Here is a 69,491-nt window from a genome sequence, read left to right on the forward strand (position 1 = left end):
GTAGCTGGGCCCTTCCAGCTGGGCCTTAAGGCAATGATTAGAGATTTCTAGGCGCTGCTCTTGTGGTCTGGACCAGGACAATGTAAGGGCCAGATGCCAACCAGGTGTTGTGGCACACACCTTTAATCTCAGCACTTGGGAGGAAAAGGCAGGCGGATCTCTGAGCTAAAGGCCAGTTTGGTCTACAGAGTGAGTTCCAGGACAAACCAGGGCTACACCAAGAAACCCTGTCTCAAAACAAAACAAATAATAAGCAAACAGCTCCATCCTCCAGCAGTTGGGAAACTGAGGTAAAAGGATGATTTTGTCCACACCCTGCCCCTGACATTTAGGATCCTGTGTATCCCAAGCTGGCTTAGAACATCCTACGTAGTCAAGACTGACCTTGAATCCCTGATTCTCCTGCCTCCACTTTCCAAGTGCTGAAGGTGTGAACACTCTGCTCTAGGAAGATCCCCAGTTTGAAGCCGTCCTAGGCTGCAGAGGGAGACTCTGTCTAAAAACAAAAACCCAAAATCTGGCAGTTGGCAGTCTACTGGAAAACTGGAAATCCGCCTCAGTCCTTGGATGAGTTAGCCTCGGGTTAGGGACATTTTCCCTAGAGTACCTTACTCAAAGACTCAGAGACCAGCAGGTTAGGGAGCGTGGAGCGAAACCAGAGCACAAGGGAAGGGCAGGGAAGGCACGAGGTGGCTCAGCGGTTAGAGCACTTGCTGCTCTTCCAGAGGAGCCTGGCTCCGTCCAGACACCCAAGTGTAGCTCACAACTGTCTATGACTCCACTTTGCCCCCTTGTAGCCTCTGCAGGTACTGCATCTGTGCTGTGCACAGGTTTGCCGTCAAAACACCCATGGGAATAAAATAAAGAATGAGCTTGGGAGTGGGGGCAGGGCAAAACAGACAAACTGGGGAGGGAACTGGTTACTTCAAGTCCTTGTCCAAATGTGAGTGTCCCAGGATGAGATGAGCTTTCGATTCAAAACGTGTGCCCTAACTTTTCTGGCCAACCGAGGGAGAAATAGCCACTTTCTATTACAGTTACTTAAACTTTGCAGTCCATTAACGCCACTGTTCATGGTTCCGTGCGGCCTAAAACCCAGGATGGGCATTTGCTAGGCAACAGTTGACTGCACGTGTGACTGGGAGTTCACCTCCTAGCTGCCGTTAGTCGGGCAAGGGACAGCTGGCTGAAATATTCACCGTCTTCAGTATACCTTTTAGTTTTGTGGCCAGATTAAAGTTCCAAGTACTCTTATAGTTCATTTTTAAGCATTACACGCAGAAGATTGCTGGCCGAAATTCCCTCATTTGATGGTTTTAAGCTACCTCCTGGAGTACGTGACTGCTCTCGCAATCCCCTAACGCCTGCCTTGTGTTCTCCAGCAATCATAATGGCATCTCTGCAAATCTTGAAGATGCCTCAGTCCCTCTTATCTTGCTGTCTTCTGTCTTGAATGGGGAAGATCACCAGTGCTGCAGAACATTCCTTAAATGATTAACACGCTGACGCGCAGGGATGAGCAGGAATTTGACTCAAGGGTTTTATTACATTTTATTTATTTTGTGCTGTGGATGAGTTCACTCACCCGTGTGTCGACGTGCATATGTAGAGGTCAGAAGACACCTTTGTGGAATCACGTCTTTCCTTCCACCACGTGGGGCCGGGAAGATCAAACCCAGGTCATCAGGCTTGGCAGTGTTTCCTTGTTGAGCCATCCGGGCCCCAGACCTGAAGTAGCAAAAGGAGACACGTAAAATAAAAATGGAGACGTCACGCTTTGCTCCTGACTTTAGTCAGCCAGCAGGCCCCAGTGAAGAGGATACTTTCAGCAAACGCAGCCTCTCATCCGATGGTGTCTTCCAGAAACTGTGGGTGCGACTGATTTGTGAAATCTCAAAAAAGAAGCAGTTCTGAGGTAAGGGACTGAAGGTCAAAGAGTAACACCTAGCCTTCGAAGTGAGGTCATGTGACTCACCTTAGTCTTAGGAACTCATGCTTTTTTAGGAACTCATGTCCATGCTTTTATGAGTGCATTTGTGCGTGCACACACACCTGTGCATGCATTTGCCTGCCTAAGCCAGCGAGCGGAGGTCTTAGGACAGCTTGAGGGAGTCATTTCTGTCCTCCCACCACGTGGGTCCCAGGGTTGGGAACAAGTCACCAGCGTTGCCAGTCATCACTGAGCCAGCTCGCCCACCTCAGGAAAGTTCTTTGCATTCTTATACTCCAGTAAAAAGGCTTAGGAGAACTCGCAGCCGGAGGTCTACATTACTTGGGGGTCAGGAGGAGCTTCCAAGGAGCCTCTCAAGCAGCCAGACACCAACCAAAGCCAGCGGGAGCACAGGTGTGTTTATTTTGGAGGGGCAGATGAAAGAGACAGAAAAACAAGCCGCTCTCATTTCCAAACCTTAACCACCTGAAGCAGACGGCGGTGGGTGGGGTCTTCCTGTTATTGTTTCAGCTCTGGCGGAAGGAGAGAGAAAGCTTGGCTTGCTGCCTTTCTCGGGGAAGCAAGAGTTTTCCGCAGATCACAGAAGGCATGTGCTTGACCATCAGAGAAGCAGAGCTTGGTAATGGAAGGCCTCACACTGGAAAATCTTTCTTCCCCCAGTGCGGCCTGGCTGGGTGCCAGGCTCCCCGCGTGGCATGCTGGGAAGGAACACCAACACCCACCTCATTATGGAATTCTCTTTGATTCCAACTAGATCCAGGTTTGAAGTTTGGATTCCTTTTGGATTTTGTGGACTGGAGGGAGGTGTTCCCGCTTTCCATAGAGCCCATTGTAAAATGAGACCAACGCACGCAGGTGTCTGGCCCCTGGCCCCTTACATCATGGCACCATGGAACAGTATGAAAGAAAAAAAGAGCTGTTCTTGTAAGGGGTTAACAGACCTCGTGTGAAGCGAGAATGCTACTGAATTGTGTTGAAGTGTGGTGGAAGGAAAATATTTTGACAAAAGAGAAGATTTCAGCTCCCCAGGCTTCCAACACGGGATTCTTTTTTTCTCAGCAGAATAAATATGCAACAGCCTTGGACTATAACTTAAGGGCTCTCCAGTCCATTCTTCACGCTGCAACCCGCAAACTCCTCATTAGGCAAACCTTTGTTTAAAACTCACCAGCGGTTACCCACTGTGTGACCGACCGTTGCTTGTGCTAAGGACTGCAGCCCAATGGCCGGTGGCCTCCCCACCCGCCTGCTGCGCTCAGTCGTCTCTGGACCTTGGCACATGCTGTTCCCCCGTGCCTGGATCAACTTCTGTCTAGACAGTGAGGTCCCACAGCGCTGCACCTCCCCAGCCACGGGGTACCGTCCCCCCATCCCTTGTTGTTGTAATCATTTAATGAACTGCTGTCTCTGTCGTCATGGTGGGGGCCAAGTCCATAGCTGTCTAGTTTCTTTCAGGATTCCCCAGAGCCTAGTACAGTTCCTGGCACAAACCAGGAAAAGGAAACAGGCTCTTCAAGTTAGACTTCATCAATTTGAATGATCTCTGCGTTACCTTGAAAGTCTGGAACAGACTGGGAAGTGGAGACGGAGGAGCAGAGTGGGAAGTGGAAGCGTTGCCGAGGAGAGCAGAAGGCACCCCTCCCTGTTTTCCGGGCAGCCCACGGCTCCTGAGCTGATGAGCAAGATGCACAGATTTTTTTTTTCTGCTGACCACAGAAGAAGAGACTATAAAATTCAGCTTCCATCTGGTTCTTCATGGTCCAAGAAAAGACAGCAATTTCAAACTCCAGGGAGACAACCACTCAGATCACAAAAGCCTATAAACCCTAGCCTGTCGTAGAATCCCCAAGAGCGGCATGGATTTGCCCCAGGAAGGAAAGCGAAGGAAGCACCGTTTCTTAGGATCGATTCCCCGGTGGCCCTCAAAGGGTACACGTTTGATGTCTCCCATGTCAGTTACCCCCCTGGCTTTCAGAGCCAACCTGCACGATTCAACAGCTGGTCCTCGCTTCTCTTTCTTTCTACTTGAGCCAGCAGGCTTCTGGTCACAGGACCCCTCTCCAGTTTGCTTTACAGGCTGGGCTGAGAGTGAAATTGCGGCCTTCCAATGGGAGCGCTTTAACATCTGTCTTCACCCACCGTCCAAAACCTGGCTGCGACTTCAATGCGACAATGATGTATTTGCTTTTTAATGTTTTCTGTTAGAACCAGAGTTAACTGAGAATTACTGGTGAGAGATGAAAAGAGAACGGACTCCCCTGGCTCTAAGAGCAGAATGGGGAGGCACTTGGCAGACTCAGGAGCCTGCCTGTTAGCACTGTTTGGCCACGGGTACACCTCTGTGTCAAGCCAGAAAAAAAAAAAAAAAAAAAAAAAATAGGGCAAAGGTTCTGAAGAGCCACCCATAGGCTGGTACCCGACCAGAGAAGGGAATGTTCAAATGTATTGAAATGGCAGCTCTGGAGAGATGTGACAGCCAGCTTGAAGGCTTCAGGCAGTCTGGATAAACATCTAGACTTTGAGTACATTTCTGAGCCTGCTCTGTGATCCCTTTGAAGTTTATCCAACTTGAATAAGCCCTCCAGAAGGCCAGGGCCAGTGGAATAGGCTTTCTTTGGAAGTCCCCCTGGATGTGCCCTGTTGCTTCCTCCCAGGGCAGCCGGCCCATCAGGACCAGCGATCTGAGGAGCAAAGAAGAAAGACGCCCGAGACAGAGCGCTCCTAGAATAAGCAGTGCATTGTCTTCTTCTTTTCTTCCTGTCCTTTTTACATATGGAGGGCACAGCAGATAGAAATCCCCTGGTGGAGTTGGTGGACCGCAAGCTTAGATCTAATCGTGGCTTGCCTGGGACCCCTTCTCAACGATCTAACCCCAGCTATTTCTGAAGGCCCGGCCTGAGACATACATCATGAACGTTTGAATAACAAAAGGCACTGTTTGCAGTCTAAAAAGTCTGCCTGAAGCTGGAAGGGTGGTGACAGAGCCCAGCGTAGGCACAGGCAGGAGGTTCCATCTCATTTCCCAGAGAAACACGCCTTGGCTGCCTGGACAGGGGCCGAGGCTGTCTTTCCGCCTGTCTGTGCCGGTTTTCTAGTCATGAAATTACTGGGGCATTGAGAAGAGCCTGCATGCATGGAGGGGTGTCCGGGTGGATGAGCACTCCTCAGCCCTGGGTGACATCTCCCAGGTACAAGCTGGCTCAGCTTCAGGTCACACAAAGGAGAATGGGCTACCAAATACTGGGTTCATCCAGAAAGAAGACGGGGAGCAGCCTTTCTGAGTGTGTCTCGGCGGTCTCTGAACCTGCTTTTGACTCACTCCGGAGACTGAGAAGTACCTCTTCCCTACCAAGGCGAGTGTGCCCTGGTGGTGCCTAGAGAGAGAGCAGGGCAAGTGGACGGCCTGTGCCTAGCACAACACAAACCTACAGGCTGGCCGTAGAGCATGGGGACGCATCTTTTCGAAACCCTAGGACCAAATGACAGAGAAGACGCGGCTGCAGCACCAGGAGAACCCCATGGAAGTGGGGTTACAAATAGTTTTGTTTCTTTATTGTTAAAAAAATATTAACAGCAACAACAACAAACGAAAGAATAGCACAAACATTCACAACCCATCAGAGTCCGTAAGCTTTGCCCACTAATTCCTCTTGGAGTCCTTCATCTCCGTGCAGGTGGTGGTTTCAGCCGAAAGGCCCCTTCATGTTTTTCATGGGGGGGTACTGTTGCTCCATTGGCATGGCCCCAAAGCAGTCTGAGGGGTTGCAGTGGCCAGCCTTCCCCGGCTGGCCCATAGGGCCTGGGGGGCCGGGGATGCCTGGAATGCCTTGCTGACCCATTGGCCCTGTGGCGCCCATCTTGCCGTAACCGGGAGGTCCCTGAGGACCTACGGAGAGAAGAGCCACAGAAGGGAAATCAGGAGACCCAAATGACAAGAGACAATGGCTGTGACCAGTGACACATTCATTTCATGCATATTTGCCAGGTTGAATCATGCTTTTTTTGAGACCTGCCTGCTCCTCATATTGATTTCAAAAGGACAGCCACACCTCTGGCTGGTTTTATTGGGAGTGTTTGTGTATCAGGAAAAAGGATCATGAGCCTTTAATACATCATTGCATCCACAAAATAGCTCCCGGGGAGAATGACAGGACTCAGCAAAGTCCCACGTGGGTAATACCCATGGGTAAGTAGCAAAGCTGAGCTTCAGGGCTCGGTCATCAGGTTTTAACCATGCTCAACTTTCTGACCATTCATCTTGGAGAACGACTCTGAGGGCTTAAGTGACCTCATCAACATCACAGGACCAGTGAATGCCAAACAGGTCTGAGACTTGGATTTCTGGTCCCTCCCCCAACACACACACACACACACTGCATCATGCGAGCCTAGCTGAGGACAGAGGCAGACAGTCTCTCTCTCCACTCCTCCCCTTCAGGCCCTAGCACCGTTATCTTGAGCTGGGAGCATTTCTGTAAGTGGTAGTTAGCCTGGCGTTATTTGCTGTTCTAATGATTATGTTGTAAAGAAGCGTGGGGGCGGGGGGTGATGAGAGGGTACGTTCTGTTGTTCTGAATTCGTGGTCTGAAAGACTGGGTTCTCCTACCTGGGGGACCAGGAAGACCATTTTCTCCTGCGATGCCAACACCAATATCTCCCTTCTCGCCTTTTGTGCCAGGTAAGCCTGCGGCAACAGAAATGAAGTTAAGGGGGAGGGGGAGGGAAATGGGAGGCTGGGAGGAGGCGGAAACTTTTTTTTCTTATTCTCAATAAAAAAAAAAAAAGAAATGAAGTTAAGTTCTATCTCTAAGGAGAAAAATGATAGCCATGTGAATTGCTACACACACTCACACACAGAGAGAGAGAAAGAGAGAGAGAGAGAGAGAGAGAGAGAGAGAGAGAGAGAGAGAGAGAGAGAGCGCGCCACAACAGCCAACCCATGCACAGCTGCGGATACCCTATACCCCAGAGATCCAGAAGGTAGAGCTACCTCTCATTCCTGGCAAACCCTGGCGTCCTTCTCGGCCTATCTGACCAGGGAGCCCAGGTGACCCTGGAGCACCTGGCCGGCCTGGAGCACCATCCTTTCCAGGGGGCCCTGGCCGGCCCGGAGCTGCTGCCACTTCCATGGGGAACTGCATCCTGGAGGTATAGTAAGCCATCCTCTCTGTAAGGAAAGACAAAGGCCAGGCCACTGGGTGACCGGGTGCTCAGAGTGGCTGCAGATGCTGCAGACATGCCACCAGCATGGGACAGCCTCCAAAGAGAAGTATCAGGCTGGGGAGCATGGGCTGCTCTCCCGAGGGAGGTCTTGTGCTGTGGCCCCCATGTGCCCTCCCATTCAGAAGCATGGATCTGATTTGGGCATCTCTTTCCTGTAACCATCACCCCTGGTCCACCACTGGCTTCCGAATGTGGTCCAGAGAGGTCTCTTTCCCAAGCAGGACGCCCAGCATCCGTGTTCCCCTGAGTCCACAGCACACAGGCAGGGAAAAGGGCTTCAAACCAACCCTAGCGGCACCTTCTGCCTGCTCGCACCCCTCCTCAGAAGTGCCACTACACAGGCTCCTTTGAAATTGGCTTTCTTAACCTCCTCTGCTCGAGTGGGGGATCGGGAGGGCAGAAGAGAACCGATTCATCTCTGAACATAGCAGGTGACAAGGGAGGTCTGATGGATAGGTGAGCATATGCCTGTCACCTGCTGTCTGTAAATGTGCGAGGGTGGGAAGGGGAGGACACTGGAGCTTTAAGGAAAAGGAAGGCAGGACCGGGTGAAGAAATGGCTGGTAAGGGCAAAAATTACCCACTGCCACCCAGCCGGCTGCCAATTACCATCAAACATTTTAATGATCTCTTGTCTGATGAACCTCTTGATGTCGTCATAATTCACCATGTCTCCCTGATGAAAGAGAAGAAACCTGGCCTCAATTATACGTCCAAGCTTGGCACTTGCCCAGTGAACAGACTTGATTTCCAGAAATAAAAGATGGAGCAGAGGGTAAAGGTCCCGGGAGCCTCCCACGGAGGCTTAATCCAAAGTGCTACCCACCCTGAAATAGTACAATACATTTTGTGCTAAAATGCAGCTTGGGATGGGAGGGGCACCTGAAGCTCCCCCACTTTCCCATGAAAAACTAGACGCCACCTGGAGCTGAGCCCTTTCCTGCAGAACGTCAGCAAGAGTTGCTAAAGTAACCATGTGCCAGTCCGTGGTTGCCGGCCTCCCCTTACCATAGAGCCTGGCAAACCAGGCAATCCAGGGTTCCCTGCAGGCCCTGGGGACCCAGGGTGGCCTCTTTCTCCTGCAGGACCTGGTGGCCCAATAGGTCCCATGGAACCGCTCTTGCCAGGTCCCCCCGGCATGCCAGATCTTCCTTTCTCTCCTGCTTGGCCCTTCTGTCCTGCAGGTCCTGGGTCACCCTACAAAGACAGCAAGTCACAGACAGCATTACTGACTGTTTCCAAGTCTGTCACAGTATGTCAGCCCCTTCCCCAGGTGCCCAGCATCCCCCGCTGAGCTGATACAGGCTCCTATGTCTCACCACCTCCCAGAGCAGTGCTTCTGGAAGGCAATGCTTGCATCACCCTTTGCTCAGAAATGCTCAGGCTCCCACATACCCTCAGTAGGAAGGTCCCTTTCCTTGCCCAGGCAAGACCATAACACCGTCCTCACACCTTCCTTTGCCAGCTCTAGCTGCCTGTCACTCTCTGGTTTTACCATGTTGCTTGAATCTGCTGTCTGGAAGCCTCCCCAGCCTCAGCGCCCTGATGATTACCCCTCTACTTTTCTATGCTGAATGTTCCTGCCCTTCTTGCAGCCTTCCTCCCTCACGGCCAGTTAGAGTTAGGAGTCCTTCTGGGGTCCCACAGCACGGCTTCCACACACTAGTGTCAGCGTGACTAGGCGAAGGGAGTGTCTTTCCAGGGACTTCTTTTTATCCCTAGACCAACCCAGAGGCCCTGGAGTGAGCCAGAGTGGGCCATGATTAGGGGATCAGTGAGACTTCCATTCCCCAAGATATAGATGGGACAGTCCCAGGTGAGGTCACATCTCCCTTTCCTGCCTATTGGCCACCCTAGGCTTCCTCTGTGGCTACAATTGCAACTTGGGGTTCCTGAGTACCTCTTTTCAGACCCAGCGAGAGGTCACTCACCTTTGGGCCGGGAGGTCCATAGAGCCCCTGCTTTCCGGGAGGTCCCTATAAGGAAGCATAAGTTTGGGGTCATTTCTGGGCAGCATCACTGAGGCTCCCTGGGGTGGGAGCAGGGGAGGTGCAGTGGGAAGGACCACCATTTTCCACCCTTGGACCCTGGTTATGTCCAGCTGGGCTGTGTGGGAAGAGATGACAGCTTCCCTTCCGACCAGAGGGGGCTGACAGCTGGGAGGGAGGATGACGTCCCCGGGGGCATGGCCTTGTTTGATAGCATTGGCAGATCCCTCGTCACAGATGAACTGACGTGACAAGAAGTCTGAGTGGGAAGGCCAGTCTGAAAGAGCAGAGGGCCGGGCGGGGGCGGGGGCGGGGGAGGGGGCCCAGGAAACGTTTGTTTGGAGACTGTTAATCTTTGCTATCTCTTTCTGACCAGAAACAGGGTCCTCTTATTCCATAAGAACAAGAGTTACCAGCTTCTTGCATGTAATTGGCACTGGATATCTGTAGGGGACTGTTCTGGGATCCCCGTGTACCCCCAAGTCTGTCTCGAGTCCCATTTATAAAGTGGTGTGACACTTGGTATAACCTGTGTGTACCCGTCTGTGTGCTCTAAGTCACCTCTGACCTACTTAACAATAGCGACCAGTGTAAATGCTGCCGTTTAGAGAATCGTGGTCAGGGAAAAAAGTGAGCAGGCGTGGGTACACATGCGATTTTTCCCTGAATATTTTCAATCAAACTGAGATTGGTTGAGTTTCTGGATGTGGAAACTATGGGTATAGTTTCTATAGGAGATAGTCTGTGCCCATGGCGTATGCTTACTGAATGAGGGATGGAACAAGATGAAGACCAAGAAGAAATGTCCCCAAGGGGAAGAGAGAGCAGCGTAACTGTACCTCTTTGCCGGCCGCACCATCTGACCCAGGTTCACCCTGGGGAGCAGAGAGCATTAGAAGCAGAATGAGCAGTCAGTCAACCCCACCCTACCTCCCTCACACCTCTTTGTTCTATCAAGGAACCCTGATCCTGCAGTTCCCTTCCCTCCCCACTCCAACCTGCCGGAGCTAGGGCAGAGGTGTCTTTTTCCCTTGAGAACTGTATGCATTCCCTGGCTCTCGTCGTGCGCTAAATGCTTGCTGAAGGGCCACATGAACGGTGAGCCTCTGTCCTCAGTGAGACTGGCCAGGACAAGCTGACTTCCTTCCTTCCCCCATGACACTACAACAGCTCAGGGCTGTCCAGCCCCTGACCCCCTGAGTTGCCCAGGCCTTTCTGGTGGCTGCTGGAGAAGGAAAATCTGTGATTGCAGGTCAAGAGTTAGAGGCTGCCAGGGCCCTGGCAGCTCCTGAGTCTGCAGGGAGGGAGGGAGGGAGTCTGGAAGGAATGACATCCCCAGGGGTGGAGTTCACAGTGAGCCGGAGTGCTGACCCCCTGGCCCTCTGGGAAATAGGTCCAGTGACCATGCCCACATGGCATGTCCTCATCCATCTCACCAGGGACTAGCGAGCAGCTCTGGTTTGCTACTGTGCTCTGGAGGAAAGTCTGCTTGGTGAGAAAGCCCCTGTCATAGAGACCTAGGCCCCCTTCTTTGGCTTCTCAGAACCTTTACATCCCTGAGACCAGCAATCAGCTCCACTCATGTGGTTTGCCTGTCTGGACTTCTACAGAGGGGAAGCTGCGCAGGTTGGTGAAGGGGCACAAAATTTGCAGTGGCAAAGGGGTGCAGAATTTGCAGCGGAGCAGGCTGGGGATCAAGTCTCAGCTCTCCCATTTACTAGCTGTGTAACTCAGAGCCATCAGCTCAGTCACACTGAACCCTCATTTCCTCATCTGAAACCCCAGGGACAATTGGACCTCCAAATAGTGTTGCAGAACACATTAAGAGAAAACACACATCCAACATAAGCTAAGGCTCGCTTCGGCACAGTCAGTGACCAATATAGCATCACTCTGAATGCTAAACGGGCTGAGATCAAGTCTGGCTTCTGCGGCGCTCTGAAAGTTACAGTAATAGCACAGTATTTCTGGTTCCTGACATTTTCAAAGACTTTTTGTGGTTACTGACAAGCTCCACTGGGGCAGGGGCAGGGCCGACACATGGACCACGTCTTCTCTTCCTGGCACCTCGTCAAGGGGTCTGCATTAGGTTGATGATATGTCCTCAGAGGCAGTGCCCTTGTGTGCAGCTGGCTCAGTGCTGGCTTGCAGGGCTTGTCTTTCAGGATACAATACAATCCCTAGACACAGGCCCATGTTGCCACCCTGCCAAGCTAACACCCTCTCCTTTCCTAGAGATCCCAGGTGTGTTGGACAAAGCCAAGTCCTCTCCCCTGGGCTGGGCTATAAGATGTGGGGTCTTACCGGAGGGCCAGGGTGTCCAGGTGTGCCAGGTTGGCCTGGGAGACCTGCCAAACCCCTTTCTCCAGGGGCTCCCCGATCTCCTTTCAGGCCCTGGAAAATAGGATGAAAGTCAGCGGGGAAAGGAGAAGCAGAACCCACGAGTCCAGAGGCAGAACCCAACCCCGCCACCATGTTCCAGGGGCCAGGCACCACAGGGGCAGATGGCCCTAGGATGCCCTTGAACCACCCTTTGCCTCATCCCAGAAGGGAGATCTTTAGGACAAGTGAGAGGCTGCTGCTAAGAAGGAGGGAGGACAAAAACATTCTCCATCCATTGGCTTTGGAAAGAGCCCACAGCAGAAAAGACAATGTTCAATGTTCCTCGAGGAAGTACTTGGAAGAAAATCACTCACCATAGTGGAGATCCCAGGTGGACCTGGCTGGCCTGGAGGCCCCTGTGGCCCCTAGGGACAGGGGAGACAAGGCATGGTAAGGGCTTTGACCTAAAGCCCAGGCTGGAGGGGGTGTACGCGGCATCAGGAACATCCCTACATTGCATTCGCTCTGCTCTCCTCCCGAAATCTCCCCTTCCTTCCGATCTTACACTTGAACTTCTACCAGGAGCTCTGGTTCCAGAGCAGAGGCGGGAGGGGCTGAATAGACAGGACCCTTGTGCCCAGTGCTCGCTGACGGGTGCACCTAGGTTGTGAGGTGCAGAGGCCAAAGGCAGGGGAGGACGAACCACTAGCTGGGACCTCTCCTGAGACCCTGTGCTCCCTAAAGGCAGCCCAGCCTCCCATTGTTTTGTGGAGGAGGGAAAACCAGTAACCAGGTTTTACACTGTAGAGGTGAAGGGCAGGGACAGCATGTACCAGAGACCATGTCCCCCATCCCCTACAGCCACAGAAGGGAATACAGCTGTCTCCAAAGCCCTTTTCCATATCACAGGAGGGGGAGATCTCTGGGGCATCCACATGGGAAAGCTCTGTAGCCCCACACTCTGGGAAGCAATGACACTCTAACCCCCCCCCGGGGTTGTCCCCTCCTGACACTGCTGGAGCTGTATCTGAGATGCGCACAGTCCAAAGGTCACCTCCCTCAGCAGAGCAATACCTTCTCTGAACCCAAGAGTGCTCAGCTCCTCCCCAGAGCACATCCCTCCACACCCCTTCCAGAACATTCTGGCGCCATGGCACCTATACTACTCATGTACGACTCCTAGGGTGGGGATGCTCATTGGGACCAGCACATAGCAGGGACCAGGGCGGAAGAGAGGAATGACGGGGGAGCCCAGCAGGTCCTCATCCATAGCCCCCCACCCTGTGGAATCTCTACCAGGCCCACCGTCCAGTGTATGACTCTTTCATACTTAATGTGAACGGGCCTGGGGGAGCCCTGGGGTCCCCAGCACAGAGCCTCTGTACTCCTTGAGATACACAAAACAGGGACCTGAGAATTCCTGTTTTTTTTGTTTTGTTTTGTTTTGTTTTTTTTTTTTTTTTTTTTGTCATGAGCTATTTTTAATGTTCCCAAACACCTCCTGAAAATTGTACAGCCATGCTATACTAGCACGCCAGTGGATTTGCTCTCGGGAGCCCTGTCGGCGTCGGCTTGGTGCCGTCACACTGATCAAAGGCCACAATCGGCAGCTGTTTGTGTCACTGATGAGAAAAGTGGATGGAAAAATACAGCATTGCTAAATAAATGTGTTCTCCAATTCCCCCTAATGGCAAAACCACCACCTGCCCACCCAGGCGCTCAGCAGAACTTCTTGGTCCCTCTCTTTCCACAGCTCAGCTCACCCTTGCTTCAGAGCGAGCTCCCCACCTCTGAGTGCACCCCAGATCCCAAGCCCTCTGTTCCTTCTCCCTCCCCACCACCCAGCCACCCACCTGCCACTTACCAGCCCTTTCCTGGGCATGTCTGCCTGCACCCACCCCAGAGATATAGTTTTCAAAGTTCAGCTTTTCCGGTCACACGTGTATCAAGCTACCCCAGTGTGACAGTCTTCAGGTCCCTCAGACACATCGAGCCCCCGGCTGCTTTTGGTTTTGTGTATCCATGTCCCTTCTCCAGCAATGGCTCCCCTAAAGCAGTGGTTCTCAACCTTTAATACCTCATGTTGTGGGGACCCACAACCATAAAATCATTTCATTGCTACTTTGTCACTGGGATTTTGCTACTGTTATGAATCATAATGAATCGATACACCAATATCTGATATCTCAACCCACAGGCTGGGTACTGCTGTCCTAGTGTTCCCCACCTCCCAGGTGTTCCCTGCAACATCCCCCTTCAGGCACATGTTTCCTGCGCCTGCTGGGAAGCCCTGTGGGATAAGGGCCCTTGTCTGTCTTACTCCATGCTGTGGCCCTGATCTGCAGCAGATCGCCAATAACTACTTCCTGACTAACTGAATGACTTGTGTCTGGTAAGCAAATGTGAGTGTGCACACTGAACCCCAAAAGTGGCAAAAAGCAAAAACCACTGAGTCAGATGAGCCTGAAGCCCCTCATACCTCTGCCTGGCTTGGGCAGCTTCTGTGGCATAACCAGCTTACCCCATCCCCAGGGGCATCCTAATTCATAGAAGCAGAGACAAAACCAGTTTAACTCACAAGATGACCTGGGGGTCCTGGTCGTCCCTGGGGTCCCATGGCACCAGGCTCACCCTGCAGGAGTCAGTGAAAGAAAGAGATGACACAGAAACCAACTGATCTGCATATGTGTGGCTGATCGGTAGGAGTGGGTTGAGGGTAGTGGCTGCAGCAATGGCCAGAGGACTGGACAGAGCTCTGAACTTTGACCCTAACCTTCCACGGCTTAAGAAGGCCAGGCTTGTCTTTTGGGTGGTTGTGGAATTGTCCTTCTAGGGAGGGGACCAGTTACAGCTCTCAAGATGGAGAAGGGTCAAGATGTGCAGTGTGAGGTGAAATTTCCCAGCAGAAAGCCAAGGAGAGAAGGCAGCCACTTTGCCAGTGTGAGGAAGGAGAGGCTTCATCTTGGGACACAGCAGAGCCCAAGGCTGTGTGACAGCAGTGTGCACAGAACCCCAGTCCTTACCTCTGCACCTGGCCGGCCACTGCTGCCAGGGGGACCTGGTTTTCCGCAGTCACCCTAAAAGAGAGAGGGGACAGTGGAGTTTAGTATCTCCACCCTCTGTTGAGCCTGGATAAAGTGAACTCTGCCACCTTGCCCTGGCTTTGACCAGAGGGTCTCTGGCACCCTTAGGCTGGTAGGTGGCAGAGTCCTGACCCAGGTCGGCAGGCCCTAGTGGCCTCAGGAAGCAAGGGTGCTGGAGTAACATCTCATTCTGGGACCAGGCGACATCCTAGACTCAGGCTGGGTTGCCATGTCGCCTGGCATGGGTCTGAAGAGAATAGGGACGCCCGTTGTCCAGAGTCCCCCTTACCTTAGGCCCAGGGAGGCCGGGATGCCCTGTTTTCCCCTTGAAACCCTGGAAGAAAAAGCAGGGAGATGTTTCTCTTACCTCCTCTGAGGTGCTCCCCACACCCTCCTGCTCAGGCCAAATCAATGGAGTCTATCACAGTCATAGCAGGAGGACTGGGAGGCTGAGGATGGCTGGGAGGAGGCTCAGAGCTCCTGGCTCCTTCCTGCTCTCAACTTACCGGGGGTCCCATGAGTCCAGGAGGGCCAGCGGGACCTGGGTCCCCCTAGGGAAAGAGAAGGAGCATTGAGGAAGTTTGGTTTGGCCTCCACCCAACTCCTTCCCCTCTGCCTCTGCTTGTCCGAGTCTCCCATCTCAGGATTTGGTGGGACCATCGTGTGGGGCAGAGGGAACTCAGCCTGGCTCAGCCTCTGACCGGCTGGGGACTGTGAATGGGTCCCAGCCCCTCTGTAGGCCCTGATGTTCTTTCTTTGGTTAAGGATAGGAGTTGACCTCGATGTTCTCCGCATGCCATGTTCCCATCTCTCACAGATTCTCCAGAAAAAAACTCAACCAAGGAGCCAGGGCCTGCTCAGGCCTGTCATGGCTACAGCTTGGTTCTCCCCAGAACCTAGCTTCCTTTCTCTAGCTGCCCAAGTTTTGGAATATAAATGGCATCTCTGTCACCATTCTGTCTTCACTGAGGCCAATCCACTGAACCTGGCTAAATCTATTAGAAGGAGTGAGAGACCCGGGAAGTCTGATGCCACCTGGGAGAAGGAGCACCTGATGAAGGGGTGACTTCTCAGCACACTTTATCAGGAGGATAGGGCTCCTGCTCCCCCCTCCCACATCCCCATCTTACCCTCAGGCCGGGCTTGCCATCCTTCCCGTCCAGTCCGTCCAGCCCAGCAGGGCCCTGCAGACAGGGGAAAGACATTTCTGGATGCTGTACTATCTCTGGAAGGCTCTCTCTACCTCACATCCCTGCCACACATGTGTCTGCTCACACAGGCACTCACTCCATCCCCCATACCTGCCAGGCGCTGAGGGCACACACTCACCTGAATCCCAGGAGGGCCTGGTGGCCCAGGGGAACCAGGCAAGCCCGATGGACCTCGAATCCCTTCACTGCCCTGAAACCAGAACACCCAGTGAAATCAGGGCAAAGGGGACTATGGACCCCTGGAAGTCAGGGCATTTGCGTAGTTCTGTCTTGGCCTGATGAGCATGTGTCCTCGTCTGCCAAGCCCCCCGCCCCCATTTTTCTCACTGCTTTATGAAGAGAGACAGAACTTGCTCAGACCAACCTCTTCTCAGGGTTGTCCCTGGGACTGGCACGTGGAGGGGTGGATGTGTTTAATCTTTATCACTTTAATAACATGTCGTGTTTGTGGGCTCTAACACCTCAAGGGGAAAAAGGTGGGGAGATTCCAAGGGTAGGGTGGGAGACCCATGGTGGCCGGGGCTCAGGGAAAATGCCACAGAAGTGTCACCAGGTGGCGCACTCTGAAGAATGCCTGGGATGGGGCAGGAGGAAGCTAGAGGGGACCTAGGGCAGAAATGTTTGCATGTGGTCACATGGCTGCCTGACCTGGGCATTAGGGCCCTTATGGTTGATGGACTGGGAGAGGAAGCTGGGCCGGTGGTCACCTGACTGGGAAGCGCCCTGAATAACAAGCTGCACTTTGTCAAGCAGGCCCAGTGCCTTTCAAATCACATCTCAGGGTCCAAGGAGTTGTTTTGGGGAGCCCTGAAGCTGGGCACATGAAGTAGATTTCTGGCCCAGAGGATAGGACTCCAGAACCTTCTTCCAGGTTTTATCCAGAGCATCTTCCCTTGTGTCTGTATTATTTGAGATTTTACGTGAACTTTTGTCTAATAAAAGGCTCAGGGACTGTAAAACGGCCTGCAAACACAGCCACAGTCCCTGGGTAGCCCCTAAAGGCCCAAAGCAGGGCAGCGGTGAGAACAGGCATCGGACTGGGATGTAAGAAGCTTAAGGAAAGGCTGCTACCTCCCCTGGGCAGGAGAGAGAGGCATCTGTGGAGGGGGCTGCAGAAAAGGGAAAGAGCTACAGGGGAGAAAACCAGGGGTGTTGCAATACTGCCATCCACCAGAAGGGGTCAGCACAGTTCTAGCCAATGTCGGCCTCACTGAGTGTTGTGATGGAGCATCTCCGGCCAACAGTTTGGGGTTCTCTGCAATGATCAGCCTAAGGAGGACTCCACAGGGAAGGGATGAGAGGGAGCTGTCAGCCATCAGAGATCTGCCTATGGCTGATGGGTCCTGGCTTGGGGAAGCAGTAAGGGGCTTGTCCTCTCTTCCAGTGGGGAACTCAGCTCTGATGGCTCCCTACCTTTTGGGTTCCCCCACTGTTTTTTTTTTCTCACTTGTTTTTCTCACAGTCAGAGGAAAGAGGCTCCTGGAGACTACAGAACATCACAGCTCCCTGTGCACCCCTTCTTTCATCCAAAGCTCAGACATCAACCTTGGAGTATCTGACAGCTCCCACCCGGTACACAAAGGAGGCCCAGCTTCTACAGAGCCAGGGGTGTCCTCTCCAAGCCACATAGGGCTATGTGTCCAGTTTAACAAGGCAGTCTCAGAGTAACAAGTGTGGCTCTCCACGGCTGCTGTCTCTGTCTTATCACGAAGTCACGGGTGACTCTCGTGTCCTCTGGCCCTTGGGGATCGCCTAAGGAGAGAGGCACACTCCACCTCTAGGTGTGCCCTCATTCGAGGGGTCGCAGTTCCATCCTTTCCCTTGGCTCCTTGCCCTCTCTGCTCTCTCTTGAGAAACGAAGCTAGGCAAAGCTGGCCTGTCAAAGTCTAGTTACCCACCTCTGTCGCTCCTGTGCCTCCTTCCCCACCCTGCTTTTGCCACTCTCCTGGCAAATGGGAGCCCAGGATACTCAGAGGCTGCTAGAGGGTGTGGGGAGGGCAAGGGGAGGGCAATGGGAGGGTGCAGGGCTATTCATGGAGCCACTGGTTGCTGAGCCCAGCCTTAGTGCAATGGAGTTGTCTGTGGATTTCCTGAAGGCCTGAACAGAGTCATGAGAGCTTCCTGGCTCAGATGTGGGTTTCTGCTCACCTTCTCTGCTTGGGGACCAGGAGGACCAGGGGCTCCAGCTTTGCCTGGGAATCCTGGGGGACCCTGGATCGACAAAGAAGCAGGCAGGAATAAAAGTGGGGCTCCATCTCCCTTCTATCTCTTTGTGTTTCTTCTGTCTGTCTGGTCCTCTGTGGCCACCCATAAGGTCTGCTCTTTACATCTGGCTTCTAGAATCTATCATGGCCACCTACACTGTCCGGCCACCTACACTGTCCTCCCATCTCTTGACCCCCCCTTCCCGGGTTCATTTTCATCCAGGGGGTACTGGCCAGACCTGCTCTTCTCCATGGGACCACATTACAGGGAACTTTTGTGTCTTTACTCACCGGTGGGCCTGGAAAGCCTGGCTGGCCTTGAAATCCCTAGGGGAAGAAGTGAGGAGGTCACCCCTCCGCCTGGCCACTTGGGTGGGAAGAGGAAAGGGTGGAGCAGCCCGCAGGCTTTGTCCTCATCTACCCTAGGTGGCCAGTAGGGAGGCTCCGGGTAGGAGGTGGGAGGGTGGGTAGGAGAACGAAAACTAGTGGCCAGCCTCTTCAACCCCGCCTCCAGCCCCTTCAGCCACGCCCCCAGCCCCTTCAGCCACGCCCCCAGGCATCACTCACCTGGTCACCCTTCTCACCAGAGCTCCCCTGGGGGCCTCGCTCTCCTCGAGGACCCTGTCGCCACAGAGAAGAATATAACTGAAACCCACCCTTCTAGTCCCCAGGACACACGGAGGAGTCAGGAGACTCCCCCGCCCCCTCCACATCTCCATGGCCCGCCCACTCACTCACCGCCGGGCCTTGGGGACCTGGAAGGCCTTCAGATCCTGGTGGGCCCTGGGGACTCAAAGGAACAGAATCAGTCATTCAGAAACAGGAGGAGTGAGGCCTGGGGATGGGCAGGGTACGCGGTGGGCGTGTCCTGAGCTGATGAGACTCTCAGCCCAGGCCCCTCGGTTCCCTGGAACCGGTTTGCTAATTAATCCTGCTACCTCCTGTCCCACTCCGAAGCTGCCAGCAAACAGCAGCTGATCTCTCGTCTTAGGCACGGCTCCGACTACCGCCAGTCTCCTGTTCAGAGCCTCGAACGGCTCCCCTCTGTCTAATGAATGAGCCTGTGCTTTCCTGCTGGCTTCCCAGGCATCCTGTAACCCATCACCAACCACCCTTGCCTGCTTCCTGTCCCTCTCCCGCTCCCTCTGTTGTGTTTTGCTCAGTTCAGACTGCTGTCACCCCCAGGCCTGAGCGTTGCTGTCCCCTCTATCTGGAATGCCCACCACTGGTCGCCCTTCCGTGTTGCTGAGCCCTTAGGGAACCGGGGAGTAGCTCCAAGCTTTTCCTGCCAGGACACCCCAGCCGTGACCTCCGTTCTCTATGGACAGACACCCCCATTCCTTCTCTATGGACACTCACCATTGAGATCCCTCTCTCTCTCTCTCTCTCTCTCTCTCTCTCTCTCTCTCTCTCTCTCTCTCTCCTCTCCTCTCCTCTCCTCTCTCCTCTCTCTCTCTTCTACACAGCATCCTTGCACTGCTCCAGCCCCACGCCCCACCCCCACCCTGAACGCTCAGGGGTCTCAGCTCTCTTCATAGCTATTTCTATCTACTCGTGTTTTATCTACTTCCTGCTGCAGGGCAAGGCATGCAGGGCCTGCTTTGCTCAGTGCAGAACCCTCAGAAGGGCTCGGAATACCCAGCATGCCTAGGAGACAATCTTGTTGCAGATTAAAAGTGTGACAGTTGTTGGCAGAGTCCCATGAGGTCTCGCTGACATTCGCGAGGGGGAGAGGTAAGGTTCCCATCCTAACTTGGCGGGCCCCAGATATGAGGGTTGGGGTTCCTCACCAGAGAGACTTGGGCTCCAGGCCAGGCTCCTCACCACTAACTCCCTAGCTGGCTGCAGGACAGTGGGTGAGTCATGTCCCTCAGGAGCCTGTGATCTCATGTGCTAGCTGTCCCCGCGCCTTCGTTTGGTGTAGGACCCCCATGAAGGTGGCCTCAATAGAGAAAAAGGCTCCTGGCCCTGATCTGGCAGGAGGGGGAATTCTGCCAGCTGACTGGGCCCTTCCCCTCCTCAGTGTCTCTGCAAGAAGCCTGCTGGGATCTCCTCACAGCCTCCGCCTCCTCGCCTCCTCTGCAGCCACCAGCTGGTGCAGAGACGCAGCTGGAGTGACTCTGGGGCAGGGGCAGAAGGGGCCACAGGAAAGTCCCAACCCTGTTGATGAAGAGGATGAGGGGAGGGGGCTCTCCCCTGCCCTCCACCCATACCATGCTGTAGCTTACCGACTCGCCCTTCTCTCCTGCAGGGCCAGTGTATCCTCGCTCTCCCTTGATGCCCTGATGAGCAACAGCAGAGTTAGCTCTGTGGCCTAAGTAGGGGACTAGAGGGGGGAAACTGTAGCCAGTGTGGCCACCCAGCGGCCACTGCGGCCCACACTGGAGAGGCCTGGGGGCACCTTTGCAAGGAGCGGCATCTCTCGGGAGTCTCCCTCACTCTCTCAAAACCCTTTGGGCAGCACATCTCAGTTCCTTCTGAGTCTGGAACTCATGGGGGTTCTGAGAGTGTCCCCTTCCTTCCCTCCATTGCAATGGTGGGGGCAAGCCACATCACCAGGGGAACCAAAGTGGAATGTGGGGGGGGGGTGTCATACATGGATGGCATGGTAGAGACTGAATGTTGGGAAAAGGGGAACATGGTTGAGGGACGCCCTTCCTGGCCCTGTTCTCACCATTGGACTGTACGCCCAGTACCCCCAGAGTCAGAGTCCTCTTACTCACAGGCAATCCTGGGGGTCCCATGGCACCTGGGTAGCCAGGTTGTCCTGGAGGACCCTGCAAAGCAAGGCAGGTATGGTAATGGACCAGCCCTCAACCTTTCTGTTACCCTCTCCCTGTGTGAGAAACCCAAACCGAAAACCCTGGATCTGCTATCCAGCAGGTGCCCATCCGCCCACCCAAACCACCCACACCCCAGGTACAGTTACTATTCTGGGCCATTTCCCAAGCCCAGGTGACCAGTCCCAGAACCCTGGGAGCAGAGCGGGAAAGGAGGCCCAGAATGAGGTGGGGAGGAGCAGGCAGACACAAGTGCGGAGGATGAGGGAAGGAGAGGAACCCCTACCCCCACAATGGTAGCTAAGAGCTGGAACACACACACATCTCCCAGGGTGTAGGGGCTACACGGACACCCAGCTCCATCCATCTGAGGGGTGTGAAGCCCTTTCTTTTGAAGCTCCCAGCCCTTCTGCACCAGGGCTTCGTGACTGAGGAGTTCAGAAGAAAGCCTCTCCCCATCTCCCACTCAGTGGCCACCCCTCAGCTATCGCTGCAGGACTCCTGGGCCCCTTTCTTACCGGCTCTCCCTTGTCTCCAGTCAGGCCTGTGAGGCCTCGCTCTCCTTGCAGGCCCTTAGAGAGAGAAACCATGAGAAAAGGCAGAGGAAGATAATCCTACCTAGAGCAGACTCTTCCTGCCCCATGCCTGCCTCTTTGAACTCTGGACCAAGGTCACGAGCAGCAGCCCAGTGTCCCTGGTAAAGGGACTGCCATGGGTGTGTTCTGGAAGGGAGAATGTGTAAATGTACTTTCGGGAGTGCAGCTTCCAGACAGGCAGCAGCAGAGACATCCCTTCAAGTGGGCCCTGACAGGGCTCCTTCCCGGTGACTGTCACTGCCCTACCCTACTGTGGAGGCTGTCTGGGATGCACCTTAGGAGATCTGTGCTCCTTCTGGGGGGGGAGGCTGTCAGGGAAGATGCTCCCACAAAGTGTCACCAAGTCCCCAGCACTTACCTGTCCCAGTTCCCACCCGAGCCCCAAATGACCTTCTTTAGTGATGCCAGGGACAGGCACAAGAGGGCTCTCCCCAGAGCAATCCCATATCACTCGTAACATGGAGAGGGATGTCAGTGGCAATCAAAGCCCACCATTCCTCACCCCGATCGCCACAGCTCCAGGTCACCATCAAAAACATCTCTTCTGCCCCCTTATCCCTTGTGCCCGCTAGAAATGGCACCCAAACCTTTCCATGACACAAGACAGATGGCTAGACAGACAGATGGCCCCTTCACCCAAGCAAGCAGAAACAGATATGGCCCGGCCAGGGATGAAGACATGGGGACAGATGGGACGACGACAAGGAGAGGCCCTCGTCCATGAGCCTCCACCACCAGGCCTGGGACAGCAGGAGCCAGCCCCGGGAACACGAATCCAACAAACAAGAGGTTTAGCTTCCATGACCCAGGAGAGAGCAACACTGAGGATGGGGTGGGGGTTTGTGATTTAAACACACCTGTGACAACAACGATGACAAGCAGAGCAATTAACGACACCTGGCAGAAGGATCAGCCCAAGACCCTGGGCACAGAGGGGCAGGGCCCTAACACCAGAAACCCAACTGACTGGTATCACATGCCCAGCCTTGAAGCAGACTGGGCCTAGAGCCAGGGAAGAGAAAGAAGAGGAGGGCATGGGTTTCCTCTAGCCGCGGGGAAGGGTGCACGCAGGGCTGCCTGTAAATCCCCAGGGTGCCTCTGGACAGTCCTACCAGGCAGCAGGGCAGCCAACCTGTGCCAGCCTGCAGTGTGAAGCCCTAAAGCCTTGGCATCTCTGCCGGGCACAGAGCCAGGTGCCTGGCAGGGTCCCAAGAACTACTTTCAGCAAATCTTCGGTCCACACGGCAGTGGTGGGAAGCAGAAGGCAAGAGTGAGACGGGAGAGATGCAGGGGCTCCTTCATAGAGGCCCCAGCTTCCAGCATGAAGGTAAAACAGACCTGGGGGGGGGACACAGGGGAGTGACGTGTGGGCTTGGAGGGAAAGAGAAAGAGGGCGGTGAAGGTGTGAAGATGGGAAGAGGAACCCTGGAGGAGAGGCTGAGGGCGCTCGCTCGAAGAAAGTCAAGACTGGGATGGTCTCCAAGCCTTCGGGACTTAAGGGAACCTGTGTCGTTAGCTACCGTGCCTGCAGGGGACAAACAACAAACAGAACACCAGAACACGGAGGGGGCGAGGAGAGGGCACCACGGGAGGGAGAGACAAGCAAAGCCACAGAGACCTGGCTGGCAGGAAGGGGAGGCAGAGTGGCGCTAGGTTCTTACAGGCAGTCCGGGAGAGCCAACAGTACCAGGAAAACCTGGGGGGCCCTGGTGGGAGAAACAGGCACGTGGTCACATCTCACAAGAACAATCACCCTGGGGGAACCTGGAGGTACCGTCCGCAGTTGGGAGCTTTGTGGGGAGGTGGTCCTGGGAGTTTTTCAAGGTTGCTGGAAAGAGGTCTTATCAGAAGATGGCCACCGTGCCCCTCGATGGGCTCCTCCACCGGCAGATGCCAGCAGCCTCCCTAGTCTGAAAACCCTTGCCAGGGCGCTCCCAGTCTGCCATCAGTGGAGTGAAAAGCCCGTTCCTTTCAGTCCTGCCCCCCCTCTCCTGATCACCAACATCCCTCAGGAGAATAGTTCCAAGGCCTCCACCAGCCATTTTGTTTTTGACAAGGAACACACTGCCAGCACTTCCCGTTTGTCAAGTCACGTCTTTCCTGCTTCGCCAACATCCCTGAGGATTCTGGGTGGAGACCCCTGGCCTGGGCTTTGTAGACTTCCCTAGAGAAGACTCCACAGAATGATGGAAGGCCCTTGTAGGGACCGTGTTGAGGTGAGTGGCGAGATCTGACTGGGCAACCATACACCTTGCTGTCTGTGGGGCCCCTCGTGTGCTACTAAATCCTGCAGGGAAGAGGAGGGGCCCAGACACGAGCCCCTGAGGGTACTCCCTAAGTGGATTCACAGGCAGTGGGGGCAGAGCAGGGCATTCCTGGCCAGAGACCACGGTCCCAAAAGATGTTCTCCCGAGGGAAAGATAAGCATAGTCGGTGTCTTGCCTGGCTTCTTAGGGACAAGGCAGCAGAATGGCATGTGGGTTAGGACTTTCTGAGATCGGTTCAAACAGACCAGAATACCTGCGATACTTACAATAGGGCCTGGAGGACCTGGGGAGCCTCTCATGCCAGGTGGTCCCTGCAGAAGAAACCAAAGGAACAAGATGGAGAACCTGAGGCCCCGCAGAAAGCCGTGTTATGGTACCTGCCTCCAGCCCCCTGCTGCAGCCCTAAGAGGGCTGTCTGATGTCAGAGCAGAGCCATTTAGCTGATGTTAAAATGGCCTTTCATTCAGTTCATTCAGTCATCCAACAGACATTTATTGAGCAGCTATTATGTGCCGGGCACAGGCCCAGGGGCTGGGAACATAGCCATAAACAAAACATTAAAATCTCCACTATGAAGTGCTTATGTCCTAGAGGCAAGGTGAACAGTAACAAACAGAACACAGCTGGCACACAGCTGCTGTGCAAGTCCATACCTGTGGAATGTTCTAGAAGGAAGTAGATGCCCAGAATGTTGGATGGTGTGAGTCTAAGGAAGGCAAAAGAGCTTGGGAAGGGTGTGTGTGTGTATGTGTGTGTGTGTGTGTGTGTGTAGCTTGGGGAGGGTGTGTGTGTGTGTGTGTGTGTGGAGCTTGAGGAGGGTGTGGGGGGGAGCTTGAGGAGTTATTGTGGAGAGAACTTCCATTTTAGAATGGGTGATTCAGGAAGGCCTCACTGAGAAGGAACGATGTGACCTGATTGCTGAGGAGGGGAAAATAGGCCTGGAGAAGAGTGGTACCAGGAGAGGAAGCAGCTAGGAGCCAACCTGCTTGGGTGCCAGGAAGCTGAGGAGGCTGAGTGGTGAGTGGCTCCAGGCCATGGGAAACCCAGAGGAGGAGAATGCTCAAGGCAGATGTGGACCCTATGTCTTCGAGGCCCTACTTGGATGAGGGCCTGGGCCTTGGTCTTACCTCTTCTCCTCTTTGACCTGGAAGCCCTGGAGGACCAGGCAGGCCGGGGTTCCCAGGACAGCCGGGTTCTCCCTCACTGTTGTCTCCCTGGGGTGGGGGGAAGAGATTAAAGCAGAAGTGAGTGGGAGGGAGGGAGGGAGAGATGGAGGGAGGGAGGGAGAAGAAGAGGGAAGGAGGGAGGGAGGGAGAGAGGGAGGAGAAGAGGGAAGGAGGGAGGGAGGGAGGAAAAAACGGCAGGAGGGATGGACAAAGAGAAGGCAAGGACTTGCTCACCCTGGCCTCCTCTGCTCTGGGGCGCTCCCTTCCCATAAAGCACTGTGGTAGACAAGAGAGGCTCTGTTAGGTAAGGCTGGTCAGGAGGCCTCTGGTAGGCACATGACACCACACCAGGACTGCCAGCTACCCCGGCCCAGTCTCTGCCAGATGGAGACATCAGGACCAGCACCAGGGAGCCCTCCTACACCAGGGAAACCTACTGTACCAGCCCGCCTCTGCCCAGTTCCTACCCTGGCACAGTTGTCAAAGCCTGGCACACCAGGGATGCCCTGGTCTCCCTTTTCTCCCTTCTCCAAGAGGAAGGCCGGATGGGCCGTCTGGGCCTGGGCACAGTTTCCACAGATGCTCTGATGGGACAAAGGGGAAGGACAGAGGGACCTGGGTCAGAGATGCGCAGGAAGAGTCTACTGGGGAATGCCCTCTCAGAATCCAGGACCCGGGCACCCTGCCCAGCAGTCCTCCACCCTCACACCCTCCCTCCCCAGCCACATCCCTGCAGCAGCTTTGCTCTGTCCTCAGGGGACCCAATCCCAGCAATTGGCTCTGAGTTTCCTCCAGGAAGAGGCTCAGGTAGGGCCAAGCCAGAGTGCTTTCCAGACAGGCTGTGTGGGAGGAGGCGGAGGGACCCGCAGAGGGACCATCTGTCCAGGCTGTTCCTGCAACCTGCACCCGTGGCGAGGACAAGCCCCAAGGATCCAGGATGAAAAGCCTGGTTCCCAGTGCCAGCACCTCTGCCTGGGGATGCCAGGAAAGGGCTGCCAGAGGAGCAGGTCCTTCGTGGACACTTCCAGGGCGGGCCTGAAGCTCACCAACTGTCACCGGCTCCACAGGTCCCTGGGTCTGAACTGTTCTAACGAAAAGGGCTTCCTCTGACTTGGGCTATGACCTTCTTGGTCACAGACTCTGTGACTCATGGAAGCTGTGGGTCCTCTCCATCCAAACTAGTGAAACTAGGGCTCTCGTTCCAGGGGCCTTAGGAGCCTGGAGTCTCCCTGTCACCAGGCGTGGTAGCTGGGACCCAGAAAGAAGCCTCATGCTCACCTTCACCATTCACAGAGACACCCAAAAATAATGGCTATCATTTCCTCGGCACCCACGAGGCCACAGATTGTAATGGCCTTGGCACGTATCGCATTTGGTCCCCAGGGCACAGTGAGGTCGATTATGTTCCGAGCATTGTGGAGGAAGCTACTATTCAAGAGGGGTGAGGTGATTTATCCAGGTAAACCTGGATTGGTCACTGCCTGTCTGTGTGGAGTCAGCGCTTCCTCTGAGGGGTGGACATGGTGACTGCCGGGCCTCCCAGCAGCCTCCCCTGGCTGCCATTTGACCTCTATTACAGGCTGATTCAGTTCCTGGGTGGAAACCTTTTGTGGGACACTTGAATACAAAGCCACCTTGTGAACCGTCAGAAGGACTTCACACCATCACGGCCTGGAGGGCAGGATTGAGGGGACGCAGGCTCCACCAAGACTAGGAGAACTGGGGGTCTCACTGCCACAACCTCACTGTGATCTGACTCATGGCTGCTGCCTGGTTAACTCAACCACCTCCTCTAGCGGCTTCTGGAAACATCTGTGGTTCAAAGACGGGGCAGGGCAGGCAGCTCTCATACTGTGCCCTGACTGAAGCTCCCTGCGGTGACATAATGTCCATGGCACTGACTAGCCAGAGCCGAAGAGAGATTGGCTGAAGGAGGAGAGATGGGGAAAGGAGCCCTGAGGATGCCAGCTCCTAGAGAGGGGTCCAGGAGCTAGAAGTCAGCCTGCAGGAATGACCTGGCTGGACTGTCACTTCAGGAGGTGACTGAGCAAGGAGAAGGGTGGCATAGGGACCTTGGTTTCCAGAGGACCACCTCCCCCCCCCCCAGAGCTTGGCCAGTCAGACCAGACCACAGCCCTTCAGTAGAACCGCAGGCCGACCCCCTCCACAACTGCTCCTTCTACTGAAGTCTTTTCAAGCTGACATCCACCAGGCCTGTCTCCAACCTGACCCACCTGGTCCCTTGCCACTGCGCTGTCACCCCCTGCCTTGGCATGACCCAGAGAAAGGATGGTGCTTCTTTGCCAGCCGACGCTGATGTCAGGCTGGGTTCTGTCACCAGGCACATACCAGGTGGGGACCTTCCCAACATTCCTTTAAGCACGCATTCAGCAAATGTTGCCTAGAGGGTTGTTACAAGCCAGCGCCCAGACAGACCCTTTCAGGCAGATGCTTAGCACGCCCTTCCCCCCCAGGAAGGTTCCCCAGGGAACCAGCAGGTTTAGTCTGCTGCTATATGTTAGCCGGCAGGCAACTGAACACCTGCTGTGAGAATCCCCTTTGGCGACACCTGCCAGTGCCAGTGCCTCCCGGTGCCCTCTTACCTCAAGGAGGCGCTGCTCGATGGGTAAGGATCCCTGCAAGACACAGATTTGGTTCTAGCTGGTCGGGGAGGGGAGGCTTATACAGCCTAGATGAGCATCCAGCCTTAAGATCAGAGTGAAGGAGGATCCCCCACCAGAGCTAAAGGGGTTGCATGGCCAGTTCAGCCCCCAGAAGGACAGGAATGACGATGGCCAGTGTGTGCTGGCTGATACCCACCAGCTCGGCAGTGAGCCCAGGCTGTCCTGGCAAACCGTTGTGTCCTGGCAATCCCTGAAGCAGAAAAGAGACAAGAGAGATCAGACCCCTCTCCCAGCCTTGTGCTTTCCTTGTCTCTTTGTTCCCAGCTCACAGTGCTGCCACCTGTCACCCCCTCCTGCATGGGCGAGAGCTCTCTTCACTCTTAGATTGAAGGTCTCATCACACAGTTGGGGGCTGGGGGCACAGAAGGGTGGTCCTCAAAAGCAGCTCTACTGGGAGCATTTCCTTGCTTTGCAGGTCAGAAGCTGGACCGTGGGTCTTTTTTTTGTTGTTGTTGTTGTTGTTGTTTTTAAGAGATATGGTTTCTCTGTATAACATGTATAACAGCTCTGGCTGTCTTGGGACTCCCTTGTAGACCAGGCTGGCCTCAAACTCACAGAGATCCACCTGCCTCTGCCTCCCAAGTGCTGGCATTGAAGGCATGAGTCACAATGCCCTGCAGGCAGAGGGCCTTCTATAGAGTAACTGCTGTGGTCTATCCTAAGTCATTTTCCTGTATTTTCTCATTAATTATCATCATAGTCTCCGAGAGGCAACAAGCATTTTACGACCATCTTAAAAACAAAGGCATTCAGAGAAGAACATTTGCCAAAGGTCACAGGTTGAACAAGACAGAGACGAGACTCTGGGTGAGGGCCACTGGCCCCTACCCTCTAGCCACTGATTGCATCTCATCCCTTGAAAGACATCCCTAGAGCTGACTGATGTCAGAAGCTTGCCAATCCGACCATCTGAGCATGAGTAACTTCTGGAAGAGTCTAAGCCCAGCTCTGTGCCTCGGTTTCCCTCTCTGTAAAACCGTCATCGTGTGCGGCTTCGAGGAGGTGAAGCTGTGGGGGACTCTGCATAGAGCCCAGATGTAAGATGGACGGGTACTCCTGTTCAGAGTGTGCCATCCAGCCTCTGGCTTTCTCGCATATTCACAATGCACATTTGCATATTAAATACTCTGCCGAGGAAGGGAGGATGTTCCAGTTTGAATCTCCAGCACCCCACAAGGAGGAGGTGCACATTAAATGCGTGTTGAATGCACGCATCACTGCACAGGCTGCTCCTCCTGGTGCAGGATTTCCTGGGCCTGCTCTGAGACCCGGTCTTCCTTCATGACCCAGCTCCCAGCACTGGAACAGGCCAGCTTCCCCTGAGTGATTCCTTCCTGTCCAGAGCAGGCTCTCCCACTCCTGGGTCACCACCCACCGTGTCCCCAGGGTTTAGAACAGTGCCTGGCACAGGGGTAAATGCTTTGAATGTTTTTGTTTAGAAACAGGGTCTAGTGCAGCCCAGACTTAGCCTCAAACTCACTATGTAGCTGAGAATGGTCTTGAACTCTGGTCCCACTGCCTCTACCACCTAAGGGCTGGGATTGCAAACATATGCCACCTCACCCAGTGTACGGGGTGTTGGGGATCCACAGGGCTTCTTGCATGCTAGGCAAACACACTACTAACTGAGCCATGCCCCCAGCCCTGTTACTATAACTCACCCATGGCTCCACTCCAGGGCTGCTGTGCTAGTTCAAGTCTGAGGGCATGAGTCTCTCTTACCCTGGTAGGATTACACATGTGTGTTCTCCTCTAGAAGTAGGGGATACAGCCTGAGTTTGACCGCTACCTTCCAGTTCTAAAAATCTTGGGTTCATTTCTTAGCCTCTGTGCCTCAGGCTCCTCAGCTGGAAAATGGATCCAGATAAAACGCCATCTGTGGGCATTGGGACACAGCCTTGGGCGAATAAATGTCATCCGCCTCTTAGCCCATTTCTGCACAGAGAAGCCTGGCGAAGGGCAGGTGCCTGTTTGCGGCAGCCTCAGGTTGATCATGGACACGGGCATCAGATAACGACTCTGGGTCCTGGGATTGTACTCAGCACTTTTTCCTGTCCTTGTTCCCGTGGTGTGGCTTGGCACGGTTTGCACTACGCTAGCTCTGCCTGGTTAATGGGTCACTCTGGAATGACTCAGCCTCCACAAGCCAACTCCATGCCCCCTGTGATGGATCGCTGGATGCTGGCACTGGACAGAAAGCTCGGACACTTTCATCCAACGCAAAGACTGCCAAATGTGCAGTGTAGGCTCTGGTTCCTGGTGAGCAGACCCCTGGGAGCTGTCCTGAAAGGTGGAGGAAAGGAGGAGAAAGGCTCCACTTGGGAAAGCTCAGAAGCGGCTCTTTTATATCTGACTGTGAGGCCTTGGACACACTGGCTCACTTCTTAGGGCTTAAGCTGGTCCCAGTGGTGTGACTTAGGGGTTGGGGCTGACATAAGGCTCAAAGGAATGAGAGAAAGAGTGTAAACTAAGAGCAGGAAATGCGTGGCAATAGCTAACGCCCCAGGGCACTCACTGTGTGCCAGGAAAAATTTCACACGCGTTGCACACGCAAGCTTATTTAACACCTACAAGAAGCCCACTGAGGCAGGTGCTTTAATGATCTACATTTAACAGATAAAGGCATGGAGATACCACGAGACTAAGAAACTTGCCCAGTATCCCAGAGCACATGGCAGAGATGAGCTTCAGACTGAGGCTGCCCTGGCTCTGGGAACCAAAATGTGACATGGATCTCGGCTCCTCCTAATAATCTCGCCTTACTGACTCTGGCCTCTGCGCTATTTCCAAGGACATCATGGACATTCTCACCTCTAGGCCTTTGTATCTGCTGCCTTCCCTGATAGAAGGGTACCTCCCCAGGGGTGCTCCTCCTCAGGGGTCCTCCTCTGCAGGGGTGCTCCTCCTCAAGAATGCTCCTCACCAGGGGTGTTCCTCCTCAGGAGCTCTCTAGGAGTGTTCTCTCCCCAACAGATTCACTTATATTTCCTTTATATTTTGATCCAAACGTCACCTTTTATTGTATTTGTATGTGTGTATGTTTATGTGTATGTGCATGTGTGTATGCAGGTTCATGTGTACGTGTGTGTGCATGTTAAAGCCCGATCTTAACACTGGATGTCTTCCTCAGTTGTTCTAAGAATTATTTATTTATTTAATGTGCACTGATGTTTTGCCTGTATATACCTCTGTGTGAGGATGTCCGGTCCCCTGGAATTGGAGTTACAGACAGTTGTGAACTGCCATATGGGTTCTGGGAATTGAACCCGGGTTTTTTGGAAGAGCAGCCAGTGCTCTTAACTGCTAAGCCATCTCTCCAGACCCTCTCCATTTTTTTTTTCTCCATCTTATTTTTAACTTAAGGTATGTGTGCATGTGTATGTGTGTGAGTCAGTGTGTGTATATGTGTGTGCACACGCTCATGCACACACACACACAAGTCCACAAATGCCACAACAAGGTTGTGGAGCTCAGAGGACAGCTGAGGATTTCATTCTCTCCTTCCACCTTGTGGGATCTGGGGACGGAAGTCAGGTCAGCAGGCCTGCATGCGAGCGCCTTTCCTGGCGGAACCATCTCACTGGCTCGCCCCTTAATTTCTGAGACGGGGTCTCTCACTGAAACTGGAGCTCACCAGTTAGACTGGCGGGATCCTCCTGCCTCTGCCCCTCCCCCAAGCCCTGGAGTTACAGGCACGGGCCACCATGTCTGGCTCTGATCTTAGGTCCCCATGCTTGCACAGTGAGCACTTTACCAACTAGGCCACCTTCCCAGCTCCAAATGCCATCTTTTTCTTCCGTTCTCCTCCCACTGTCCCCATAGTCAGCTTTATCTCCCTCCTTTGCACGGACCACGCTCTAATATACTAGAGTTTCTATTTCTTGCTTGTTGCCCATCTCTCTTGCAGGGATTCTAATGTTTGGTCCACATCCCAGTATCTAAAATGGTGCCTGGAAAAGATCACACGGGCAGAAAGACATGGCACACCAACAAATGCTGACTGCGGCTCCAACAGTGCACTCTGTACCAGCAGAGCCTGGCTTCCTGCCAGGCCTGGGCTTGCTTGGGCTAAAACACAACAGGACATTCCTCAAAATTCCTAGCCAGGAGTCTACAAGCCTGGCCCAGGGCTCTGCAAGCCGGCCATGCCACGCCGGGAGGCAAGAGCAAAGAGAACCCATGACAGATGTGTAAGTAGAGAAACAGTCCTCAGGGCCAGGAAGGAGGAGGTCCCACAGCTGCTTGGGCCCTGACCCCTAAACCCCAGACTCTCTCTTCACCCTTTTACCTGCAGTCCAGGCATTCCGGGGGGACCTGGTGGTCCAGGGACACCTGGGGGACCCTGTGGGAGAGAAGACAAAATCAGAGGGGGAAGAGAGCTCCCTGCCACAGGGGATGGCAGTAGTGTCAGGGCGGGAAAGCCGCGACAGGAGGCAAGACAAAGGAGACAAGCCACACACACCTGCGGGCCCGGCTGCGAGGAGCTGCCCATCCACAGTCCCGGAGCACCCTGGGTGGGAGTGGGGGTCGCAAAAGAAGGGGAGAGGTTAAAGACAACGCCTACACCAAGCGCAGAGCTGCACGGGAAGGGGGCTGGCTGGAACACGAAGCCTGGCAAGGGCTCTCGCCCGCTGGCACCAGGTGAGGCGAGGATCCAGACCTCTCCCCCAGTGGGAGAAGGTGGGAAAGCATCTCTGCCCACTCACCGGCATGCCAGAGAAGATGGCCTCTCCCCGAGAAGTACAGGAGCACTCTCCCGGTTCGCCCTGGAAGGACAAGAGCCTTGGTTTGAAGTGGCAAAGACAGAGGGTCCTCTGGAAACCTCATCTGGGAGGTGGCATGGGCTTTAGAGCTGGAAAGGTCCGGATCAGCTTCCTCCGTCATGACTTCAGGCAACCCACAGGCCTCAGCCTCCTCACCCGCCAGGGGATGGGCTGTATGCAGCGTGTAGTGGCCTTTTAGTTCAGTCACCGTCAACTGAGAACCAGGAGAATAATCCAGTCTTGTCCTTCTCGGGGTCCCCCATCAGCTCCCTCGCTATGCACCCGCATAATCTCGCCATAGCAGTCAAGTCTTCATCTTGAGCAGCCCCACTCCCCAAGGCTCTGCCTGGTTTTGTGCCCTTTTATCCTTGGCCCCTCATCCCTCTGACCCAGCTTCCATGTGGAAGTGCAGCTGTCCACTAAAGGGGCCCTGGAGTTCTCTGGTCCCCTGAGATTAAGGCTGGATTCTAAGCTATCTATCATCCCCTGCATGAAGTGAGTGTGGTACCCGCGGCTCTTGGAACCAGGAAGCCGGTGAACAGTGAGGTAACCTGCCCCATCCTCCAGTCTGAGCAGCTATTAGGAGGAATGGGACTCTAGGAGCCCAGTCCCAAAGAGCGGTGGCCCCAGGCCCTGGAGACTTACCTTCTCTCCCTGAGATCCCTTTTCACCCTGCAGAGATAAAACACCAGGAAGTGAGTAGGTGTGAGAGGGAGGCAGGTCCAGCCACAGAATCCTGCTGCGTTGGCCACCATACTCACCGGTGTCCCTTGGGCTCCTGGAAGTCCAGTCTGTCCTTTCTGCCCATCTTGGCCCTGAAGGGAAAGGGGCAGAGTTAGTAGGTAAGGTTGGATGGCAGCCAGTCATTTGGCTAAAGGAGAACAGCGGCACAAACGGAAGCAGTGCCAGGCCCCCTGGTGCCCCTGTTCCAGAGGGGAGATTGTGGCCAGTGTGCAAGGAGAAGGCAGGAAGGAGGAAAAGAGAGCGTGTGGCTCCCAGCACTGGGTACTGCACCCAGCACCCATTGGAGAAGAGTGAACAAGGCCTCCACTCCTGCCTCCTGCAGGAAAGGGTTCTGCTTTGCAAACGAGGAAACTGAGGCTTGAGGAGATTTCAGAGCCACAGGATCAAGCACACAAGCCTGGCTGGGGATCTGTGGGCCCAAAGCTCCCCCACCACCTGATTTCTTTTTCTCTTTGCACATATCCTCGCTGTTTAAGTTGCTCTGTGGACCGAGCTGAGAGAATGGAATTTCAGACCTTGTTATATCAACTCTGAGACACTATCACTTACCTAAAGTCACACAAATAGTGAGTGTGACACGCAGCCAGGGAGTGTGGGGTATACCTGGAAGCCGCCCCCCACCCCCGTGGCATTGGGGACAGGAGAGGTCTGTCAGTGCTTCTGACAAGGAGTATATCAGATGCGCTGAGCATAGCAGACATCCCCATGACTGCCTTCCTGGGGATGCTCCACCTTTGGAAACAGGGTTCAAAGCTGTCCTGGGACTAGTCTCCAGTTCCACCTTCACCCTGCTTTGAGACAGGGAGGGATTCCAACTGTCTAGGTCTGCTGGGCAAAGCCATATGGGCTCGGGCAAATCCCTGTCCCTCTAGGCTTTGGCACACCACCAGAAAGAATTTATCAATGCTCTCCGAACTCAAACAACAATTTCTCTAGGGATCTACAAAAGACAGGAAAAGGATAAGGCTCACTGGGCTATTTTCAACATTACCAAAAGCTCAAGAAAAATTATACATTTGCCCACAGCCCAGCATGGCACAGGCTGGCTGAAAGGTGGCATTTCTTTGATTCAGGCTAAAATTATCATCTTGTAAAATTCTAGTGGGTTCACACAGAGTAGAAGCTGACTATTAGACAGGTCTTTGATGACTAAAATGAGAAAATGCACTTATTATTACTTAATCTATGCAATTTGCTCAATAGACAGGTCTTTTAAGTGTGGGAGTCATTGTCTTGGGCCGCACAGAATTGAACCTTTCTTTCCCCACAGATGCTCAGTGGATGGTCCCCAGGGGCTCCAGGGCTGGGATAAGGGGTAAACTTCAAGTTCCCAGCTCCACCCTCTACTCTCTGGTCTTTGCTCGCCTTGTATGGAACTGAAAAATGACAGCAGCCCATTTTGGTGGCTCATACCTGCAATCCCAACACTTAGGAAGCTGAGAGAGGAGGCATGCCAAATTTTCAGTACAAACCCGGGCTACACAGCCAAGTTCCAGGTTAAGTCTGGCTTAGAGTGTTAGACCTTGCCTCTAAATCACACCAATAATAATCATAGCACTTCCTCTACAGGGCTGTGTTTTAAGACAGGGTTTCTCTGTATAGTCCTGGCTCTCCTGGAACTTGCTTTGTATTTGTAGACCAGGCTGGCCTCGAACTCATAGAGATACACCTGCCTTTGCCTCCCAAGTGCTGGGACTGAAGGCGTGCCCCACCACTGCCCGGCCTCTACAGGGCTGTCTGGAGGAGGAAGCTCATTTCTGCTTGTCTAGAGCTGACTGAGCACAGGGCCTCAGCAGGCCACTGCTCCAAAAATGGGGATGACCATGTTCCTCTCCCTTCAGAAGCTAAAAATGTAGATCTCCAAACAGGGGAGCGAGCTAGTGACTGAGGGGAGGGAAAAACCAAGGGGGCTGGATAATGGCAACCAAATTCCTATTAGTTTGGATAAACAATTTCTAGTCCTCTACAGAACAGGAAGGTGACTCTGGTTTACAAACAGTGGACTGGCTGAGGGTTCTGGACACAAAGAAACGATCAGAAGATGAAATGCTAATCACCCCGATTTGTTCAGAATACCCCGCGTGAATGTGCTGTGTAAATATGGACAGTTAGCTATAATCTGATTTGAAAAAGCAAAACACTGGGCTGGAGAGCTGGCTCAGCAGTTAAATGCACTTATTGCTCGTGCAAAGCATGCCGGTTAGAGGCGCAGCACCTACGTGGTGGCTCACAACCATCTGCAGCTGCAGACCCCGGGATCTGGTGCCCTCTTCTGACCTCCGCAGGCACCAGGCTTACACATGCAAACAAAACATTCATATACATTAAAAAAAATTGAAGTTTTAAAGGAAAAGACTTCGTGTGTGTGTGTGTGTGTGTGTGTGTGTGTGTGTGTGTATCTGCAGGTGTGGGGGAGGCACACGTGTATGCGTGCTTGCATGTGAAGTGGTCAGAAGTCAATTCAGGCTGTCATTCCTCAGGAACCATCTACCTTGGTTGTGTTTGTTTGTTTTTAAGACACGGTCTCTTGTTTGTTGTTATTAGTGGTGGTGGGAGTGCCTTTTCGAGACAGGGTTTCTCTGTGTCACCCTGCCTGTCCAGAAACACACTCTGTAGATCATGCTAGCCTTGAACTCAGAGATCACCTGCCTCTACCTCCCAAGTTGCTTGTTTTTGAGACAGGGTTTCTCTACGTAGCCCTGGCTGTCCTGAAACAGGCTAAGTAGACCAAGCTAGACTTGAACTTGAAGAGATCCAGCTGTCTCTGCCTTCTGAATGCTGGGATTAAAGGCATGAACCCCCATGCCTGGCCACATGTGACTTTCTACATGGATGTGGGGGATCAGAGAATCAAACTCAGGGTCTCATGCAGCAAGCACTTTACCCACTGAGCATCTCCCTAGTCCTTGAAAAATAGATATAGTTTTTCTCTTTTTAATTGTTTGGATAGGAATGTGCTATACATTTCTCCCACTCCTCTTCCCTCCTCCCCTCTCCCCTTCCAGCTTCCCCACTGCCCTTCATGCTCCCATTTTCTCAAGAGATTTGTCTTTTTTCCCCTTCCTAGGTAGATCCATGTATGTCTCTTAGGGTCCTGTTTGTTACCTTGGTTCTCTGGGGTTGTGGCATGCAGGCTGGCTGTCCTTTGCTTTATGTCTATTATCTACTTATGAGTGAATACATATCATATTTGTCTTCCTGGGTCTGGGTTGCCTCACTCAGGATGGTTGTTTCTAGTCCCATCCATCTGCCTGCAGATTTCAAGGTGTCGCTGCTTTTTACTGCTTTGTAGCATTGTGTAAATGTACCACATTTTCTTTATCCATTCTTCAGTTGAGGGGCATCGAGGTTGTTTCCAGATTCTGGCTATTACGAATAATGCTGCTATGAACATAATTGAGCAAATGTCCTTGTGGCACGAATGAGCATCCTTTGGGTTTATGCCCAAAAGTGATATTGCTGGGTCTTCAGGTAGATTGATTCCCAATTTTCTGAGAAACAGCCATACTGATTTCCAAAGCAGCTGTACAAGTTTATATTCCCACCAGCAATGGAGGAGTGTTCCTCTTACTCCACACCCTGTCCAGCGTAAGCTGTCATCAGAGTTTTTTTTTTTTAATAAAAACTCAAGCCCAAATGGATAAAAGACCTCAACATAAAACCAACTACACTGAACCTCACAGAAAAGAAAGTGGGAAGTAGCCTTGCACGCATTGGCACAGGAGACCACTCCCTAAATATAACCCTAGTAGCACAGACACTGAGAGCAACAATTACTAAATGGGACCTCCTGAAACTGAGAAGCTTCTGTAAAGCAAAGGAACAGTCAACAAGACAAAATGGTAGCCTACAGAATGGGAAAAGATCTTCACCAAGCCCATATCAGACAGAGAACTGATCTCCAAAATATGCAAAGAACTCAAGAAACTAGATATCAAAAGACCAAATAATCAAATAAAAAATGGAGCACAGATCTAAACAGAGAACTCTCAACAGAGGAAGGTCAAACGGCTAAAAGACACTTAATACTCAACATTCTTAGTTATCAGAGAAAAGCAAATCAAAACAACTTTGAGATACCATCTTACATCTGTCAGAATGACCGAGATTGAAAATATAACTTTAAAAATAATAGAGGGGGTTGAAGAGATGGCTCAGTGACTAAGAGAACTGGCTGCTCTTCCAGAGGAGCTGGGTTAAATTCCCAGCACCCACATGGCAGCTCACAACTGTCTGTAACTCCAGTTCCAGGGAAACTGACACCCTCGCACGGATATACATGCAGATAAAATACCAATGCCACATAAAAATAAAAATAAATCTTTTTAAAAAAGATAACAGAGGCAGACTGGGGAGATGACTCAGCAGTGAAGAGCATGTGTTGCTCTACCAGAGGACCAGAGCTCAGTTCCCAGCACCCAACGGTGCATGAGCTCATGTGGGGCATATGCACACACATACATATACACACACCGAGAGAGAAAGAGAGAGAGAGAAAGAAACATGACGGTGTTTATCATTTAAAGGCAGTTCCAGCGTGTCTTCCTTCCCTGACGATGGCCCAGGAGACTTGTCTCCTCCCACCCCAGGCTGCTGAGATGGGCAGGGTCAACTCTGTGCACTCCCTGGAGCAGCAGTGTCAAGGGCCTAATCACAGCTCTAGTCTTGTAGGAAAGGCTCTTACCGGAGGTCCGGAGACACTAGCGCCAGGAGGTCCCATGGGTCCTGTGGCTCCTTTGGGTCCTGGAGGTCCCTGTGGGGAGAGGACAAATAGGTTGCTGAGGAATGATTTGAAGCCAGGACCATTCAGAAGCGAGATGATGATCGGATCCCAGACAACCCTCTGCTGCTGTCACTTAGTTCCAGGTCTCCATGCCTGCAGCCCCAACAACCACAGAGGAAGGGGCTCACCTGGGCACCTCTTTCTCCAGCTGAGCCAGGTGGTCCCCGAGGTCCCGGAAGTCCCTGCAGATGGAAGCCCAGTTGGTTATCTCTTACCATAAAATGGCCCCTTCCCTGTCAGCCACCTCCAGGCCATAGGAAACCTACCTGAATGCCAGGTAAACCTTGGGCTCCAGGCTCGCCCTGCAAGTCAGAATGGACAGCTGTGGTATAGCGGCGAAAGCCACCTGTCCCTTGGACCTGTGTCACTGGCAGATCTGGAGGGTGTCTGCCAGCCCCAACTCAAGGGTTAGAGTAATGGGTTGGGGGGAACAAAGCCAAATTCTGGCAGGGCATTGTGGGTGGCACATGCCTTAATCCCAACATTCAGGAGGCAGAGGCAGCCGCAGGTAGATCTCTGTGAGTTCAAAGCCAGTCTGACCTACATAGTGAGTTCTAGAACAGCTAGGACTATGTAGAGAGAGACCCTGTCTCAAATCCTGTACAGGGTAACATCGGGCCAAGACTGCTGTGACCCCTAGACAGGCAGAGCCCGGGACTGGGGAACGGGCAGCTATGGCGTGTTAGAAGAGAGCAGGAATGCAAAGGTGGGATGAGCTACTCACCTGGGGTCCCTCAGCACCAGTGCCTGGAGGTCCAGGCTCTCCCTAAAGAGGAAAACCAACAACCCCTGGGTGGAAATTCTCAGCCCATCCCCCAGCTTCTCCCGAGCCCCTATGAAGAATCTACCCCCACCTTCTGCCACTCTGTGACTCAATCCCCCATTCCAAGCCTTCAGTCCCACAGTCCCACGGGTAGCTGCCCAGGGCTACCATTCCCGCACATACCTGAGTACCCTTCAGTCCTGGGGGCCCTTGAACTCCTGGTAGACCAGGCTGGCCCTAAAAGGCACAAGGGAATCCTTGGTGTGTTGGGAGGATAAAGAAGGCAACACTCAGGCAGGGAAGGATGAGAGGATGAGCCACTGAACACTTACTGGTTTCCCAGGCCGACCCACACCTTCAGGACCTGGTTCTCCCTTGGGACCTGGCTTCCCAGGCAGTCCTGATACATCGGTCAACGCCCCCTGCAGGCTAGAGCAGGCAGTGCAACCATCGCCCTGGTCAAGAGACAGGTAAGGTCAGGGGGAGCTTGTGAGCCAGAATGGGTAGCCAGGCCAGGGGGCCTCGCAAAGGGGACTCCTGCATCCTCTGAGAGCCCCACCCCTATTCCACCTCTCCTCAGCTGAGAAAAAACAGATCCCTGATACTCCAAGCTGCTGTAGTAAGGAGTCCCGGGGAATCTGGTGCCGCCGGGCTCCCTTGAGGCTCCCTGTGGTCCTACCCCTCATTACTGACACCTTGATTTCTATTTGCCCATGCAACAAATTTCTCCAAGCCTGGTCCACTTTACCTTTTCTCCTTTTGGCCCAGCAGGACCCCGAACTCCAGGCTCTCCAGACATTCCAGGCTGCCCAGTGGTGCCTGGCGTTCCGGGATCTCCCGGATTTCCAGCATCACCCTGAAAGAAATAGGGTTTAAGGAAGACTGGAGTCACCCAGCTGGGGGCAGGTTGCCTCTTGAGAGCTGTGAGTAATACCAGTCTCTTCCCTGGGCTGGGGGCTGAGAAGGGAATGGAGTACAAGTAATCAAGAAAATGGGGGTAGATTGTTTCTGAAAAGGGGGGTGGAATTGGATGGGTGGGAAGGATCTGGAAGGAGTGCTGAGAATACATTCCATAAGAAATACAATTTCAATTAGGAAGAAAGAAAGAAAGGAAAAGAAAGAAAGAAAAGAAAGAGACAGAGCAGCCTCCAAGACAACCAGGTACCCACCCACCTCCACGCCCATCCACATCCTCTCACCTTCTGGCCCTTGAGTCCATGCTCTCCGGCTCTGCCCTGAGGAGAAAACAGTCCCGACACCCATTCACTCAGAGTCAATGCCCCTGGGTACCCAGCACTGTGTAAGACCCAGGGGATGTGACAGAATACAAGACACGAAGACCTACATTCTCACACCAGGGAACCGGTCTAACATTGGAGAGATTTCTGCCTGTATGACCTAGGCAAGGAGCCTCATCTAGGCTCACTTTCCTAATTTGTCAAATGGGGAGGATGACATAGTGTCTGCACCCAAGGGTTCCTGTGAGACTGTTCTCCTGGGTCAGTGTTTGCTGTCACCATAAAAGTGGCAACCACCAACCTACAGTCGTAACTGCTGTTTCTCCAGCAGCCCTGTGGGCTGTCCAGTGCTTTGCTCATGAACTTCACCACAACTCTAAGGACAGGACCCAGAGAGACAGAGAACAGGAATGACTTGCTTAAGTCAAAGATCTTATCAAAATCAGAGCCAGAGTTGGAACCTAGCTCTGCTGAGGCTGTGCCTTGTCTTTGCTCTGCCACAACAGGGACCTGTGTGCAGGATGCAAGCAGCTTGCACTAGACACAGAAAGGTTGATCCCACCCCCACTTTATCCTTCTGCCTAGGAAGTCCAGAATCGCAGGGAGGGACCATGCTCTTCCTTGCATCCTGCCCACATCCACCTCCAGAGATCCCAGAATTTACCTGCTTCCCAGGCAATCCAAAGCCTGGGGGACCGGGCTCTCCCTTCTCTCCAGCTGGGCCCGGCAAGAGAACCACATGGCTGTCCCCATCCGGAAGTCTGGACAAGGCTGCACAGGGCTCACAAGGCTCCCCCTGCAGAGCAAAGATACTGAGTTAAGGGGTTCCTGGGCTTGGGATCTGGAGCTGCAGAAGGTAGCCAGCTCTGCTGAGTGGGGGATGTCTCCGGAGAGACTAGGAGCACAGCAGAGAGACGGGGAGCACGAGAAGTGAAGATGGAAGCAAGACTATGTCACTAAGAACCAGAATTCACCCCCACAGACTGCAGAGAATCCAGGATCAGGAGTAGAACAGACTAGAACAAGGGTATCTTCTTCAGGGATGTGTCCTGTGCCATGCCAGGAGCCCCAGACTCACCTTTGCCCCTTTGGTGCCTGCTGGTCCCACTGGTCCTGGTGGCCCCTGCATGAGAAGCCATATGAGAGGCTGCCCGGTTGCAGCTGAGGCTAGGCAGAGGCCCAGCCCAAGCCTGTCAGTTCTGTGTGGAGGGCAGCACCACCCACCTTGCCCTACCCTAAGCCACTGCCATCTGAAGTATACTTACTGGAACTCCAGCCGGCCCTGCATCGCCAAAATTACCCTGAGGGCCAAACAGAGAGCATATAGGTAAGGAGAAACAGGGTAGAGATGCCAGATGCAGGAGCAGACTCAGGCTAGGATTCCCCCCAAATTCCTCAGGGAATCCCTGACCAGCTACAGCCTGGAAGCTGAGCCCAGCCTGCTCCACCTCTCACCAGGCAGAGATCATGAAGTCATTTCTCCAACAGCTGTTCATCGACTGCCTTTCGGCCCCGAGCACTGGGCTAGGTACTACATACGTGAACAGCATAGACAAAAATGCCCCGTGGACCCTGCACACTGAAGGGCTTTTTTTAAAAAAAGTTACCCTATGCTATGTAGTCAAAGATCACCTTGAACTTCTGATCCTCCTGCCTCAGGTGGGCATCACCCTGCCCAGTTTCTATAGTGTTGGGGATCAAACGCAGGGCTTTGTGTATGGTAGGCAAGCACCTTACCAATTAAACTATATTCTCATCTTTCCTCCCAACCTGTGTGTGAGTGTGTGTGTATGTGAGTGTGTGTGTGTGTATGTCTGTATGTATGTTTGTGTGGTGTACATACATATGCATGTGGGTAGAGGCCAGAGGTTGACATCAGGCGTCTTCCGCTAACATCCTCCACATAATACTTTGAGACTGGGTCTCTCTCACTGACCCCGGTGCTCATCAGTTCCGCTTGGCTAGCAGGTCAGTGAGCTCCAGTGTTTTTTTTTTTTTTATTATGTATACAATGTTCTGTGTGTGTGATGCCTGCAGGCCAGAAGAGGGCACCAGACCTCATTACAGATGGTTGTGAGCCACCATGTGGTTGCTGGGAATTGAACTCAGGACCTTCGGAAGAGCAGGCAATGCTCTTAACTGCTGAGCCATCTCTCCAGCCCCCAGAGCTCCAGGTTTTCAACTGCTTTTCATCCGCAGTGCTGGGGTTACAGTGCTCAGGGTTCTGACTTTTTATATAGATGCTGGGAATTCGAATTCAGGTCCTCAAGCTTGTGAGGCAAGCTCTTTATGAGCAGAGCTTTTAAAATAGCAACCTTGTCCGTGACAATGAGTGCCACGAAAGGAGCAAAGCAATGACCCAGACCAGAGGAGGTCTCGTTTATACAGGGTGGTCAGAGACAGTGGCACCACAGTCATCAGAAGGATGCAAATGAGGCCCACCAGCAAAAGAAGTGAGAGCTTCTGTGTTCCTATGGGAGTCGCCTGTATGAAGGCTGGAGGGGGAACAATCTCCACACGCTCCAGAATGGAAGAGGGTGAGACAGCTGAAGTAAAGGAAGGCAGAGAGAGGAGGAGGGGACTCTAGAAGGAAGGTTGCCCAGCATGAGGTTCAGCAGGCTGGTGGCACAAAGCCAAAGGCCTGTAAGCAGGTCCCCAAAGGCCTGTAAGCAGGAAGTTCTGTCACTGGAGTTCTTTCTACAAAGCCACATGAACTGTTCAGTGATAAATGGGCCGTCGAAGGGCTGCGAAGGACACCTGCGGGCCAGAAGAGGGGCCGCTGCCATCAGGAGAGAGGCCATGGAGACCCAGGGGCTCAAATGGAGAGAAGCAGAGAGAGTTGAGGGAGACTGGAGCTGAACTATCAGGACCTGTGGCTGGGATGGATGGAAGGGAGAAGGTGTGGGGGGAGGAGGGGTCAAGGGTGACGTCAGCTCTGGGCTTTGGGGATTTCGGGATATGCTATTCGCCATGCTGGAAAAGGCTGGTCACACTTGTTAGCCTCTAATCTAGTATTAAAGAAGGGTAGGAAGGAGAATCGCAGAGTCAAGGTCTGCCTGTGGTTACACTGTGAGTTCAAACCCAGCCTGGGCAAATTAGTGAGACCCTATTTCAAAATAAAGAGTGAAATAAGGGTTCTTCAGGTGTCTATGGGGCAGGGGATGTAACTCAGTGGTAGAGGGCTGGCAAAGCATGTAGTAGACTCTGGTTCAATCTCCACACACGCACGCACAATAGAAGGAGAGCGGGGCTGGGAAGGGGTACTACAGCTCCATCTGCGAAACGCCACATGTGATTCGCCTGTTAGAGGTGAGTCTAAATGCACATCCTAATGTGCCCCCCCCGCTTGAGCGCGTCCACACTCACAGAACCCCTCATTTGAGCAACACTCTATTAGACATTTTTCTCTAACACAATCATAAATACAAGAGTTAACATGGGCATCGACTCTAGAAACCCAGCCGAGTAGGGGTGACGATAGACTACAGTGGAGCCAGACTTCCTGGGCTCAAATAACAATTCTGTATCCAAACACCCACAGAGCCCTGGGAGATTTCCTTGGCCTTTTTATGTCTCATTTTCCTTATCCATAAAATGGGAAGAGTAGAGAAGAAATGTGCCACCTCAGATCTGGGAGGAATAAAGCAAGAATATAAGATGCACAAGGCGTGGAGCCGGCCTGGCAACGACGAACAGAGAAGGGAAACTAAGTATTTTCTTGCTATAAGGTAGTCTGGACGTGCTTAATATGATCGTGAAATTAAAAATACAGCACTAAGTAATTCTCTTGAAAAACATGAGCTTCTTGGAAATAAATTCCTTGACTCTGCTCAGTTAAAAAAAACAAACAAACAAAACCCCGACAGATGAGTTCTGAGGTGAAATTCCAGTCTGATCTCTGCCTCACTTGCCTCTCAGGGCTGTCTCCCCTGCTCCCTGTGTCTCTGACTTTCAGCCCTGGACTCACCTTCTCTCCTTTCAGACCTCTCGGCCCAGGAACTCCAGATTTCCCCTTAAAGCAAAACAAAACAAGATGAAGTCACAGTGCCTCTGGTCTGGGTCGCTGACCCCCCTCCAAACTCCCCCTGTCTCAGTGTCCAAAGAGCAAGAGAAAGGAATGAGGGGGGGGTTGCTAGACAGTTACTATGTTACAAGTAGCAGCCTAGCACAGACAGAGAAAAGCCATGGTCCACCTCCTGCTCCCTGCCCCAAAGCTTGAGACCTGAAGAGCTAGGACAGCCACTAGTAAGCCAAGAGCAGGTCACTCACCGGAAGGCCTGGTAAACCATGGCCAGAGGAGCCTGGGTCTTCACTGGCCCCTGTGGAGGGCCTAAGATGCTGGGCCCCAACACCTGAGCTGCAGGATGAACAGGGTTCCCCCTAAGGAAGGAAGAGAAGAATCAAAACCTCCTAAGTGAACAGAAGGCAAAGAGGAGGACGCAGGGAACTCCTACCTTCTCTCCCTTCATGCCTTGGATGCCTGGATCTCCCTGCAAGGAAAAGGAACGGTTTGTGGGCTGAGAGCAGGCATGTCGGGACACCCCGAATGCTCTAACCATATTTAAGGACAGCAGTGTGACATCCACACGGATGCCCTCTGAATTGCTCCCGTCCTGTGGTTCAGAGGCCGTGCCTGTCAACTCATATAACAAACAAGGGAAAAAAGCTTAGGCTAACTGTGCCCACAGAAAGTTCCTTACATACCCGGTCACCTTTCAGTCCAACAGTTCCTAGGCCCTCCTGAAAGAGAGTGTACCAAGAAGTGGGATGAGGAGGCGGGGCCAGGACCTTAACCTTGGCCCTGACCACTTTCTTGTATCCTCTCTAACCAATTCCCAAGCCCTGAGGCAGGCTACTCACAGTTAGAGATGGTTCCACCCTATCTTGCCCAAAAGATATACTAGAGTCTCTTGGGGTTGTAGGGAAAGTGCTGGGAGGTTGCCATGGAAACCTGGGATGACACTCTAGCCAGCCCTAAACTCTATGGTTCAAACCCCTTCTGAGCTATACTCTGCTTAACCTCCCTGTGGCTTTGAGAAATACCCAGTCCCTCAGGGTCTGTTTTAAATATGTCCCTCTGTGGCCACTTGGGCACTCACCCTGGCTGGAGCAGGATCACCTGGCTCTCCTTTGGGACCTGGTTTTCCAGGGAGTCCCACAAAATTCTGGAACCCTTCAGGCAGCGTTGGACACACTTCACAGGGGTCACCCTAGGGGAAGGGAACAACCACAGGAGGATAGGGTGGGGCTGAGACCTTGGGAAAGATGGAAGCCTCCCGTCACACCAGCTTTAGGTATCCCCATCATCAAAGTGGACAACAGGAACACTGTAGAGCCTTCATGTCCAAGGGACTCCTTCATTCAGGAGTCTCAGACTTCCTGACACTATGTCCTCGAAGGAAGCCAGGGGAGGCACATGTGTCCCGCTGACAGCGCTCATAAACCATGCAGGTGCCAGAGGCAGGGTCTGAATGTGGCCGACACCCCAGGCAGGCTCCTAAGCTAATCACATACCTTCCATAGGAATAAAGAGAGGGCCACCTGAGGCAGGCCCTGCCTGTGGGCAGAGTGCCCCTGCTACTCAGAGCAGATCCTGTTCCCAACCTAACCCAGGACAGCCAGGCCTGGAGCTTACCTTCTCTCCCTTAGTCCCTGGCACTCCCGGCTTGCCCTGTTCGGAAGGAAGGACAGAGAGAAGCAAGGGCATTAATGCCAGGGCAAAGAGACCAGTATGCCCGGAAAGAGGCAAGGACCCAGGCATGGTGGGCAGGGAACCCTCTCCCCTGCTTACACCCACTTACAGGCTTCCCTCCAGGGCCTTCCTTTCCTGGAGTCCCAGAGCTGCCCTGTAATCAGAAGAAAGGTTAAAGGCGAGGCTCCCCCTGATGTGACCTCTTCCCCTTTGTCCCTTGACCCGGCCTCTCAGCTGAACCTCCCACCTCCACTTGGTCCACTGACTGGCTAAATCCTCCCTTCCTCTTGCCTGTCCTCCTGTGTGTAGCTCTGGAAAAGGATGGGGAATGACTAAGGCTCTGAGTGCCCTTCCGTGAGTGTCACAACAAGGAGGAGTGACAGACAGACAGACAGACAGACATTTGCAGGGCTTGCTGCTCGCCAAAGGCAAGGCCCCCAGCCCAGCTAGTATTTGAGTAGAGACACCCCCTTTAGCACCTCGACTAAACTGAGCCCCTTCAGGCCAAAGCCCCACCATGTCTTCAGATATGCACACTGCATGGTCACGCTCCCCACCCCCCCAGCCCGTGTCCACACTCCTTCCAGGCTTACCTTGTCTCCCTTTGGGCCTGGTGGGCCACCTGGATCTCCCTGATGGCAGAAACAGGGTGGGGTACAAGTTTCCTCTCTGCAGCACGATGAGGGGTTTTGTCTTAAGTCACCCTCCAACCTGCACCCCTGGGACCTGGTCTTATTCCCAACTCAGTCCCACCCTGGGGGGGGGGCAGGAATGCGGGAGGGAGAGGTCCCAGGAGAGGACAAGAAGAGAGGTGTGGGGATACTCACAGGAGTCCCAGGCAGTCCTATCCCAGGCAGCCCAGGGAGGCCAGGGGGCCCAGGCTCTCCTGCCAGTCCCTCGGGCCCCACGAAGCCAGGGTCACCCTGGCACACAAGTGGTTATGAGAGGGGCCACCACCTTAGCCCCACCGCTGCTCCCACACCCGGGCCTGCAACTCACTTTCTGCCCTTTGGGTCCAATGACACAGATCTCTCCTGGCCGACCCTGTTAGGAAGAGGGCCGAGGTAGGGACAGCCAGGGGTCTGGCAACTGCCCCACTGAGACAAGAAAATAAATATACACCTCTGTCACCCTTTATTGTCCTTCTCCCATGCCAGACCCCAACCTGGTACCCTACAGTTATCAAATATGACCAGTCTTAGAGTCAAGAGACCTGCGTTCAGGACCTATACCGCCATGCTATGTCTCCTGGGACACAGCCCCTCACCTCCTTGACCAGCAGGAAGGGGCTATACATCTGGGTTTGAGTCTAACATTTTGAGGCCTAGGGAGAGGGTCCCCAACAACATACATCTCGGCCTGGCTTTCCTGGCAATCCTTTGAGGCCTCCGTCACCCTTCTCGCCTTTCTGGCCCTGGGGAAGGAAGATACAAGTGACCAGGACTGAGGAAAAGAATCAGGGCAGTTAGTTCCTATTAGGGGAGGGCCAAGGGCCTTCCAGAGCTCCCCTCCCCAACTCTGCTTCTTCTGAAAAAAAAATGCCTTCCTCAGAAGGGCAAACAACAGAAAGAACTTTCAAACTAGCTAGACTACTCATTCCACAAACATGTGGTATTGCCTTCTAGATGTGGTGGGTGTTTGGACTAGGCAGAGGATTAGAAGGGATGGGGAGGGGAGAGTCAACTCTGCCAATCTGTCATGATCCTCTAGGAAAGCCTTAGACATTTCTGTCCTCATGAACATAGGGCCTGTGGTCCATCTGGGCACCCACCCCTCCAAACATAAGCCTTTTACCTTCTGGCCTGTTGAGCCTGGGGGTCCTGAGGGTCCCTAAGATGAGGAGGGAGCACAAATGAATGGGTAAGGCTGGGTCAGGACCCATCCTCTCTGCCCTGAGGTAGGTCCCAGGCTTACCAAGTCTCCTGATTCTCCCTTCTCTCCTTTCGGGCCTTCTGCACACTGACAAGGGAGAAAAGGGGTTAAGTGGGCAGAATGCTCTTGTCTCAGCCCTGAAACAGGCCTCACTTCTCAGTCTTACCTGAAGTGGGGCATCTGGGGAGACTCGAACACAGTCGTTGCCCTGTGAGTAAGTAACAGGGGTCAAGGCTAGAGCCTCCCAGGGGAGTCACAAAAACCTATTGCTAGGAAAGGCCTAGGTACCCTAGAAAATAGGCTTCCACATGTTAACCCCTGTAGAACCCTGACCAAACGCCCAGTTGGCCAGGCTAACCCCTGTAGAACCCTGACCAAATGCCAACTTGGCCAGGCTAACCCCTGTAGAACCCTGACCAAATGCCCACTTGGCCAGGCTAACCCCTGTAGAACCCTGACCAAATGCCCACTTGGCCAGGCTAACCCCTGTAGAACCCTGACCAAATGCCCACTTGGCCAGGCTAACCCCTGTAGAACCCTGACCAAATGCCCACTTGGCCAGGCTAACCCCTATAGAACTCTGGCCAAATGCCCATTTGGTCAGGTTTCCCACTGAGGTGGTGGGATGTTAATTTACATCCCACCAAGCCCCTCTCCAGTGGGAGAGGCCCTGATGTTGACTTGGTTTGGGCACTTACCCGAGCTCCCTTCTCTCCCTTGGGGCCTGATGGTCCAGTCAGGCCTCGCTCACCTTTCCCTCCCTGTGGGTGAGACCAGAATGATGGTCAAGCCTAAAGGGAGCCTCCAGGAAGTATTCCCCACCCCTGGTTACCTCTATCCCTCTATTATGCAAATGTGTACACACACACACACACACACACACACACACACACACACACCATGCACTACCCACAGTACACTGATTCCATATACACCAAAAGGCTGTTTGGCAAACCTACAGCCTCACACAGAGTATCCCATCCCCCACATCCACAGGCATGCACATTAGCAAACACACAACAGATCCACAGAACGTGAATACATTGCATAGATACGCAGGACAACATAAACCCAGGACAGCTAATAGTCAAGTTTCCTGAGCTCGAGCCTTGTGCAACTCATCACCTCCCTGAGCCTCCGATTCTTCATCAATAAAATAGGATTGATGCAGCTGCACCGTCTCCAGACATTGTGTGAATAAGACAGGGATGCTGTGGGCGACGTGGTGGGCAGAGCCTACCCACTCACAAGCTAGCAAAGCAAGCACAGCACATGCTCACACGAGCCACGCTCGCCCCATTGCTCACAAACTTGAGACCCATTAAGCCCACAGGTCCCTAGAGGCTCAGCCCTTGGCCTGTGGACCACATAGGTGCAGATATGTGTTCCAGAATATACAGGTATATCCACACATGATCATTCTGACACATCCCATGACCTATGCCTGGAATGGTGAGAGCACACGCCTCCTAGGAAGGGTATGTGTACCCAGGGCTCAGGGCTTGGTACTTGGTACTGAGGAGCTTTGCCTCAGCAAAGATCAGTTCTGGACTCTTCATAAACAACCCACTCACTCCAACACAGACTTACACACACCCGGGCAGTTCTGACATAAACACATGACCATAGGGCAACATGACATGGGAGGGACCAAGACCACCAAAGAAGATGGGAGAATTCTGCTCTCTGCTGGGTCTTACCTTGGGGCCAGAGGGACCAAGTGTGACCTAAGGGAACACAGGAGGGAAGAGGAGATTGAGCTATAGGGAGCTAGAGGGAACCAAGGGCCCAGAGTGGGGAAGCAAATCGGTGAGACTCACACCCATGACGGCAGAACCAACCACAAGAGTCCCGGTCCCCATCCTGCCTTCCAGGCCAATCAGCGAGCTGATTCTATTTTCCAAGGCTGTAAAGCCAACAGAGGGGTCTGATCTACTCTCTCCAACCTGCCTGCCTTTGACTAGGCCCACCTTAAGTTGTTAGGCTAACATGGTCATTCAGTTGCCATGGCAACCCCAGCACCTCTGGGAACCAAGGCCTTACCAGATTTGATGGGAGACTGGATAGAAAGAGAGGCAGGCAGCAGTGGGGGGCACCTCTAAGTTCCCCCAAAGTTAGGGGATACATGCCCTTTGTGAATCAATATAGCCCGCCCGCTCAAAACACGGTAACTCCTGCAGAAGAGGCACAGTAGGTACCAAATGGCTCGCACTGAGTCCTGTCCTTTCAGACTCTTAGTGGGAAAGCTGGGCTAGGCTAGGAGAGGAGAATGCTCAGGCTCTGAGCTAGGTGTCCCTGGGCTGCTCCCCCACCCCCACGCCTAGGCCTCCAAGGTGACAGGTAGAGCCTTCCAGTCAAAGCGGATCTGAGATCTGGAGGCCAACGCACAACTGGAATCAGCACCCAAGGTCTTAGTCCCCTCCCGCCTCCCGAGGAGGCCACCACTCTGGATCATGAGGCCCCATCGAGATGTCAGGGCTTGATGGCTCAGGGGTGGGGCTAAGCACAGCTCTGGGGATCAGGCAGGGGATGCTGGGAAAGTGAACAAAGCCCCCTTGTCCCCAACCAGGAAACTCCAGCCTGCTCTAGGAAGCGAGCACACCCAGACTGCAGCCACCCCACCCACGACTCCCCATCCACTTACATTGCTCTCCCGGGCACCGTGGACGCAGGGTGGGCACTGCAAGGGAACAGGCCTGCAGGTTAATTCTGCACCCCAAGATTAGCCCTACCCAACATGAGAGTGCATAACACACACTGTCTCTCTGTCTCTCTGTCTCCATCTCTCTCTCTCTCTGTCTCTCTCACTATCAGCACAAACAGCACCTCCCGTGTCCTTAGCATGACCTGAGATACACATAGAGGTAGGAAGCATAGAAAGGCAACCTTGCCCCTTGTCTCCCACTAACACAGACCTACAGTCATCTTCTCAAATGAAAAAAAAAAAAAACTAAAGCCCAGAGAGGAACAAGCCCAAGGCCACACAGCGTGTCACTGAAAAAGGGTTTCATGGCTAAGACCTAGGCTTTTCTCATGTGCCCATGGCCATTGGCTTCTGACTCAGTAGGAATGGCTCCCAGGGCCTCCACCCTAGAATCCAGGGCAGGCAGGGCCTCCTGTTGGGCCCTCAGGAATGTCAGGTACTTCACAGTCATCTGTCACCCCCACACCTAGGCACTATGCCTCAAAACCTTTATCCAAAGAGTTAGTGCTGACATCCCCCACCCCACCCCCGCAGAAGAAAGGCTCACCTCATTGACTTCAGTCTCCTGGTGGGCCTGGGAAGAAGGAGGCATGGGGGTGGGAGGGGAACCTGGTATCAAGCATTGCTCCAAGCCCCTGTACAAGAGCAGGCAGGAGCCAGCTCTCTAGAGAACACCCAAAACTGTGTCCCGCCCAGTCTGTCTTCCCTTCTCAGAGCTGGCACCACACAGCCAAGCTCTGTCCGGGCAGGAAGAGAGTGGGAGTGTGGCATCTTCTCCAAGGGCTTTACAGAGGGCATGCAGGGCAGACAGAGGGCACTGTGAGCTCCTCCCTCCACCCCCGTCTACCTTTGTCCCCCTTTCTGCCTTCTGGCTGCTTCTTCCCATCAGCTGTGCATCCACCTGGGCAGACAGAGGGACAATTCTGGGGTCCATGATGGAAAGGGGCATCCAGGCAGAGCACACGCATGCAAGGCACCCCCTCAGTTTGACATCTGGCACCTCCCAGGGCACCAAGGGCTTGTTCAGACCCCTGAGGCTGCCCCCACAGGCGCCCCTTCTCCCTTCCACTCCACCATGTGATGTAGAAAGGAGACAGCGAATCAATGGGATCTTGTGTTTCTGCAGTCAAAGACTGGGCATGATGCCTGGGTAGGCAGGGACACTGCCCAACCAGAGGGTGGGGCTGAGGGAAGGATGGGGCTTTCCTGCCACCTCCAAAGAACCTGGGAATGGACGGGGCAGCTGGCCATGGTGCCGCGAGAGTGAGAGAGCCCTGGGGAAAAGAGCGCAGCCTGGCATCCGAGCCCACATATCCCTGTACAGGAGAAACTGCAGACTGGGCCCTGCCTGCCTCAGGAGGGGTCTAGATGGCGTTAGTGAGAAGCTGGCCAGAGTCAGAACTAGAGCAACATGATGTGCAATGCCAGCGAGTAACAGGCACAGGGTTAACGCCGTGGGTTCTCTCTCTACTTCCCTGAGTTCCATAAGATAAGACATAAGTTAAGCCCACATCCAGGGGTCTTCCCAACTTGGGCACACGACCTGCTGAGTCTGGTGACAAGCCTCAGCCAGGTCAGGGGTGGAACAGTCTCCCTTGTACCTCCCCGGCTCACCCACCTTGCTGTTCTGGGGCTCCTCCAAGCAGAAGCAGCGGGTGTAGACCATGCCCTCCGTCTGAGGATTGATCTCAATGAGCTCATTACTCTGCGTATCCCGACGGGCCTTGGAGGTCTCTGGGGGACACTGCTCAAGGTGGGGGAAAGGTCAGGGTCAGCAGAGGGGCAGATGCATTCTCAGACCTCTGCCGTCCCCATGCAGGCTGCCCTCCCCCCCAGCACAGCATGTGCTAGGGGCCAGCTCCTCACCCCTCCTGGTAAGATATCACAGCAGCCCTCCTCCAGCACCAGCTCTGGGTCACAGTAGATGTGCGCCTGCTGAAGGTCAAACTGCAGGGGACACACAACTTTATCTTATTTCAGATGATCAAATAGCTCTGCCTTGGTCCCCAAAGAGGCTCAAAGATGTCTTCACCCCAGGATTTGACTTTAGGGTCTCTCCAGGCTAGTCAGGGAAGCCATCAAGAATAGAGCTGTCGCTAAAAGCAGAGATGGAGGAGGAAGGGAGGAGGAATCAGGAGAGAGAAGAGGATGGAGGACCAGGCAGTAAGAGGTGGCTCCATCCAAGCTGGGCCCATCCTGTAAATGAATATTTAAGGAAAAGCATTGCAGGGAAAGGGAAAAGCATATGCAAAGGCATACATATGCAAATTTCCTAGGTGATCCATCGGACTGGGGGGAATTGATGACAGCAGTCAATAGAGATATAAGGAAAATGCCGGGGACACGGAGCCAGATGGTGGAGGGCCTGAAATGTCAGGTTAACGTGGCTAGGCTGCAGATGGAAGGCAATGGCTCCAGAGGGGGATCTGAACACTGATGCACACTCTCAGGAGCTCAAGGTTCCCCCAGAGGTAGAAACAGAGACCAGGATCCAGCACTCACCGAAACAGGTTTGCCCTGTTCAGCATCCAAGCCCAGAAATACATGGCCCCCAGGCCGAATGGGTTGCCAGGGCCCCAGGGGCTGGGAGGAGGCGGAGATGCAGTCCACATGCACAGAGGCCACACGACCTGCCACACTCAGCATCAGCTTGTGCCAACGCAAATCAAAGAGCTGGGGCACTGGGAAGATGCAGGACACAAAGTCACCATCTTGGCCCTGTGCCCGGAGCTCTAGACTCCGCTCCTGGCTGTTGACTTCCAAGGAGATCTGTGACAAATTGGAAGGGGGCGGGGGGGGGATAAAAAAAAAAGGACAGTGATTCAGAGTTCTAGAGCAATAGCACGGCAAAGTTGAGGGGCTCAAACTTATTTCCCAGGATGGGAGAGAGCTAGCTGGGGTCACAGAGAACATCCTGTAAGAATGTGATGGGCCCTGGGATGGAGCAGAGATGCCCCAGAAACCACAAGGGTGGGGAGAAGCTGAGCTGGACACATGCAACCAGTTGCCCAAGGAGTGGGTGAGGGAAGGGGTGGGCTCACCTGTGGGTACCCGTTTGCATCAGTCACTTGGAACAAGTACCACGTGTTCCGGAAGGTTTGCTTCTTTAGCAGGACTGTCAGGACCAGGACAAACTCCTCTGGCAGTCCCCGAGGGAATACTTTTCTGCAGGGGAGAAGAGAGGCTGCTCTGAATCTCAGTGGCACTCAGGGGATGAGCCTGCCCAAGACATGCACAGCATGCACCGCCAAACCACGCACACAGTCATCCTGACACACTCACTGAGCACCTTCCGGGTGCTAAGGATTGACTAGCTGCTGGGAAAGCCAGTGGTGAAAATAGGGAAATTCTTGTCCCAGGAAGTCTCATGGGGCCTGATGGGACAGAGGACCATTAACAGAGAATCCCTGAAACCATCTCAGCAGACTGGAGAGATAGATCAGTGGTTAAGAGCACTGGCTTTTCAACCAGAAGACCAAGGATTGATTCCCAGCATCCATATAGTATCTCACAACCATCTGTAACTGGAGTCTCAGAGGGAATAGAATGCCCCCTTCTGGCCTCTGCAGTCAGTGCATGCATGTGGTGCACATACATATAGACATAATACTTATATGCACAATAAATAAATCATTTCTTTTTCTATTTCAACATTGCATCCCAACTTTGGCAAAGGAAGCTCCCAAGGAAGCCAGCATGGCGTATGGACCTAGAGTGGAAGGAGAGATTCTGAGAAAGGGACCAAGGGCTTCTGCATAAACACAGCAGCCAGGAAAGGAGATGCAGGTCAGGAGGAGCCAGACGGCCCAGGGGCTGCTGGGAGTTGGGCTTCACACAAGACCACACTCACATAGACACAGGCTCTTGAAACCAGCCTAGGGTTCTCATTGCAACCAGGGGATATAAACCTGGCCCTGCCTTGCCAGTGAGAGCCAGGCTGGGGTTGCCAGTCACCACGCACACAAACCCACCCTTCAAGCCCAGGGGCCAGCCAGTAGGTAGACTTTAGGCAGGGAAGGCTCAAAATGGCCTCCAGAGAGGCCCTGGAATGGACCACTCACATCCAGAGTTGCAAGAATGTGGCTGAGGTCAGTATGGATTCCCAATAGTCACCCAGAGTCTGTTACCGTGTGGGTTGGGTCAACGGGGCAGCTCCCAGTCGCAAGATGAGCGGCCCTTTGGGGTTGCGGATCTTCTTGATGGCAGATGTCTTCATGAGATTCAGTCGGCGGATTAGGTTGAAGCCTTCAGGACATCAGAGGAAGGGCAGGTGAGAAGCGCAGGGCAACCCTAGGAAGTGGGCAGGGGATGGATGAGGCTGCACTCACCAGTCACGTTGGTTGACGGGTCACTACTGTGTTCCAGCTTGAGTCCTTCTTGCTGGGAAGATGGGCATTGCTCACCTGGGAGAAAGTTGGCCTGGAGCATTAGGAACTCAGGAAGGCAGCTGCCTGGGGCTGGGGGGGGGATCCTGGGGACCCCAGGAGGGGAAAAGTCCATAGTTTTCCTTCTGGACTTTTAACCTAGTCTGCCTTGAGGCTGTGCTCACTCTCGCCTTATGACCCTGGCTGTGCCAGAAGGGCCCAGCACACAGCCACTGAATGAGTCAACAGCAAAATAGGACCAGACGCCTGGGATCCCAGCCTTCCAATACCTCCAGCTGGAGCTAGACCAATCAGGGGTGAAAGAAACCCTAGTTGGTTCAGAGCCCGGACAGTGGACATGTATATGTTATGTACATGTTCCTCCATGTGTTCCACCTAGCTGGGGGCAGAGGAACACAGTGGGGATGAGGATATGATATCTTCATGCACACTTGATGTTGCGTGCAACCGCATGCACATGACTATACATGCATGAGCTATGCATACCCATGTCCTCAGGGCTGCCATGTGCACTGGCACACATGGGTGGCATTCTGTTCCCCATATTCCCAGAAGAAAAAGGCTGACACAAGTCTGAGCTATCAGAATGGCTTTTCACCCGCATACCCAGCTAGCGAAACAACAATAAGAAGAGAGCAAGAGGCTGAGGGGACCACAAGCTCAAGGGTACCATCAGTGACTTAGGCCAGACAAGGCCCATTAAAGAGGTATGAGATTCTGAATAAAGACACAAGTCTCTGAAGTCCCAAAGGGACGGGATGGTGGCTATAAGCCTCCTTCTCCCCCGGGGCTGCACTTCCTTCCCCTCCTGAAATGACCAGAAATGTTGATGGAGGGTGCTACATCAAAGAGGCAGGGGCTAAAATCAACGGGCCTTCCCAGAAAAGCTGACGGAAAGGCTGGGCCAAGCCAGTCAAGTCACCTCCCAGGAGATAGTCAACTCCCTGTCCAAACTAGTTGAAAGACAGAGCCCTGTGTCCCCGGGCACAGTGACCCGCTGCAATCTCCACCCCCAAGTCTGGCCGGAAAGACCATCACTGTCTTCAGCATCCCGCAGTACTGGGTGACTCACCCTTGGCAACGGACCCAGATTCCTTACAGATGTTGAAATCCTCTGCCCCAGCCCCTCTAGGGGACCCGGTGAAGGAGAGGAGAGCAAAACTCTCCAATACACATGCAGAAACACATATGTGCCTGTACACACACACACACACACACATACACAGGCAGTCCCACCCACCCTGGATGCCTGGACTTGGGCCTAGGAGTTCGGCTCCTTCCTGGCTAGGTGGTGCAACTACCGGGCCCAGAGGGCACCCAGCAAGGCCAGGCAGATTGCCTGGTCAACTTCCCTTGGCTTTGGTCCCTGGAAAACTGCACCCTCTCCCTGTCCAGAGCCTAGACCATGGGGTGGGCAGTCGTCAGAGATCCAAGCTGGTACAAAAGAGGAGCCTGTGGCTGGAGGATGGGGTCACTGTCATGAGAAGGAACAGAGGGGCTGGGCAGCTTTTTGGAAGTGCTGCCTTTGTAAGGAGAGTGTGGTGCCTGCTCCTTCTCATCCAGAGAGCCAGTAAGAAGTGCAAGGATGTACTGGGGGTGGGGACGGGGGACTGTTCTCTCCCTGCAGAGACCCAAGAGAACATACAAATGTACTGAACTTCTCAAGATGCAAACCCAGAGATCCTCAGACACAAGAGATACAGAGAGAGGGAGGGAGACAGAGAGAGACAGAGAGAGAGAGAGAGAGAGAGAGAGAGAGAGAGAGAGAGAGAGAGAGAGAGAACTAACTCACACACACATACAGCTAACTCACACAGGCTCAAGTATGCAAACATCTCAGAAGCTAACCTGAGCTCAGCTCCTACACTTGCCCATAAATGCCCATATGACTGATATATACATGGTCACATATGTGCGAAGACCCCAGAAACCGGGAGCCAGAGGCAGGTCTGAGTCAGCTCACCTATATTTGCTCCATGGCTGAAGGTGGCCCAGAGCCCAAGCAGCCACAAGCCAGGAGCCCAGGATGCCAACATGCTGGTCCAGAGAGATCAGCTGCAGCCTTGGCACCTGACAACCAAAAACAGGGAAGGTGGGCTTCAGGGTGCCCAAAGGACAATGGCATGTGTGGACAAGTAGGAACAGTCTGAGGCCCATGCATCAGGGACTGTAGTGGTCAGGGCTTGGCATCCGTCGCTCTCAGGAGCCCCACACAGGTCTGAGGTGAGAATCTGGGCAGAGGTGATAATACAAATATTTAGCCACCGGTATGGCCCAGACAACCACCAGCCAGAGCAGAAGGCTGGCTGACGCATAGAAACAGGGGCCCAGGCAGCTTCTAGCTGTGTCAGGATTGGGAAGGGGGTCTAGAAGGCCTTTAAGACCATAGAGGCTGGGAGGGTGGGGTGGGGGGTTGAGCAGAGGTAACGTATCAAAATGCTGGGATGAATCCCGGAGCTCTAACAGCTGTTCTGTGTCGGCACACAGTAGCCCAGTACCTGGAGAGCTGTGTTCAACCGAGCACAGGTAGCCCTGCCAGGCATCCACGAGGTCAGGGGCCGAAAACTGGACTGAGTCTCTTGGCAGAGATCACAGGGCTGTGTGCGGGCCAAGAAAGCTTCCTCTTGTGTGGACAAGGGGCGGGAGAGCAGGTCACCAGGGCCCAGGACCTTGTTGCCAACCTCCCAGGCTGATGGATGCTTGTCTTTTGGTTTTATTAAACCCTGATGGATGGGCCCAGATAAATCAATGCAGGCTCAGCAAGTGGCCAGCAGAGTCATATATCATGTCCTCTTCCGGGACAGGCAGATCATGAGCACACAAAGCCATGTGTGTCAGTACAATACACACAGGCGCACAGGCGCATGGGTACCAGGACTATGCAGTCAAACCTAGCTGCACGCAGGCACGCTAACAGACCTGAGGACTGATAACAGACCAGAGTTTACATATACACTCCTGTCCAGAGCCAGCCCATAAGCACCCCTCCCTGGGGCCTTCCTGTTGGTACTTTTCTTAGGCAAGTCCAATTTCATCCAGTGCAATCCTAACTTACCTGCCTTGTGGCTGGATACAGAATGACAACGGAAAGGACCCCTTCCCCCAATATATATGTAGGCTCGACTCTTCCTCCCTTCTCCCGGAAATGGAACTGCATCCCCCACCCTAGTCATCTCCCATCCTAGGGGTGTGCATCTCCCACTCTCAAACCCTACCCTGGCGCTCCCTTCCCGACAGCCAATGAAAGGCTAGCCGGCTGTGAGCCGCATGTGGGCGCATGTGGAGGCGTGAACACAGACGTGCTCATCATGTGCACTTCTGGCATCCATACTCGGGCCTCGGTCCGAGTGGAGGGCTGTAGAGACAGCTAGAGAGATGCTTCCAGGGAGGCCCCGCCCCCTTCAACACAGGTACAAATTTGAGGCGACAGCAGGACCGGCATGGAGTGTCCATGCCACCCCGGGGCAGAGAAGAGCACGGAGGACCTCAGAGAAGGGATGCCACTTGTCCCAGGTCACATAGCTGGTCCCAGGTCACATAGCTGGTCAGTAGCAGAAAATGCCCTTTCAGCCTAGAGCGAGAAGCAGCCCAGTCCTGGCCCACTTACCAATAGCCCGGAAGCCCCTCACTGAGCAATCCTGGCGGCCCCAAGGCCGCCAGGTGTGGGAAGCAGGGCCCGGGGGTCCACCGGCCCGCAGGGGAATTCTCGATCTCTCCCTGCCCTGCCGGTCTGCCCTGTCTCCAGCTTCTCGGCGTCCCGAGTTCTCTCTGTTGAGTGCCGCGCAGCGCAAGCCTGCCTGGACTGCCGGCCGCTCCTGGAGGGGAAAGAGGGCGGTTCTAGGGGCGCTGGGACCTTGCCAAGAGGCTAATGGAACACAGCTGAGCCAGCCCGCCAGGCTGGAGGCGGAGGGAGGCAGCGAGCGCTTGGCGCGAAGGCGCTAGCTGCTGGGCTGCACTGCCGCGCGCTCCTGGCCTGGCCCTGCGCCCGGGCGCACCCGTCCTGCTTCACCAGCCAGGTGAGCCCGCGGGCCAGCAGGGCGAGGCGGCACCCTGCGTGCCCAGAGCTGCCCTAGAAGGGGCGCCTGCGGCGGGTTGGAGAGAGGGAGACCACGCCAGACGCTTCCAGAGCCAGGCCTGGGGTTTAAGAAACCTCCTTTGTGCCCCCTTTTCCTTTTTTTTGGCTGGGACCCCAGAAAGCTGGAGAGGTCTGAGGACCCTCCTCCACAGCCATGGAACTCGCGACGTGGCTGCTGACCAAGCCTCAGTGGTCAGCTTTTTCCAGCGCCTGGGCCTAGCATTCCTAGGTTGTAGTGCCTCCGTCTGCACTGGGAGGAGGGACAGAGCAGCACGCGCCCCCTCCCCAACCCTGTGCTAAATTAACTCCTTCTGCTCTGCCCTCATTTCTGCAGAAGTATAATCAGTGAGTCCTCTTTTTCCTCTTGGACTCAGCGAGGTTGGAAAGGCTCAGATCCCTGCTCCCTGCTCCAGCTTTGTAAAAACTTAATTAATCTTGTATGTGTATGCGCGGGAACATGGGCACAGGCATAGTTGTAAATGCCATGTTGCATGTGTGGAAGTCAGAGGACAGCTTGTAGAATCAGTTATTTCCTCCCACTGTGTGGATTCTGGGGCTCAGACTAAGATCGCCAGGCTGGGCTTGGTGACAAGCACCTTTAAAGACAGCTATCTCCATGGCCCTTGAACTTTTTTTTTTAAATTGGAGATTGAACCTAGAGTTTGCATACCCTAAGCTAATGCGCTACCACTGAGCTACAGCTACAGCCTTTGGTGTGTATGGGTGTGTACGTGTGTGTTCTGTATAAATGTGTGCAGGTGTGCACACATGTATGCACATGCGTGTGGAGACCATAGGTGTCTTCCTCAAGGACTCTCTCTCTCTCTTATTTTTTGAGACAGGCTTTTCCACTGAACCCAGAATTCATTGATTCAGCTATATTAGTTAGCCAAGGAGCGGTAGGGATCCTCTTTGTCTCCACCTCCCCAGAAATGGAATTTCAAGTGAACCCCGATGTTACAGCTGGGATTCAAATTCAGGTTCTCAGATTTGTAGAGCAAGAACTTTACCAACTGAGCCACCTCCCTTCCCCACCAGCCTTGTTTTTTAAGACAGGGGCTTGTGAAGTTGCTCAGGCTGGCCTTGAACTGCTCTGCAGCAGAAGCAGACCTAGTCCATCCATCTATCCATCCTTCCTTCCTTCCTCCCTTCTTCTCTCCTTTCTTCCCTCCCTCCCTCCCTTCCTTCCTTCCTTCCTTCCTTCCTTCCTTCCTTCCTTCCTTCCTTCATTCCTCCTGTCCTTCCTTCCTTCTGTCCGTCCGTCCTTCCTCCCTCCCTTCCTTTTAGATAGGTTCTCTCTGGCTGTCCTAGAACTCTCTTTGTAGACCAGGCTGGCCTTGAACTCACAGAGATCCCCCTTGCCTTGGCTGGTGTGCTCCACCACACCCAACCAGGTCCATAACTTTCATCCCTCCTGTCTCAGCCTCCTGAGTAGCTGGGCACAGCAGGCCTGGTTCAAATCTACTTTTTATCTCCAATTCCATTTGCACATCTGTGAGCAGAGACAGCATCTGCCTGGTGTGGCTTTGCTAAAGGAAACTCATTAACATCTGCAGGAATGCTTAGCCAGCGGTCTGGCTCATAAGAGCAGAGATACTTGTTGCTATTTTCATTATTGGGATCCCTAGCCGAGGACAGGGTGAGCAGGGGGTGGGGGTGGACGTTAAGTGATGGGGAGGTTTGCTTTCTATCCAGAGTCTAAAGAAGCAAAAACAATTGAGGTTGGGTGAACAATAGACTCTTCAGAAGAGGAAGAGGCTGGTCAGTCTCTCCACGGAGGTAGCAAACAAATTTCTTAGCACTAATTCAGGGGACCATGGGAAAATTGTTTGAAGAGAACTGTGAGTAGTATAGTGGATGCTGGTGTTAGGAAGGAAACAATGGGAGATTCTTCATCTATGAGGATGAGCTTCCCTTTGGAGTAGGTGGTATGGCTGTAGATCTGTGACCCCATCTAACCCAGGCAGAGCCATGACAGCCTTGGGATTCACCACTTCCACCCTTGGCAGTGCTGAGTCAGTGGAAACCCTAACTACTACGCTGCTACGCCACGGAGGCGCCCCACTGTGGTCCCCACTGAGCCTGGGCCCAGATGTGTGGTGGCAGTGGTGGGGCCTGGGAAGCGCTGAGCTCAGCAGGCAGGAAGTGCAAGAGGTGGGGCTTTCAGAAGCTCTGTCAGGAGGGGTGGGCAGGCATAGTCGGGGTTGCTAACAGAGTTCTGCCCAGCTCTGGGGCAGGCAGGAAAAGGAAGGAACACGGGCAGGGCAGGTCCTGGCACAAGAACTCCACCTAAGCTAACTCTTGCAATCTCCACAGCCACGGAGGGGGCAGTGTTCTACGCCTAACCCCATCTTGCTGCCGGGAAACCCATAGTACAGTAGCAACACGCATTGCCTAGCATCACATAACCCGTTGGTGGCAGAGTGGAGACCATGGCCGGGAAGCCTAAACAGCAGGCGATCACACCCTGTGCCATTCTGGGCACATCCACTCTTCACCCACTCATGCCCCCACCAGAGCTCTCAGAGTTGAAGACAAAGGAACCTGAGAAGGTGATGCCCAGAGACCTTCCCCGCCAAACCTAGGGAACACCCTCTGCCCGGGGCCATCGTCACAGTCGAGAGATGTACTCAAGTCCCTGCTTCACTCTGACACACAGACACACAGTCCCTGTGTGTACTAACTCACTCCGCATGCATCTGTAGGCACTCATGCTCCCTCAGACAGGAGCATACACGCAGCATACCTCTTTGTGGGACGGATGTGACCCCCACACAGAACTAGATCCCGGATCGATCCAGACACAGACAGGTACATCTCCTCCGAATATATATGACATCAGGTGGGGTAGTGTACACCTGTAAAGTGTAAGGCCAGACCTGGTCTCAAAGCAAAGGTTTTTAAAGGGACTGGGAATGCTGGGCCAGTGGTAGAACAGTTTCATACACAAGACTAGACTCACTCCCCAGTGCTCAAAACAAAAACAAAACAAAACAAACCTGTATAGATTTGAGTGTGTCCACACAGGCATGTATATGTATGTAGACATGTGTACATGTATGAACACATACATTCACATAAAAACTCAGATGAGTCCACTATGCAAGCAGAGATACCTGCAGAATCTTGGCACTCACAGATATGCACACACTACCACACTTACACTCAGGTGTGTATGCAGCTATGCCGACGCATTTATATGCATCCAGTCCCAGAAAGCCCCACACATCAGCAAGTAGGGTATCCCACGGGACTGGGCTCAGTGCCCTCGCCCCAGATGGCATCGCCACGAGGTAATCAACGCTGCTAATCGCCACCAGCTGCCCTGGAGCCTGCTTGCCGCTGCCGGGTGGGGCTACCAAAACCTCCTGGGCCTGGGGTAATGTGCACAGATGTTGGCAAAGCTCAAGGGCCTCTCTATTACCCCAGCTTGCCACTGGGACTCCCCACATGGCAGGGGCAACCCTTGGGGCTAGGAGAACATTAAGGACCAAGATAGAGCCTGGTCCCAGGACAGACCTGGGGGGGGGGTCACATATCCAAGCAAAAGTGACCCAGACGTCTTAGGTTTGCTCAGGGATCCTGGATCCCACATGCACACCTAGGTTTGGGCACAGATGAACGCAGATGCATACCCACCCTGAGACACATCACACCTGATGGATTGCTCATCAGAGATCAGCTTCTGCTTCTTCCTCCCAGTAAATGCCACCATAATTCATCCTGACGCTTGGGCTGGAGATGACACTTTGCTCCTGCCTTCCGTCCCCCCCCATCCCTGTCACCTCTACCCCCCCCCCAGTACAGGCCGCATCCATACACTTCTATGGTTCCCACCTTTGCCCACGCCACCAGCACCTTCTACCAGAACTGCAGCAAGGGCTTTTGAGTGTGCAGCCTGCTGCTCACAGCCCACTAACCCCACCCTGGGCCCTAGCCCTGCAGACAGGAGGCTGCTTCCCAATCTGTCAGCTGCTGTTCAGCTCTCATACCTAGAGTGAAACCCCAGGATTGAGGGCTGGAGAGATGGTTCAGCAGTTAAGAGCCCTGGCTGCCCTCCCAAAGGACCTGGGTTTAATTCCTGGCACCCACATGGTGGCTCGGGACCATCAATAATTATAGTTCCCCTGATCAAATGTCCTTTTCACACCTCCATGGGAACCAGGCACACAGACATACATGCAGACAAAACACTCTCACAGATAAACTAAATAGTTTTTAATAAGTAAAACCCCAGTTTGTTTCCCTCCAGCCTAACCAAGTCCTTCACGATCTAACTAACCTCTATTGCTGGCCCTCACCCTTCCCCGGCAAGCTTCCTCCCACCCTCTGTTTAAACCATGAACTGCTGCTATTGGTTTGGCTCAGGGATTTTGTACCTATCCCCCTCTCTTTCCAGAGGGGCCTGCCCCTAGTCTTTGTAGACTGGCTCTTTGATACCCAGGTCTCTGCTGAGTGCCTTCCTGACTTCCCAATGTGGAAGACTCCCAGTGGGTCTTTATCACATGGAAGTGGGAAGCGCTGCAAGGCTTTGGTGTGTGTCTGCAGGTTAGCTTTCTGACTGGCCCTGTTGGCCATTCCTAGGGCATTATGGTTGAACCTGGCATCTTGCAGGTATTCGGTAGCAACTGAGTAGGCTATATCCTGTCCACCCTGTACCCAGATAGACTGAAACTATGCTTTTATGGGGGACACACACACACAAAGGGGGAAGGTGCCCACATGTAGACACATACACACACAGCTCAGCTTCTGAATCTGGGAAAAGGTACTGTGAACCAGACAGGACTCTTCTTCATCCTCCCTTGTCTCTGGTCTCTCTGTCCTCCTTCACTGGGACTTTGTCCCTGTCTCCCTTTCACTGTCACCTCTGTTTCGAACCCTCCCATGTTTCTCTTGAGATCTGAGTCTCTAAGTCTGCATTTCTCTCATGTTTTCGGTTTTCTGTCTTTTTCTTGTGTTCCCTCTGAGTCTGTGTCCCCACATCCTGTCCCTGTCACTGACTTCCAAGCTAGTGTTTCTCTGCCTCTTGGTCTCTCTCACTTCCTCCTGTCTCTGTCCCTATACATCTCTCTCTAGCTCCCATATATCTGCCTACAGCCTTCTTCCCTCCCTCACCAAGGTCCTACTCTGCAGTCAAGGCTATTCTTGAACGAGTGATCTTCCTGCCTCAGTCTGCCTACCACCATGTGCAGCCATGTGCTTCTAAGTCTGACTTTCTATCTTTGACTGTTTCTGACTTTCATTCTCCACGCTCCTCCCTGCCCTAAATCAGCAACAGCACCACATCCCCACAGCTGCCCGCGTTCCTGTGGCAGGGAGGCCTGTCTTTTACCACCGACTGTCAGCTCTATGGTCCTGTTGGGAAGGCCAGTGCTCCACTCTGCTAAAGCCTACCTGCCCTGCAGAGCCACAGCAGACTAAGGACTGGCAATGGTCACCCACCACCCAGGCCTGGCCATGGCATTTTACTTCAGGTTGTTCATGTTACCAGACTTTTGCTCAATATGGTGCCTTGGATGCTCTAGAAGTGTGGGCACAGATCCCAGGAGGCTAAACTGAAGGCATGGTGATGGCCAGACCAAATGGATGCTGGGAGAGGGAGACCCTTGAGATTCCCCAAACTTCAGCCCTGCTGGCTTTTTGGGCTCTTCCAACTTCTTTGGAATGAACCATGGAGAAATGGCAGGTGCAAAAACCTCACCTGTATCTGGGCGGTGGTGGAGCATGCCTTTAATCCCAGCACTTGGGAAGCAGAGGCAGGCATATCTCTGTGAGTTCAAGGCCAGCCTGGTCTACAGAGTGAATTCCAGGATAGCTAGGGTTACATAGAGAAAGCCTATCTCAAAACAACAACAAAAAAATAAAAATAAAAAAAACCTCACCTCTGCTTATTCTGCAACCCTAGTCCTCAGTTCCATTGTAACATAAGGTTAAACTGTCAACCCTAGCCTGACCCACTGTGCCTGGCATTAAAGGAGCTAAAAAGACTTTGCCTAACTGCTCTAACCCAGTGTGTCTTGGCAGCGGAGCAATTTTGCTCCGCCTCTCCAGACACACATGGACAATGTATGAAGGCATTGTCTTAACAGAAAAAAAGTGCTACTGGCATCTAGAGTAGGGGCCAGAGATGTTGCTAAACACCCTCCAGTGTCCAGGACATTCCTCCCAATAAAGAAGCAGCTGATCCCAAAGTCAAGAGTGGAAAGCTAAGAAATCTTCCCTGCCTCCCAGGGCCAGTACAGCTCTGCAGAATCCCATGACCTCTTTTAAACTCTGACGAGGGATGGGAGTCATTAGAAGACCCAAGACTCCAGAGTTTGACCCTACTCCTGCCTTTAATAACCTCTGCTAACATTTATTGAGCCCATATCAAGCACTGGCTGGTACTGTCTACGGCAAACTCAATTTAGTCTCACCACACCACGGGAGGCCCCAGGACTATTACCAGCTCTGTTCTAAGGGCGAGGAATCAGGCAGAGGGAAAGAGAATAATCAGAACAAGGTCTCTCGGAGGACACAGATGGAACATAGATTTGAACTAGTCATTTGGGGACAAGTCCACGGGACAGAGTGCTATCCAAGAAAGAGCCCACATGACAGGAGTCCCAGCAAGTCCTTTTTCTTTTTACTCCTCTGTCAAAGGGAATGAGCTGTGTCATTGAGCCCTGCAACAGTTCTAGGCAGTAGGGCACTGCCGCTGCTGGTGCCCTGGGACAGTGGGGATTCGGAGACTTAACTCTCAGAGTGGGGGCTGGGAACTCAGCTCTGTTTGTGACTTCTGTCAGTCAGGCTATGGCAGCCCCTGTGAAGTAGGAGCTGTTGTATCCTGGGAAGGGCTTGATATACAGAGTGTCCCGCTTCTGAGTCCATCAAGATCCCAGGACCCAGAGAACCACTGAGAAGCCTGGGCAGGCACGATACCAGAGTCTGAGCCTAGGGTTCCCACCCTGCTCTGGCTCTTTCTGACTGTAACTTGGGGCTATCACTTACCTCTTCCTCTCAAAGCCCTGCCTCATCTGGTCACTGAAAGAATTAAAGGAAGTGGTAAGGTTGGGCCTGATGGCAAGGGCCTGGACTCCCAGACACTCAGGAAGTGAAGTGAGTCACAGGTTCAAGGCTAGCTTGGGCTATACAGTGAGACTCAAAAAAAAAAAAGTTTATTCTCCTATAAAAACAAGTAAGAATTGTCCCTAGGACACATGAGGTTGACTCTCACTTCTACCGTCTATTTAGTATGGAGTTTTGTCAAGTTACTCCCCCTCAGAAAGTGGGTGTCCTCTTTTTGTTGGCAAAATAGAATTGTCCATACCTCACAAGGACGGTTGCTAAGATGGTGCCCGTAAAGTCCTGAGCCTAGTTCCTGGAACCCAATAAACATTAGCTACTCCAGACATACAATGAGTGTATGCAGCCTCAGCACCACAGAACACACAAACTCTTGGCGGCCTTCCCCCTTCCCTCTAGCTTTAGATAGTTTTCCGTTCCTTCCCACTTGGGGGTGGGGACGGCAATTGGGACCAGTCTCGCAGATGGGTACGTTTGGGCAGATGCTCAGAGGAGAGAGGAGAAAGAGGAGATCTGAGAGAGATGTTTGGTAACCAATAAGCAGCAGCCACTGATTGGTTAGAGCATCTAGTGCCCTTCTAGGTACCAGGCTTAGAAGGACCTGATTTGGGTACCATTTCCCTGAAGTCAGTGGCAGAGCCTAAGTGTGACGGAGACACCCCACCTCCTTCTGAGGAGCAGAGCCAGAGCCTGGTGAGGCATGGGAGGATGGAAGCAGCCAGAGGCTCCTCCCACATTCTTTCTTCGCATGCAATAACCTCAGACGGTTGGGCTCATAGACTCACAAATTCGTAGACTCCTGGAACTTCTGGGTAGGGAGAAGCTCTGACTGATGCTGCAGGCCTTTGCCTCCTCCCAACGGTGCCCACGGCGAGGCTGTGGAGGCCTGACAGCTTGGCTAGCAAGACAAGCTGCCGCAGCGAGGCAGGCTGGCGTCCAGCTTTTCCACCAAGACAGAAAATAAAAGATCAGAGAGGGTCTGACCCTGGTTCTGCAATTTCCTGGCTTTGTTCTCTTATTCGGTTTGCTGAGCCACAGCCTCCATATCTGTTGAATATGGTGCTCTGTGGAGAGGATTAAATGAGACAATGTATGAAATTAAGCCAAGTCCACAGCAACACTCAAGGATGCTAACGATCACAGTGGTCATCATCATCATGAGGGGTCTGGTGCTGTCCTGAGGACTCTTGTCCCGTCCCTCACAGTCATGTTCATCTGGCATTTCCTCCAGGCCTTGCTTCTGCTCTGTATTAGTTACCTAGCTGCCTTTATGTAGCTTGAAGAAGCCATTGGTATTTCTGACAGAAATGATAGAGTTTCCTGTGAGATGGATGAAATAACCCATAATATATAAAAAACCGACCTTAGGGTATGTCAGCCTTGACCTCCAGTAAAGGCCCAACACCAGTGTTTGGGGGCAAAAGTGATTGGGGTGGAAGCGGGTGTTTGGGTTCAAGGCCAGGGTCTCTTTGGGTGCATTTGGCTTTAGGGAAGGCTGAACTTGGGGACTCTGAGCCCATCCATCCCCCAAGTCTGGAACCCTGAGGGCCCAGATATGGCCACTCCTCAGGGTGGAAAATGGGCTGCGGAGCCAGACCTGTGTGAGGCCCAGTGTGCCACCCGCTCCTAGCATTCATGCCTCGGCGTGCTGGTCATTCCACATCCATCCAAGGGCCCCACACCACTGTAGCGAACTCACTCCTTCAGGGAAGAGAACCCCCACACCCCACAGAGGAGGGACGAGATCTCAGACATGGACGCTAACTGGCTGACCTGGGACGGAACCAAGCACTGCTCCCAATCCGTCACTGCTACTTAACAATTTTTATTTATTACTGTGTGTGATGAAGGAGCAGATGCGCACACCACAGCTCAGAGGGAGGCCACAGGACATTGGTGTGGAGAGGGTCTCCCACCTAGACCTGGGACTGGGATTTGAACTCAGGTCATCAGGCCTGTGCAGCAAGTGCCTCACTGGCTGAACCATCTTGCCAGCCCCTACTGCTACTGTACTAGGATAGTTCCATTGTTCTCACTTTACAGCTGAGCAAGCGGCCATTCCGGTGTCATCCCCAGTGCGAAGCCTTTACTGGACAGGCCCTAGAAGAAGCCAGGCAAGTGACCAGCTAAGAGGCAGGACAAAGGTCTGAAGGTCAGGCTATTACACACTGTCTGCTGGGTGATGGCTCCTTCATGCATTTGTAAAACTTAGTTTTCTCATCTGGAGAACGGGAGTGTTTGTTCCAGAATCTCTAAGACCCCAGATGCTCCCTTTCTAGTCCAGGTCCACACCCAGAAGCCCAGACCGGCCTAATGAATTTGGGTGGTAGGGGCAGGTGCAGACGTGACTACCCAGCCGGGGGTGGGCGCAACAGTCAGACACACAAAAACAACCAAATAAATCAGGCCAAGGAACTCCTAATCCTTCCCGGCTGTGGCTGCTACTGCTCACAGGGCTGGAAGGAGGGCACCGCATGGCCAAGAGCTCGGTCGAGCCAAGAGACTCGGAGTGAAGCTGGGCCATGGAGACTGCTTCTTCTCCCCGCGGGGAATGCGAGTAAAGGCCCTCCGGACTGGTGACTCAGACCTCCCTGACCCTCTCCTGGGTGGGCACTTTCCAGCGCCTATGTCTATTTTTAGAACTGGCTCCAGGTCTGAGTGCAGAATAGCAGGAAGGGGGTGGAGGGAGATTGAGAAGCCAGAACCTGAACAGCTCCTCCTCTGGGGCTCAAGCCTTGAGGCCCTCCAGCTGTCCGCCTAGAAATGAGAGAAGCGCGAGGGCGCAGCGTCATCACCTATGCAGGGGACGCAGGCACAGAGATGAGTCCCCTCCTCTCCTCCCACCAGGCCTGGCAGTTCCAAAGAGCTGGGTGTGGCCTCTTTTAAGTGGGGCCATGAGCCTCCAGATATTGAGGTGTCTGTCTATTGGAGTTCAGGCCAGGGCTGGAGGGGCTCTGGTGACTGAGACAGCTAGAGAGGGAGAGAGGGAGAGAGAGAGGGAGAGAGAGAGGGGGAGGGAGAGAGAGAGGGAGAGAGAGGGGGGGGGGAGAGAGAGAGAGAGAGAGAGAGAGAGAGAGAGAGAGAGAGAGAGAGAGAGAGAGAGAGAGAAACTGCCAGATTGGCGAACCCAGATCCCACCCAACTGTTGGCCACGCCCCAGCCGCACTTTAGCCACGCCCTTACTGACTACGCCCCAACCGCTTTTGACTTCCCTTAGGGAAGGCATGTCTTCCTCTCCAGGACTTCACGCTAGGCCCCGCCTCCGACTTAGCCCTGCCCCTCCCTGGTCAACTTTCCACCCTGTCCCGAGGTTTAGAGGACCTGGATGCCCGGGCATGGGGCAAATGTGAGGGGAATGTGCTCCTACTTTCAACCCCCGCCCCAACCCCTCTGCCCTGGCACTGGTTCACAGAGGGAAGGTGTCTGGGGTGGGGGATAAAGTCAGCAGTGGCGAGGTCATTGGACACCTAAGGTATAGGACGTATCTGCTTGGAGCCAGACTGACTTAAAGACTAGAGGGGCTGAGACACTGCTGAACATAGGGACAGCCCTGGGGTGCCACAGGATGGCACTTAGGCAGAGATAGAGCTAAGCTGAGACCACGTTTCTGAGAGATGAAGGGAGCTGAACACACGTGGGACCTGACTTTTGGGAGGTCCAAGTCGAGGGCCATCCTTCTGGAGTGAGGGGCGGATGATAGGAGGCGGAGCCCGTTCTCCCGGCACCATCTAGTGGGAAGTTGAGGAATTGCGGAGGACAGATGGGGTGGGGTGGGGGGGACGACACTAAGCTTCCTCCCTCTCCCTGAATGTTCTTCCAGGACCTGCATATCCCCCTTCCGGAGGAGATCCTCATCAACAGGGTTTCCCTCCCTGGAAACAGAAGCCATTCTCACGGGTCTTTTCCAGTTTCAAGCTCGGTCTCTCTTT

At 53.5% G+C, this 69,491-nt stretch overlaps 1 protein-coding gene across 4 annotated transcripts; it reads right to left on the bottom strand.

Annotated features, from left to right (window-relative positions):
* Positions 1-5,449: 5,449 nt before the first annotated feature.
* On the bottom strand, positions 5,450-58,511 carry Col16a1 (collagen type XVI alpha 1 chain). Of its 4 annotated transcripts, XM_050154347.1 has the most exons (72): positions 58,027-58,510; positions 56,383-56,489; positions 54,363-54,437; positions 54,162-54,279; positions 53,076-53,199; positions 52,537-52,803; positions 51,901-51,981; positions 51,653-51,778; positions 50,882-50,935; positions 50,582-50,608; positions 49,975-50,010; positions 49,031-49,057; positions 48,029-48,091; positions 47,497-47,538; positions 47,373-47,417; positions 47,253-47,288; positions 46,810-46,872; positions 46,458-46,502; positions 46,286-46,381; positions 46,052-46,090; positions 45,568-45,612; positions 45,402-45,437; positions 44,866-44,976; positions 44,471-44,506; positions 44,221-44,256; positions 44,036-44,146; positions 43,734-43,778; positions 41,032-41,067; positions 40,845-40,889; positions 40,431-40,562; positions 39,728-39,763; positions 39,277-39,384; positions 38,861-38,983; positions 38,712-38,765; positions 38,490-38,531; positions 38,032-38,067; positions 37,894-37,947; positions 37,667-37,735; positions 33,000-33,053; positions 32,884-32,910; positions 32,182-32,241; positions 31,938-31,985; positions 31,764-31,817; positions 27,612-27,665; positions 27,395-27,427; positions 25,259-25,375; positions 25,026-25,067; positions 24,753-24,839; positions 23,892-23,936; positions 23,020-23,064; positions 21,281-21,334; positions 20,706-20,759; positions 20,211-20,264; positions 18,721-18,765; positions 18,550-18,603; positions 18,274-18,309; positions 17,927-17,989; positions 15,897-15,968; positions 15,698-15,751; positions 15,074-15,118; positions 14,857-14,901; positions 14,508-14,561; positions 14,063-14,116; positions 11,859-11,909; positions 11,467-11,556; positions 10,002-10,037; positions 9,106-9,150; positions 8,183-8,371; positions 7,784-7,850; positions 6,942-7,118; positions 6,558-6,635; positions 5,450-5,837 (listed from the first exon to the last, which is right to left on the bottom strand). In XM_050154347.1, the coding sequence occupies exons 2-72, from the start codon at positions 56,453-56,455 to the stop codon at positions 5,635-5,637; spliced, it is 4,878 nt and encodes a 1,625-aa protein (XP_050010304.1). In that variant the 5' UTR covers positions 56,456-56,489; positions 58,027-58,510; the 3' UTR covers positions 5,450-5,634. The 4 variants fall into 4 exon arrangements, with proteins under 4 accessions (XP_050010304.1, XP_050010318.1, XP_050010313.1 ...); XM_050154361.1 differs by lacking the exon at positions 31,938-31,985 and having other exon boundaries at positions 58,027-58,511; XM_050154356.1 differs by lacking the exon at positions 23,020-23,064 and having other exon boundaries at positions 58,027-58,511.
* Positions 58,512-69,491: the final 10,980 nt, after the last annotated feature.

Source organism: Alexandromys fortis, unplaced genomic scaffold (assembly GCF_014885135.2).
Source record: "Alexandromys fortis isolate MF-2015 unplaced genomic scaffold, M_Fortis_MF-2015_v1.1 scaffold_26, whole genome shotgun sequence".
In the NCBI taxonomy this organism is placed as follows: domain Eukaryota; kingdom Metazoa; phylum Chordata; class Mammalia; order Rodentia; family Cricetidae; genus Alexandromys; species Alexandromys fortis.

Bases quoted from the DNA above. Each gene is read 5' to 3' on its own strand.
- Col16a1 (XM_050154347.1), bottom strand. From the start codon at position 56,455: ATGTTGGCATCCTGGGCTCCTGGCTTGTGGCTGCTTGGGCTCTGGGCC. The intron at 49,058-49,974 runs GTAAGTGGATGG...GTGTTCCCTTAG, and splicing joins ACGGTGCCCGGGAGAGCAAT to GTCACACTTGGTCCCTCTGG. The intron at 44,147-44,220 runs GTAGGAGTTCCC...TTCCTTCCTTAG, and splicing joins AAGGCATGAAGGGAGAGAAG to GGGGAACCCTGTTCATCCTG.